The 71,894-nt window shown below is 39.6% G+C and overlaps 3 protein-coding genes across 7 annotated transcripts in view; 2 read left to right on the forward strand and 1 right to left on the reverse strand.

Annotated features, from left to right (window-relative positions):
• Positions 1 to 21,079: 21,079 nt before the first annotated feature.
• Positions 21,080 to 33,897, reverse strand: CZH9orf85 (chromosome Z C9orf85 homolog). Its single transcript, XM_055698855.1, has 4 exons — positions 33,715 to 33,897; positions 25,251 to 25,357; positions 22,207 to 22,320; positions 21,080 to 21,508 (listed from the first exon to the last, which is right to left on the reverse strand). The coding sequence occupies exons 1-4, from the start codon at positions 33,814 to 33,816 to the stop codon at positions 21,331 to 21,333; spliced, it is 501 nt and encodes a 166-aa protein (XP_055554830.1). The 5' UTR covers positions 33,817 to 33,897; the 3' UTR covers positions 21,080 to 21,330.
• ABHD17B (abhydrolase domain containing 17B, depalmitoylase) lies at positions 32,710 to 52,642 on the forward strand. 5 transcript variants are annotated; one of them, XM_055698853.1, is made up of 5 exons: positions 34,110 to 34,344; positions 40,613 to 40,846; positions 40,934 to 41,087; positions 50,046 to 50,225; positions 51,118 to 52,642. In XM_055698853.1, the coding sequence occupies exons 2-5, from the start codon at positions 40,621 to 40,623 to the stop codon at positions 51,335 to 51,337; spliced, it is 780 nt and encodes a 259-aa protein (XP_055554828.1). In that variant the 5' UTR covers positions 34,110 to 34,344; positions 40,613 to 40,620; the 3' UTR covers positions 51,338 to 52,642. The 5 variants fall into 5 exon arrangements, with proteins under 5 accessions (XP_005435774.1, XP_055554827.1, XP_055554828.1 ...); XM_005435717.3 differs by lacking the exon at positions 34,110 to 34,344 and adding an exon at positions 32,710 to 33,462 and having other exon boundaries at positions 40,613 to 41,087; XM_055698852.1 differs by lacking the exon at positions 34,110 to 34,344 and adding an exon at positions 33,981 to 34,103 and having other exon boundaries at positions 40,613 to 41,087.
• An 18,172-nt stretch (positions 52,643 to 70,814) lies between these two features.
• CEMIP2 (cell migration inducing hyaluronidase 2) overlaps positions 70,815 to 71,894 on the forward strand; it is a 57,443-nt gene continuing 56,363 nt past the window's right edge. The window contains exon 1 of the mRNA XM_005435715.4: positions 70,815 to 70,949. The gene's annotated coding sequence lies outside the window, so the exon portion shown is untranslated. The remainder of the gene's footprint in view (positions 70,950 to 71,894) is intronic.

A 71,894-nucleotide genomic window follows, 5' to 3' on the forward strand; every position in this document is an offset into this window, starting at 1 on the left:
AGGCAGAAGATCTCCAGGACCCTTGCTGCAAATAAGGCACAAAATAGGGGTGAACATTGGTATTTCACCAAATGAAGGGCTTCCCTTCTTGCATCAGAGCCCATATAAGCCAATCTATCCTACACCAGAGTTTTTGAGCTATTCTCCTACTGAATTACTTTGAAAAGCTGAGCTGACTCTGCTGTGTTTGCAGGGCTGGCTTAGGCTTGTGTTGGTAACTGTTTAAGTCAGTAGGACTTGAAATGTGAAAGTTATGACCTGTTTAATCACTGCTGTCGCTAAGGCAATTTTAAATAACTGCATTGTGTTTGAAGTAACAAAGTTCATGTCATCATTAAAGAACAGATGGAGGGATTAACTCATAAATTTAGTAGCCTTGTCATACTGCTAAGTCAATTGAAAAATCTCATTTAAGTGCTTAAAGACAGATACTCCCCATTGTCTATTATGTCCCAGGGTAGATTTATACTTATTTTAAACTGGAAACAGTAAGTTTCTTCCTAATATATCTACAACCAATGTTATCCCACAATGAATTCTATAATAATTTCAAGATTTTTTATATTTATGCTGATATAGCAGCAGAAAGGACCTCCTCAGTCACTGAGATCAGCAACCTGATACTATCTCATGAAGTCCAGTAACTCCATGCACTACCAATTTCCATCTTAAAGCTAACTAAGATTCCTGTCCTGACTTGTGAGGTGGCAGCCATTCCAAATCCTCATTTCTCTAATGGAAAGGGGTTTTCTTCTGATTTCTAGCCTAAATTGGATGGCCATCTCATAGATCAGAAGAGCAAGGTCTCTTACTTTACAGATGAAGTAAAATAGAGATATATTGTTTCCATGCACCAGCAGGTTTGAAATCAGTCTGATTCCTGTTAACTATCAACTACAAATTATTTCTTTTTTTCTGTCTATTCATGCAACACTAAAACTGTAGTTACATGTTCCTGGTTTCTACAGTTTCTAAATTTAAACATTTCTATAAAAACTCACACATTTTTATATTTGCTTTAATTTCTACAAAGGGAACAGTAACAGAGATCTGAATGCTTCCAAAACATGGTGTCAGGTTACAGATCCTCTGCAATTCTGAGCTTTTAATAGCATGTATTAATCCCTGAAGAAAACACAGCGTAGGTTAGGAAGGAGATTTTTGACCTGGGCCTCCATAGTTATGGATGCCATATATTGTCAGCACTTGAGAGGCTACAGTAAAGGGCAGAGTAGGGTAGCTTTCATTGCTATTGGTCCTGTGGTCAAGGAGCAGACTTGTGAATTGTAAAATAAGGGTGGCAGCTCAGCACTGCCTATGTGCATCGCATATTTATTCATCTTAACTTTTGTTCATAGGCAATACATATTTTCTTAAAACTTTATTAAGTAAATGTCTTCTATGTGCTGGAAGAAAAAATGTTTCACTTTTTTTCTCTGTTTGTCATTTACTAAAGCATTAAGAGGCTAGATGAAAGCAGATAAGGCTTGTAAGCATGAAAAGGGTATAATTCCAGATCGTGCATTCAGAGACTGCACTGAGTCTGTTACACGCTGCTGTCCTCAGAGGCACAGCACTGTGGCTGCAGATGTGTAATGGGCTTTCCATCTGTTTTATCCTTCTGGTTTGTTCAGGGGCTGAAGGCACATAACCAGATCTGCCTTTTATTTGTTTAGCAGCCAGAAGAACAGATAGTTATAACTGCTAATTTAATAAACAAACATAGAAGCAGAGTGGTCATAAAGTCATTATTTTTTGACCAGCAGTGTATGTCTCCATGACAATGACAACCAAATGAAAGCTGAGATTAACTAGTCAAATTTAAATAAATACTTCTCAGAAGATTGTATCTAAATAATCCCCTAAGGAAAAGTTACCAATGCTCCCAAAAGGTTTCCATTTTCTGTATATGCAGAAATCCACTGTTTTGGATTCAGGCAGTTCAAACACAGGTTGTAGCCTTAAGAACTGTTCAGGGCTCTGGCTTTGCAGTTGATAACTTTCAGGTTCAAGGCAAAAATGCCCTTCTGTGGATAGGTAGCAATGGTTATCAGTCCATAACAAATGCTTTCACCGGTTATTCTTCTTGGACGTGCATCGTATTGACTGCATGCTTGAGCAAGAAGGGGTGAAGGGGCTGAGAAAGGAGATAATAGACAGAATGGAGTTGAAATCCCCTTTATAAATGTCATGGCTGTGCCCATGTTAATTAGCAGAGACAGTTTCCTCCTATGGTGCTTCTGCTGAGTAGACTTCCATCATGGTCCAACTACCAGGATCTCCAGAGCAGTCGTGAGGCTCATACCTCCTGAGGAACAGTTGTGCCCAGCACATCTGCAGTGTAAGCCCAATGTCAAAATCTGCTCCGGATGCAGTTGCAGTGATAGCCCAGTTTTGTAAATACTCAGCATGCAGTCTAGCTTTTCCAGAAATAAGCAGTTCAGTCTGCTGCACCAACCTTGAAATTATTATACCTGCCCCACTCAGATGTAGGGTGATACTTTCAGCATTGCTATTTGCTTTGACTGACCTGTGCCTGGGCTCATTTTGATTCAAGTGTCGCCCAGGTCTTTTGCCAGTTCCAAGCTGAACATGGACACGTGAGTTTCTTCCTAGTTGATTTTAACTGCTCTATTGGTCATTTGAAAGTGAAGACGATAATAGGGGCATATGGAAGAATGTTGAAAAAGTAGGCAACTCTTACTTGCGGGACTGGGTACTTCTGCTTCTGTGGAAAAGCCTACAGTCTCATGACTGGGGCTTTTACACTAACATGGTAGTTAAAGTACTAACCGTGGGAAGCTGCAGACGACCTGTTGAGATGATGAGATTTTAGGAAATTTAGGTTGGGAGGGGCCTCAGTAGTGTCCAGCTGCCTGCTCAAAGCAGAGGCAGCAGTGAGATCAGGTTATATAAGGGCTTCACCCAGTCAGGGCATGAACCAAAGCATGTTAGCAAATATATGCAAGTGGCCTCAAGAGAATCCTGGGGAGAGAAAGAAGAAACCAGTAACATCAATAAGCTTTTCCTCCCAAAGGACCCAGGGGGCTGACAGCTTCTAGTTTTGTCCTCTGGGAGACCAAAGTTATTGACCTTAACATGCAAGGGAGCTGTGGAAAGGTGAGCATAACACCAGGGGAAAGGAACTACAGAATGTATGTTTTTCAATTTTACTTTTATTATTATTGAGACTTTTCCATACAGAAATAATTCAACTGTAATATAATTATTTCATTTTCTGTAATAGTTATATCTACATGAGTAAAGATTCCTGAATAAGACTTTTAAGATTTCCATCATCATAACAGGAAATTTCTGGCTTTACTTATATATAAGGTACAACTCCTCTTTCCCATAAACAAGATTCTAAGCATAAAGCTGTACCAGCTCCCAGGGCACAGAGAACAGAGACATCTCAGAGGGAGGGTGCTGGCTGCAGCAGGGATGCAGCAGGGCCTGGGCTCTTTGCTGAAGGCTTTGGGGTGACAGTGGTGATGGGGTACATGGTGAGGTTTCTAACAGGGGCCAGAGTGATGGGCCACCACACATCATCAGCCTCCAGCCAGCGATAAGATAACTTTTGACCTTTTTTAGTTTTTGGAAGCACAGTCAGAAAAAGTTAGTCCTAACAAATCAGGTTTGTTCTGTAAGTCTAGGGTATAGGTCAGTCTTATTATTCAGAAAAAGCTGCAGATAGACCAACAGGACTGATTTCCAACACTTTTGATATAATCATTTTTGAAAGCCACCTGCAAGGTTAAATTATAATAACAACGTAACCATGGTAATCATGGTAGTGTTTATATTGTTAGTTTAGTGACTGATTTGAATATTAGCATGCATAACACTGAAAAATAAGCATGTAAGGGCAGCTAAAACAAGCTGTAAAAGACATTATTTGTGGGAGGAAGGTTTTTCCTCAATATTCTCTGCGGTAATCTTTATCTTGAGTCCCTGGTGTATTAAAGCATAAAGACCATTGTGAGGACATAAAGCATGAGCTGATATAGTGGTTAACCACCTGTTGTGTAATTTGTGTTTTGGTGGTGGAAAAGGCAAACCTCAAAACTTCCAGAGTGCTTTTATTTATGCTAAACAACTATGCAATCTGTTAGCAGCTAAAAATCACTCATTAATCAAATGTATTAGTCAGACCTTATGTATACCTACCACATGTCTGATGATCCTTTTCTGGCTCTGATGTTCACAGTCTTGGATGGCTTTAGGTCTCTGAGGCCAGGATGGCCAGGCTCAAGCCCTCTTTGATGAGAGAAAAGTGAAACGAAGTTGACTGGTTTGGCCCAAAGAATGGTTTCCTTTTTTTTTTTTTCTTTTTTTTTTTTTTTTTGTAGCTTAAAGCCATTCCTTTGCAGCTCTTCCAGACACCTGTTATTGATTTGCCAGAAGGGTACTACCTGTTAGGTGGCTGTCATCTTATTCCTTCTAATAGCTGCACACTGGATGTCATTGCCTTAGTTCTACTGGTTTTATGCAACTATACCAACAAACAAACCTTACAAAATAGGTAACTTCTTGTCCTGCAGTAGTCAGTCTTTTGACATGTGCGGCTGCAAGGCAAACAGAACAAAGTCACTGATGGGTCTTGATACTATAAGGGAGGGTAGCATTTTCATTTCATTAATAAAGCAGATTAAGCCATGCATAGGTTTTGGCTGCAATAAGACTGTGACTTCAAGGAGTGTCAAATAAGCCCAGATCCAACCTCAGAAAAAATATGGCTCTGTCTAACTCAAAGCTTATTTGATGGTCAAGAGATTCCAAGAAAGGGAAAGAATGAAAACCCTCTCTCTCACCAAACACCTCCCCCTGAAATCTCCCACACCCTAAATTCAGAAGGGTTTGCTGAAACACTGGGTAGAAAGAAACATAAAGAGTATGCCTAGAATCTAGTACACATTTTCTGTGTTCACAGCTTTTTTCTCTGACTCATCCCTTGAAGTCTTCTTTCATTAACCAGCCATGCATCTTTAGTAGAGGAAAAAAATACCCTAATTAATGCAAAGAGCAGTGTAATTTTTAAGTTTGGTTGTTTTTTTTTTTTTAATATCAATTTTCTCCTTTGTAGCTCAGGGAGTGTGGTAAAAAAATAAAAGTTTCCACTTCTTAGAAAAAGGTATTATTATGCTTGCCAAAAATTACTTCAGCTTTGTTCAAATGGAACAGGAAGACTTCAGTCAAACACATATTTAGTTTCCACACAAAAGGACTGGCGCACCTACAGGCTAGAGGATTTGAAACGTTAAGTACTCTAACACTTTTTTAAAGTGCAGCAATTACTTCAGATGTCCAGGTAGCATACAACAAAAATACTAAATGGCATGTATGCCACTTATTAAATGGCATTTGTGAATTTCAGGAAATAGAAGAACAACACTATCATCTCTAAAGCAGTTTGCATTATAATTCAAAACAAGCAACTGGTTTTTCAAACAGATGGCCTCACTCACCTAGTAACTTAAATTCTGCTAAAGCTCAGTGACCAGTGCTTCAGGGGAAGGCTTAGCTGAAGTCAAAAAGTGAACCATCAGGCAGCAGCGAGTATTTGGAGAGACTATTGTCAGCTTGGAGCTCATAAGACCTGGCATACTCCCAAAAGAATGAGAGCTTTGTTTATATCCCTTATTTTTCTCCCAGCTCATGCATCTGCAGTTTTACTTCACACCAGTTTTGGGCATAGGCAAGGGGAGGTGGTCACCTAGCTTGCCCACTTCTACTGCCTGCCCACCAGCCTGCCCCACCAGCCCAAACCAGCACTGTGTTCACAACACACATGGAGAACCAAGAAGAAGTATTCTTATTTATCCTGACTGGACCCCAAAAGTCTCCTTGGATCCCCAAAACCACACTGACTTCCCTACCATCCTTTCTTCCACTGCTATAAAATTCAATTTACATTGGCCAGCAATTAAGGAAGGGTAATTTATTGTGTTCCTCTTACTTAGAACAACAAAATACAGTTTTTGTCAACAGTCTAGATATTCCCTGTAATTCTTCAAGCATTATGTGGAGTTTACTGCTCCTTCATGAAAGATCTTGTAGCTAGCAGCACCCTTCCTCTGTTTCTCATCCTCCACCAAAATGTAGTAACATGGCACTTCGACCACCTCTGGTGTTAATCAAGCCACAGCCCTATGGAGACAAGCTCTTTCAGTTTCAAAATAAAAACAGATTACAGCAACAGGCAACCTCAATTTCAATTTTTCAGTCACAGTCCAGCAAATGCAAACTCTCTCCTTGCCTGAGACTTTGTTCAATGAAGTATAGTTGAGTGAATTTTTTCCACTTTAAAAAAGGCTGTATTGAAACTACTTGAAGATATGTGTTGTATAGATACAGAACAAAATCACTATGGGACTTCTGTTCTGATCTTGTTCTCAAGGAGTTTTTCCTTCAGAATATTTTCTTCAGAACAATTGTATAACAAAGGTTGTTAAAGACCTGGAGGCTTCTTTGCAAAATCATTTTGGAAAATTGTGTCACAGCTATCTTGATAATTCAGTTACTTTTTTCTGACAAGGCTTTTTTAAGATAAGAGAGATTTTTGGATTAGCCACTTGGAACGGAAAAAATAAGAGCATGTTCGGTGTTGAGTATAAAAGCAATTTTATGCAAAAGTCCTTCTTTACACTTCCAAGAGGTATGCAATTCATAGAAACAAAGAAAAAGAAAGGAGATGCTTTCCCATCAGTTGACGTCAGTGATCACAATGATCCTAGACCAGCTAACCAGGCGGAACAGCTGCTGCTCCGATTGCATCAGGCAGAGCCACATGAAGTGGTGTATCTGAGTGTACTTCCTGTAAACAGAGTATTCCATTAGCAGAGTCCCCTTATTGTAAGGACCATTTATGGACATACATATTAAAGGTCATAAAAATCAGCTATAGGTGAGATATACCACTCTTTGTACTTTTATAATGGGGCAAAAGGTGTGGAGATCAGTTCATGATCTTTCTTGGAGTGAACATGCACAGTTCACACTATTGTAGATACTGTAAACAGCAGAAGTACAGACAGCTTTTTGGGGATTAATTGTCAGTGTTATGCACGATTCCTCAATAGACAAGAAACCCCAGTATGCATCTCCAAATGAAACGAGACGGTGCCGCTCGCTGGGGAGAGGCTGCTGCGGAGAGGCTGCTGCGGGTGGTTAGTGGTGGTGGCAGCAGTATGGCTTGACCAGGCTGGGGGGCAAGGAGCTCCTGCTGCTGCTGACTGACGCTGTCCTGCCTCACTCCGTACATCATCTCTCCTTGCCTTCCAAGCTGGAACTCCCAGCACACTGGTGATCCTGGAGACCCTTCTCAGGTGGGGTACATATCTGCTGAGCACCAGCCAACTTCATGCTTCAAAAATGAGCTGGACAGCTTGAACAGGCACGCCAGTGAGGTTTGTATGTCAGGAAGCCAGCACACCCCAGGCCTCCCAGTGATATGGGTGCTTTTGAAAGTCTTATCTTTCATGTGGAGAATGTCCTTTGGACTTGTTTGGTCAGCTTTTTTCCAGTTTGCCATCAGAATTGCCAAGTAGATATGAGATTAGAGATAATCTGCTCTATGATACGATGACTGCAGTTTGAACTGAGGATGAATTATAAACTTTGCTTTATATAAACTATGGAACAGTGAAGTTATTTTGGTAAGGTAATTTTGGGGAGTTAGAGGGAGCAAAGTTGTGAAAGATGACAATCTCAGGGTCTGTGCAGAAGTAGTTAAGCTTTTGCAGTCACCATAGTTACTTCTAAGCCAGAAACAGGGAGAGAACATAACACTGATTTCTTGAAACTGGCCTGCCCCATTGAAACTATATTGTGTTCCAGGTTGGCCCCAGTTTGGTAAAACTGTTCCAAGGAATGGGCTTACTTTAGAAGAGAAACACCACAGGCATTAATCAGTGTTCCTGCACTCTGCAAACAGCAATCACAAAAAAAGAGAAGTTGGTAGCAGAAGCAAAAGAAAATGAACCAACCAATTCAAGGTGGTTTTTTTTTTAGGGCACAAAATAGATCTGATTTTTTTCAGAAGATGAAATTAGATTCCAGTTGATGATCTGCCAAAGGACAAAAGGACTTTTTAGGCTTTTAAATCAAGTTGTTTGTGGTTCATGGAACATTTTCTAGGCCTTCCACCTTGATGTGTTTGTTCTTGTAGCTGTTTTCCGTATCAGGAAAAAAATGGCTTATGTTTCAGTACTTGAAAATTGTGATTAAAAGAATATTAGTGAAAACAGTATTTCTGTGTATTGATTTCTATCTACCAGCCAAAGGAAGGATTTTATTTCTCTCTTCTTGTGTACTTGCTCAAATTCTTATCACTCCTAATTAGGAAGGAAAAGAGCTGGTAGTTCTGGGAGAGGATTTTTCTTCCACCTTTATTCTGCCTGAACTTGGAAATTCTTCGACTCCAATTCTTCAATAGCTGCTTGATTAACTGGGAAATACTTGTCTAAAAATTAAATCTTCACTGGAAGTTTCAACCAACCAGCACTAACTCCGTATCATAGTTGCATCACCTACCTATTTGCACACCATCTGGGTACCTTGCCATTATAAATGTGGTGCTTATTACTAAACAATGTTGTCACCTTGCTGTGTATTTTCTTACTTAGAAACAATCTAGAGAGGAACACAGTTTTCTTTTACTATTTCCTATCTGATCAGCTGTGCTAGACAAGTGATTTAATATTAGACCACATTGGCAATAGGCAGGGTCTGGCTGCACAAAATGGTGCACAGCTAAAAATGTAAATCCAGATCTGTAAAGAGATACATTATCTTTTATTAGCTAAATGACCAGTACAAATGTTTGCCATTGAATAAGCAGATATCCTACTGTCACATGTTTTTTTATGTAAACCAGCAAGACTTTGCAGAGAGAAACCATTTGCTTATGTTACATCCACTTCCTAAAAAGTTGTATTACATCTCTTTACAAAACACAACTTGCTCCATCTTCATGCACTTGAGGTAATAATATGTTGTTCCATATGCAGCTTATTTATGTGGTGGTCTGTGCCCTTAACTGCAGTGCCATTTGCAACAAAGAAGTACTGTGGATCAAACTCAAATATTCCTTGAAAAAAATATGCTTTCAAAATTTAACAGAGACCTAGTTACTGCCTTATCCATTTTAAAAAGCACTAGGAATATGGCTACTTAGAATATCTGATAAGACACCAGTAGATTTATTCTATGATAACAAATACTAATATTGCATCATTTTAATATTATTTTTTTTTGTACATTTAATATTAATACTAGCACTAAATCAGAACTTTCATGTGCATTTTCATTTCATGCTTTTGATTTTGTCTTTAATTATAAATGCTTACATCATAATTGATGGTACAAACATGGTGACATCAGTTATGACTGTGACCAGACATTTGATTTTGACACCTTTATGATTTCCATTATTTAAAGGAGGAGTTCTTGACACCCGGACGTTGCTGGTGTAGCTAATTCAGTCACCACATTCACTACAGTCAAGGCAAGTGATTGATGAGCTAAATTGTGAACAGAAATTAACTTTTGCCTGCTCCACCTCCCCTACAAAGTCAAACAATAACAGATATATAATTTGTTTTAAGCAAGTCTTAGACTTTGCCTGTAATAGTTCAGTTGCAAATATATTCCAACAGAGAAGCTCACTGATGCCACCCCCAGCGTGATATAAATATAGAAATACTGTTCTGTTGCTACCATAGAAATCTTTTCACAATGAAAAATTACTGGGAAATTTAGGGAAGATTTAACTGATGTTGCTAAATTTCATCTGTTTTGCTTTCAGTGCACAAAATACCCTCAGAAGCAAAAAACAGTCAATCCTCTGTTCACTGAGAGTGTCCTAGCAAGGGACCTAGGGACTCTTGTGACAATATAAAGTTGTACAGATTGTGCTATAGGTAGCACACAAGGGTCTGGTCAGCAAAGGGAGGGATGCTCCCCATGTTGGAAATATTTGGTGCTGCCGCTCCCCAAGAAAGGGCTAGCAAAACAGAAGCATGGCTGGTAACCATCTCATCCAACTCCTCTCTGCCCGTATGTCTTAAACTGTTGGAATACTGGATCCTTCAGCTCAGCTCTCCTGAGATTTGGGTCAGAGAATCCGCTTCAGGGATGAACAGGAGTTACACCAATTTGTTGAGTGGAAATGGTTTTACCCCAAAACCTACCTCATTTGAGAGTTGAGAGGTCACCTGGGACAACAGCCTTTCTGCTAAGAGAACTTCACATCAGAAACATATGCTGATAAAACAACTGTTCAGAGTAGTTTCTGTGTGACCAGCCTAGTTAACCAGGGTTGTTACCATTTGTGAGCAAATACCCTTGTGAATCATCCTATTACAGAGACAGTCCACAGGCCCAGGAGGTCTTCTCAGCAGAAGCATAAGGCTTCATAGTCAAAATCACCATTAGCACTGCACAATTTCAAAAATGCCAGCTTCAGAGACCATTAGTTTTTCGTATCAAAACTCCCATTGATCTTTATGCAGTCTGGATTTGACCAAAGATAAATGGATAATTCCATAATTCTCAGAAAACCCTCCAGTACTTCCAGAACAAAAATATTATGCAGTGCTGCTCTGTGAATTAATGTGCAGACCTTAACACTAACTAAAACTACATGCTGGTATGGATCTGAATGCTCTCATGCACATGGCTAACTGCCAGAGATCACCAATCAGAGTATGACATGAATTCTGAAAGGAATAGAAAAGGACCTATGTTTTTAGGAGTGGCCAATAAGTAGTTCCCAGATTTCTGTTCTGAAGCACTTGTGATTTAACTTGTCCTGCTCATGACCACCCTCATATTTTATCTTCTCCAGAACACACATATCCACAAACTGAAGTGACCCAGGAATGTCCAAAAGAGGAAAAGGCAAACCATCCACCCTCCACAAAATCAAATGTCACCCTTTGATTCCAAGTATCCAGATCCTAAACACCTTGTACCTTATAAGTACTTCATCCAGAGTCTTCAAACACCTAACTAATGAAGACATTGGTTTTTGTTTTTTTAAATACAGGTTCAGATCTTTCTTTCAAGGAAAGAGTCGCTTATGCATTTTACCCCTTAGTGAATACAGTGACTAAATTTTAGTGAGGAGCAAACATTTCATCAGATGGATCCATATGGATCCCCATGTTCATGCTCATGAATTTTCTTACAAATTTGTTCAGTCTGAGCCTAGAAAGCTCTGTACAGACAATTTTACAATAATTTATATTTTTGGCATTCAGACCTGAGAATGCTGTAACACTGAGGCAATTCAGAAAGCAAATGTAGGATGTAAATATACGGGATCTGGCTGGGGTGGGGTTAACTTCCTCCACAGCAGCCTGTTTGGTGTGATTTGTGACTAAAACAATGTTGACAGCACAGCCCTGTTTTGGCAGTTGCTGGACAGTGCCGAAGAGAGTCAAGGCTCTCTCTTTCACACTTTGCCCCCTACCAAGAAGCTGGCCAGGGCTGGGCAGGAGGGTGGGAGGGGATGCAGGTGGGACAGCGAAACCAAATTGGCCAAAGGGATATGCCCATACCCTATGGCATGACGCTCAGCAATAAAAACTGAGGGAAAGGGGAAGAAAGAGAGGACGTCTCATGGTGTTTGTCTTCTCAAGCAACTGTTGTGCATGATGAAGCCCCGCTCTCTGGGGAGTGGCTGAACACCTGCCTGCCCACACAAAGTGCTGAGTGAATTCCTCTTTTTGCTTTGCTTGCATGCGCAGCTTTTGCTGCCTCTGTTAAGCTATCATTACCTTGATCCACAAGTCTCCTCACCTTCTTTCTACTTTCTCCCTTGCCGCAGGAGAGAGGAGTGAGCAAGCAGCTCTGTGGGTGTTTGGCTTAGTCAAGGCTGGCCCACCATGGTAAACGAGCAGGTGCTTACTGAGGTGGAATTCAACACAGGAAGCCGAACTAACTCGTTTTTATCTGTCCTTGCTCTTGATTAACTGAAGAGTAAAACTTTTGTTGGCCCTGACACACACCTGCTTTGGGGGGTCCATCAACTAGCATCTCAAAGGAGCTCCTGAGAAGCTGCTGCTGGAAAAAAGTGTTCTGGGTGAAGATGTCACTTGGTGGCAACATTTTTTCATTTTCAGGCTTTTTTCTCTCACCCACTTTACACCAGTTTTCCAAGATTTCTGAGGAAATTAATGAGCTGAGCTCAATATATTGATGTGTAAACCTTTCTTTGGTGTGATTGATATGTGGCTTGTGCAGTGTTGGGATTTTTTGTATTTTGCATAACAGGGGGGCAGAGTACTGAATGAGCATGTTAGCACTGACTTTTGAAAATTCAATATTTGCCCACTTGTACTACTGCAGCTGCAGGTGTGGAGGCCAGGCTGGGAAGCATGGCCAGGCTGGGAAGCATGGCCTTTTGAGCTTTCTCTTAAAGCAGACTCCAAATTAAAAGCAGAATTCCCAGCTCAGGTGTTCACCCTTGATCTCTCCTGAGCAGCTTTGCTGGAAGCATAGATGATCTGGGTACCAGCTTGCTGCACAGATCAGCGAGAGTTGCATCCCTGTGAGATAAAAGCTGGCCAGCCAGCTTCGGGCTATGAAAGCAAAGCACTTTCGAGATACCCAGGCTGGAGACTGACATCGGTGCTGGTTTTTAAAGCCATTACCACCATGCAGTGTGAAGCCAACTTTTTCACTTTGTCACAGTGACACCTGGTGTTTTATGGGAGCTTTTCCCAGAAAGAAACGTGAGGATATCAGTAGGACCACCAGAAAGGCTTGAACCATTGCTCAGCCATTTGCCATACATCACTGGCAAGCAAATGTGCCGGTTTTGCACACAAGCTCTTTTACAACAATGTTTTCTTTGTCCTACATTTATTAAGTGAAAAAGTGCTAACTTCCTTTGGGTGTGTTTTGTTTGTTGTTTGTTTTGGGGTTTTTTTTGTTTGTTGTTTTTGGTTTTTTTAAGATTCCAAGTCTATACAAGGTCATTCCCTCATTTGTACATTGTGTATAGAAATCACAGGGTGGGCAGCAAAACCAAATGGGTAAGGCATCAGAGTAGGATGTTAAGTGTTTTGGGTTCCGTTGCTTGTCTCGTGCTGACCTGGTAGCTCCTGTGAGCTCATGCATCTACCCTAACTGATTTACGCAGTATACTCCGGAACAGCAAATGTCACATAGACTTGGGATCCTTCTCTAATGGAGTAGCAAAGTACTCCTGTAAATAAAAACCCACAAAAAACCACAACCCCCAATCAAAATAAGCTGAACATGAAGTCCAGTGGACTATCTTGATGTTAAATCAGTTAGGGGAGATATATTTAACCACCAATAGTTTACTCAAAATCAGTAAATCAAGTTTGCTTGTAACACTGTTTAGTTTTAGGATGAAGTACAGCATTCCCAGAAGGAGCACACATCCCACAGTGTGTAGAATATCACAACTCATTGGTCTTGTTGTTAAAGCAGTAGCTTTAAAAAGCTTGTTGTTAAAGCAGTGCAGAACAGAGCTACACTCAATAGTGTAACTAATGGTAAACACAGCTTTAACATGGGAAAAACCCAAACCACCTCATTAAAAAGCCCACACACAAAAAAAAAAAAAAAAAAAAAAAAAAAAAGAGAGAGATTAAGTGGTTTTGTCACTGTGATGGGCTACCTTCAGTTCCAGGAATGGGGTTTTTAATCTGAATTATTCTTTTCAGGTAATTTCCATTTAGGCCCTAGCAGAATAAGTACATTACAGAATAGTTACTTTCCATTACAGTTTCATTAAGTTGCCTTCATTTTCACCTAAAATAAAAGAGAACTCAAACAGCAACAAGGTATTTCATTCCCTGGAGCCTGCTTGCAAATCTCATTTGATATGCTAGGGGGCAATAAACACTAACTTGTCATGCTAATTACGTAAAGTTTTAGATTTATTATTTGATTTCCATGCACATTACAGTGATGGCTGGAGACTGTGAAGATTAAGAAAAGCACTTGCGAGCTGTGTGAACCTCTGTATTTCTATACTTGCAAGCTTGGCGTTGTGTTTATTTCATAGTTAGAAGCTGTGTCCTTTCTTTCTTTTTCTTTCCCCCTTCCCTTCCCTTCCCTTCCCTTCCCTTCCCTTCCCTTCCCTTCCCTTCCCTCTTCCTCCCCTCGATCAAAGTGGAATTTTGGACAGGCTTGGCTTGGGCTCCCTGCCTGACATCCTCAGATACTTGGCAGAGACCCCTCTCTCTTTTGAAGACTAGAAGCATATATATTAGCCTTCCTTTTGAGCCACACACTGTGTTCTCATTAACTGCAAGGGAAATGTCTCTGCTCAGTGGGGGGAACAATGCACACTTTTAATTCCAGCCTTTGTAGTAGAGAGAGGTCGGGACTGCCACATGCTTGGAATGGCAGGGGACAAGAAAGCCGCATGGGGTGCGGTATGCTGGGTGACTGCTACAGTCTTTTTTTTTTTGTCACAGCCAGTCAGCTGCTGATGTGATTTTTTTGAAGTAACATAGACAGCCATCTTTTTGGTATCCACAGACCTTAGAGAGAAGTTCAGTCAGGAGGATGTGAAAGTAGCCACTAGCTGAATGTGGTGATCCAAAACGTAGTTCTTTCTTGATGTGGCAAGATCACAGCGTCAGTACTACTTATATCCAAATACAACCCAAGCTAATAGAAAAACTGAAAGAGTAGAAAACTTTCTGCTGAAACACAGTGAATACAATAGCTCTGAAGTTCCAGTCACTGCATAGTTTTGAGATGGCTTAATCCTTCATGTAATACTATCCTAAGATAGGAAGATTTTGGAGTAACAGCATCAGTCTTTCTAAATGTTTATGCCAAATTCCTAACAGTCTTTTCAGAGCATAGAATTACAGTTTTAGAACATAAAGACAATAAAATATATATATTATGTCTTTTCTCCAAATAACACAGTACAAGCTTGTTCTGTTCTGGGAGGTTCCATCACTAACTTATTGTAAGAAAGACTAAGCCACTACCAAAGGGTTATTATCCTTTGAGCATGAGATACTAGTCATTCCCAGAGAAAGACTTTAAACCTCTGTCATGTGAGCAACAGTAAATCTGCTGTTGCTAAAAAAATAGATGTAGTCTGATTTTATGTGGGGTTTTTTTCCTTGGAAGTGGAAGTTTTGTGGTTATTTTGCATTTCCCTACTATAATAAAAATAGTGTAGGGCCCTTTTATCCTTTTCCCTGAGACCTGCAGCTTCACTTCTCATACATCTCACAAACATCACCACAAGCTTCGAAGCAGTTTGTTTTATGGTTCTGGCATCAACTCTGTTGCTGCTACTGGGAATAACCCAGAGTAATCTGTTGTTGCTGTCAGTCAGAGGCTGCATCAGCTCTCATTCAAGCTAGCAACTCCTGAAAGCTGCAACTTCTCAGGCTAGCAGAACCACACTGCAAGAACAAAGACAGAAAATAACCCTAAAAGGAACAGTATAGTCAGGAGACAGAGTAAGGTCTATGAGGAAAAAACCAAAAGCAAGCTGTTGTACACTTGGCTTGCAAGTACTGATTTAATAAATGCTATGAGTTTCACTGCTGCTACATATACTAACGCGGACACTCTTTACAGGTTCTTTTTACAAATTATGTCACACTTGCTCGCACAGGATTTAGGTAACAGCAAGCCAAGAGGAAGGAGCGTACCTGCAACAAACTTTAGACTCAGAAATGCAAGCTGTCCTAAAAAGAGAGCTTTCAAGTGAGTGCTGCCATTCAAAAATATGCATAATCCATACATTTTTTATAGAAAACCATGGTCATCTTTGTTGCAGTTTTAAGAAAAATATTAAAATATCTGGTACTGCTTTCAAAGCAGTTTTACTTACGAGACTACACCAGTTCCTTTTAACTGCGGTTTCTAAAGCTATATCAAAGGCAAATGCAAGTACAGATGCTGCACAAATCTGAAATTCCGGTCAAACCTTAATGTATTGGATGTGGTCTCCAGCCATTGTTTTCAGATCCTCAAATTCAAGCTTCCTATTGATGACTGAATTATGAGTCCTATCATTATTATTACAAACAGTTTTCTCACTGACTTCAGTAGGAAAAAAGATCACTCCTGTGTGATTTCTTCTTAACTATTTTAGAGGCTCCAACAGGAAAATCTGCTCCCTGAAATACGCCAATTATTTCTAGTTTTTTACAGGTGATTTGTCTGAGGACATGTTATCAATCCCTAGACAGATCTACCTCACTTTTAATATTAGGGTATTTTCAATTGTTTTAAGGTTTAGGAAGCCTACTTTACATGCTTACTCTATGTGATGACAGCACGCATGCAGAGCACATACCATCTTTTTCACATACTGTTTTGTCTTTTTAATAGCTTTCAGATAAAAGGTAGTCAGAAGAACGAAACAGGTGCTGACAGTGTGCATGACCAGCTCCCTGAACACCTGATAATTAAGAATGTCTCTCCATGCCACTTACAAACCTTTCCTCAGTAACTCTGTAAGTTAGCCTGATGCTTCCAATAAGCAGAGGTAGTTTTGTGCTTTCTACCAGCATCTGTTTACTTGTGAGAACTCCCAAACAAAGAAAACACATATAACCGTAGGGCCATGGTTTACAAGGTGGCTCACATTTGATTACCTACTATATATTCGGCTATTTTCCTTGCTAATGCTATGATTTGCATCTCAGTATCCAAGTACATGCCCATTACAGGGAGAAAACATGTCATCCTTTCCCTAATTAACCAGTAGACCTATAAACCTTCACAGGCTGATACTGTTCTTATTACTTTAGGGGGATACAGATTAATCAGTAGCCAAGAGAAGAATAGAAGAGCCCAGCCCATGCAAAACTAGGAGTAAATCACTGGGCAATGTTTTTTGTATTGCCTGATACTTCAAAACATTCAATGACAGGATGTCTCACAGATGCTTGCAAACTTTGACAGAGAAGATTGTTAAGCAATTATGCCAGGATGCAGCGCTGTGTCTATACTGGACTCTCCTCACACTGCAATGAATCCAGATTGTCCTAAGAAATACTTATATATGGGACTTTGGTTTTCCAGAAACCTGTACAAGTCAACAATGACAAGTTCTGACAGCTCAAGCCTATGATAAGCATTTCCCCTTGTGAAGTAAGAATCATTTTGCATGCTTGCCTTACACATGCCGACGGTCCATTATCTACTTAATTACTGTCAGTGTTGAATCACACTAAATCAGAATTGGTAACACTCCTAAGGACAATCAGTTAACAGGAATTCAACCATGTCAGCAGCATCACTGCATCACCTTTATTCTTCAGATGACTAATTATCAACATCTATCACTCTCTTCTTCATAACGTATTCAGGAATAACCTGGAAGTTTCAGTTAAATTCCTGAAACCCAAACCTAGGTAGATTGTTTAAACTGCATCTCAATACCCGTAGGCACAGTGGTATTATTATTTCCCCTCTTCCAAAGTTTACAAATGCAAATTCATTATTCTTTGTAAAAGAAGAGGCAGAAACCTTTCAAAATGGCCATTAAAAACTCTAAAGATTGTTCCTATTATGCAACTACCCTAAAGATTTTCTTAGAAATCCCTTTGATGACTTTTGATCTCTTTTTTTTTTTTTTAATCTATGTATGATCTTACTGAAAATCGGGGTTTAAAGGGGTCCTGCCCCTGCAAAATCCTCTGTTCAACAAGTTCTTCACACACACACCCCCTTGAAATTCAGAACTATTATTTGAAAGTCTTAGAAAAATAAAATCTAACTGTAATTACACATAGGTTCTAACTTTAATCAAAATTAAACAAGAAAACTAAAATTGTTCCTTTTATTCCTGTCAGAGGCGTCTTCAGTAGAATAGAAACTCCTTTTCCTATAATAGCAAAAGTGCCCCAACTCCAAGTTAGCAACTTTGCAAGTGACTCACAATCAACATCATACATGGTTTTAGTTGCAGCAACCATTTCCAGCAATGCATCTTTTAACCACAGTAACAACCAAAGGCAGAATCAGAAACTGTCTTCACAGAGGTTGGACTAACACCAGCCAGCCACTACTGCAGCTGTGCTCGCTCACAGTGAAGTTTTCATCAACTGTAGTATCAAATGCCCACCTAAACTCCAAACAGAGCATTAGTTGTGTGTGATATGAAGATGCTAACTTCAGAGGACTTATCCCCAACATTTGTTTTGTTGCTACATGCTGCTTGTCTGTATGGCACTGCTCTTCCCCAGTAGTGACAGGTTGTATCACTGGCTTGAGAAGAGAGCCCTTCCCTTTATTTTCTCATTATAGAGCTCCTACCAGTTCCATGACACCTTTTCCTATCACTTCAGGATTCCCTCTCACCTTTGGGCAAAGGGCTAGGCCATTACCTAATTTTTCCAAGTGGAAGAACATTTCTCATATGTATGACACTTTAAAAAACAAGTTCACTTTTGATGACACTCACATTTTCCCCTTCAGAGAGACTCTTTCTGAAGCTAACTCCAGATGACTTATTAACTCCCCTCTAGCACCTTGCCCAGTCACCTGCAACATGTGTGTGTGGGATACTCCTTGTTTACTCTGTCTTTAATGATGTCAACTGGCAAGATAACAGATGATGTCACACTAAGACATTACTGCTGTCCTGTTGGGAGGACTTAGCTGTCAATGCAACATGAACTTCAGACCAATTTCCATTGACTTCTAAACACACCAGACTAACTCCTTTCCTGCCACTAAGCACTTCTTGGTGCTTTGCAGCTTCACTGACTCTTCCAAGACAAACCATTGTTTTTCTACAAATTTTGAACTTCCAAATTTCATTTTGTTTTGTTAGTTGCAGTTAAGAAAGAACCAGTATGTTTAATCACAAAACTAGTGGTTTAGCTTATACAAAACATGTTTATAGAGTGGGTGGAGAAAGGAAATGGGTTGTTTGGGTCATCAGTCCTAGTCCTTTACGGTTGCAAACAACTATGTAATAAGCAACTCCAGAAAGAAACAGAATACCACCCAAACACTTTGTAAACTTTAGACTTCGTCTCAATGAAAAGCCACAAAAGTCACGATGCATCATGGGAACAAAGATGACCAGTAAAATGTTTTTCAATAGTTTCCTGCTAGTGTTCATTGCAAAACACTTAGCAAAAATCTACCTATGCAAAAGATCTACATGGGACAGAAAAATTAAAATAATCTTAGGGAATCTAATTCTTCAACAGCAGAAGGACAGCATGAAAAAGGAACAATAAGAAGAGAAAAAAAAAGGAAAAAAAAAAGAAAAAAGATAAAGAAACAAACCAAGCAGATTACTAGTCCTTACATATCATTTACAAAAGCATGTTTTAGATATTAAGATACAAACTTACAAATAGTTTAGAAAAGGTAATAGGGTGTTTTGATGTACAATACAAAAGACAAATCTAAATAAATAAAAGGTAATAAAATAAAAGCTTATTCTTAAGGCCTTATGTGTAGTGACAAGCACCTACACAGTTAAAAGAAAACAGTAAGAGCTCACCGCTCACCGTTCCATGACTGATTACAAGAATTCTACTGTTGCCTGTTATTGTCAATACTGAAGTTGTCCTTTAAATCAGAACTTTCTAGGCTATTGACTGCAAAATGTCTTAATATCTGTAACTAGATCCTTATTACAGTCAAGGTCAACTACAGTAGCCATCAGGTGGCTATCTCTCTCAAAGGATAAAGTTGCAGTATTTCCCTTACTGGGTGGCAGGGGCTGGGGTGTGTGTGTGGTATAATTCCAGAGCTGGAGTCCCCCAGAATTCATTTGAATAAGGTAGTTTGGGAATCACATTTTTCCAAGCCCACTACTGCAAATCAGGCAGAACACCAAAGTGTATGTGTAGCTGTGACACAGTTAGTACAGCATAGTATTTTGTCCTAGGTTAAACCATTTAATTCTAGGAAGTTGTGGTGGGTTGACCTTGGTTGGATGTCAGGTATCCACCAGGCCACTCTACCACTCACCTCCTCAGCAGAACAGGGCAGGAGAAAATAAGATGGAAGAAAACCTTGTGAGTCAAGATAAAGACAGTCTAATGAAGCAACAGCAAAACGTGCACGCACACAAGTGAAGGGAAACAAAAGATGTTATTCCCTGCTTCCCAGCAACAGCTGATGTGAGCAACTCCCTGGGAAGCAGGGCTTCAGTAGCATATAGCGGTTGCTCCAGAAGACAAAAGTCGTAAATAACTAATGTCCTCCCTTCCTCCTTGCTTTTATATCTGAGTAGATGTCATATGGTATGGAATATCCCTTTGGTCACTTTGGGTCGGCTCTCCTGGCCATGTCCCTTCCTATGATCTTGCCCACCCCCAGCCGACTGACGAAGGGGGGACACAACATTGGAGAGACAGCCCTGATGCAGTGCAAGCACTGGACAGCTGTAGCCACAACACTGGTGTGCTAAAACACCTTTCCAGATACCGATACAAAGCACAGCACTACGAGGGCTGCTACGGGCTCAGCCAGACCCAATACAGAAGTACTTTTTCTTTAGTTATAGAGGTAGCAGACAATACAGAAGAAATAAAACCATCCTGAATCCCATAAAAGATGGTTAGTGCAAATTCAGTTAAGTTCTTCCTAGAGCTTAAGCTACATTGAAATAACCCCTGGAAAGAACTGAAAATCAGTAAGAGTAACTACATAAGCATTACTTCACTACACAAGTGTTCTCATACCAGAGCAAAACTACATTAGATCTGCAATCAAACAAAAAGAAAGTGTGAGACTTGTTATGAGAAATCCTAAAGAGTCTTCTGTTTTTTTCTTTTCAAAACGCTGGTAGTAACAAAGTCACAAATTTGTAATGCATACTTACATATGTTAAATACGCATTAACTGTTCCTGGTGATGGCATTTAGACCCTTTTTTTTTGCACAAAAAGGAAACAACAGGCATAAGGGTAATAACTGCTGGGTACTTTGACCCCATGTGGAAACTCACTGACAGAAGTCACAAGTTCTTGTTTCAGCAAACTACTACAGCTGGTTTACCTCTTCCCTTTTATGACAAGACTGTATTTATTCTAGACTTTCATGTAGGTTTCCAAGTGGCAATACAACAGTCACATAATATTGAATTTAGACCAATTACGCAAAGAGGCTTTATTCTAGAGAAACAGGAAGTTGTTATATGTATGCAAGAAATAACTATGCTCAAAGATTCAATTTCTGTATCTTTTCACAAGTAAATCTGCTCAATTAAAAAAAATATTTATTTGTACAATCTATACGCAACATCTATACGCAAGGACCTTAGATGTCAAATCAGGTCTTCTGAACAGTTGTTTACCACTTCTGACTGCGTAGTTTCTCATATAAACTCAACCTTTTAGATCTCTGTCCTTTCAAAATTCATACTTTTAAGTTGTTCTTCAAGCACATCAGAATCCTCATCACTGTCTGTACTACTGAAGTTTGTATCAAAATCCAGCTCATTGTCCAATCCACTGCTCTCCTGGCCACTTTTCATAGTCACACTCTCAGTTCTGTCTTTTCCTTTATCGATCCTGCAGAAAGCAAGAGGATGTTATCATCAACTGCTTCTAGAATTTCTTTTTCTTTTAAACAAGAATGAGATTGAGGGTAGAATATTCTATTAAGGATAGATAAGAAAGATATAAAAGACAGTAAAGGAAAGAGTCTGTGAAGAAAAAGAAACATATATGACAGTTTGACCAATGACACAACTGCTGGCCAGTTGTCATGAACTAGTAAATTAATATAGAATACCCAATAAAGAGAGAACTTTATTAAAATAATTAAAAAACCAAAAGCCTGCTAAATAGACAATGGCAACTGTGCTCAGTGTATCAGCCCTTTTTTTAGTTTTTCTGTTCATTAGTAACTGAATCATCAAATGACAGGCAAAATGCAAACAGTAACTTGGCTTATGCATATTTTATGGTGTTCTATGCTGAAAACTATTTTGAAGTGCTTTGTTCCTAAGGAAAATAGGCAATTTACCATTTAGTATTAAAGTGTCTTACACAAGTAAGACTTATTTTGGCCCAGCCCCACTAACATCAATAGGTATTTCACTCCCAGTTTTCAGCAGAAGAAAGTGAGGGTAATGACTCCAGCTGATTTCTATCAGGATTATTCAGAATATGGCATGAAGTATCACAGCCTCTTGGCAGTTTCCAAACAAGCTTTAATAAAGGGGAAGTGCAGTACTTGTAACCTATGTAACCTATGAGTTACTTACGGAATTACTATTTCTTCTTCTTTTCCACATTTAGCACAAATTTCTAGTTTACCCGCGCATGGTCGACAAATCATATGGTAAGGATCTTTTACAGTCTTCTGGAGGCACTTCACACTGTGAACAAAAAGAAAACATGATTAAAAAAGTATTTGTGGAAACTTACTAAACATTCCGTGTTCAAAGACAACAGACATATTCTTCAAAAGAGGAACAACATGTTATTGGCCAGTCTCACATGAAACAATCTGTGTTTTAACAAGCAGCACTATCAAAATCATTGCCTGCCTTCCCTCCCCTTTAACTTTTGAAGAATTATTAAAACAAGAACTTAAGAAGAAACATAAAATCAAGAATTTTTCTATTCACAGTGACAAAAGAAACCCTTCCACCCATTTCAGTAGGTAGTTTTAGTTTAAAAGCTACATAACTTCTTCTGGTTTAAGAATAAAAGAAAATAAGAATATAGTATAAAAAGGCATATGCATTTTACAAATTAAAAGCTTTCAATTCAAACACTATGATGTCTTCCTCTAGAACTTCTCATGACTACAAACAGAGCCTTTGCTTTCTATGAACATAAGCCTGCACAGAAATGTATTCTGAACAAACCCAAGCTAATTACATAGAGGTTTTTGCCTGTTCTTTTTCAAAATATGACAAAACTCTGTAGATTAAGTCATTTCTAAAATGCTATGGCTTAACATTCAGCTGACATTCTAAAGCCCTGTATTTTTGGAGAACAGAACCGGGAACTATATATCCCATGTAATGCAGCTGCCCTAAAAGTCACTCGTTCTCGGTTCCTCAGGCACTAGAAGTCCTTGTCAGGAAAGATTTAGCATACAGTTCTGAGCGGTGGATTTGCAGACATGGCTAAAACAGGCTGAAGAAAATTATCCAGGTGATTATGCATGCCTTATAAGGACAGATGCACTAACTAGCATCTAGTGAAACAGAATTTTTACTTGCTTTCTCAAATCCCGTTCCTAAGCACTAATGCCTTCTCCTTATTATCTTCATCTAGACTCTGCTGAGCTTTCATTAAGATGTGATTTTACAGCCCCTTAAGGAATCGGATAGGTACAAAAACTGCTGTAGGACACATTTGACAAAAGCAAAGTCTGAACTGCCTAGTGTTTCTGGTCTTCTCCCTCCCCCAGGAAAACCTACAGGTATATGTCAATGGAAATAGTTTGGGGTTTTGATTTTCTTTTTTCTTTCTTCTATGCTCAGTCGAATTAATATAAAAAAACCCATCTACAGCTCTTCCCACCAAATAGGGGCACTATCAAGGCAAGGTGGATAGACTTTTTTTAAAATAGTTTAATTTTTAATAATTAAATGCTTGAAATAAAAGCAAAGTAGGGATAACTCGTGGTGGTACTTACAATCCTAGTTTTGAAGATGTTAAAAACCTAAAAATAAGCTGAGGTACAGAAAAGTTCTCCATTCTCACTGTCTGAAGAATTAATTTTTTTCCATGGAGTCACATTTTTAATGTCTATAATGTGTTTACTTTACCTAGAAGCTTCACCCACTGAAAATCTTTATAGTCCTGTCCTTTTAGAACAGCAGCCCACTCGGCCATTGTACTTCTGTAGGCTGAACTAGAAACCACCACTTGTAGAGCTACAAGGGTCTGCAGCCCAATTTACTTGTTCAAAAATATGACAGAAAACATCACCTATTCTGTCATAAGCAGCTGCCCCACAATGCCACTTTCCCTATTTCCAATGCTCCTCCGATTTACATGCTTTTTTCCTTTCAGATTAAGCAGAGAAGAGGCAAAAGAACCAGATCCACTACCACACGATTTGTTACAGATCATTACTTTTAAACAGGATGCTCACAGTCATTTGAGAAGAAGTTAAAAAAGACAAATCCCAACTTTATCTGTGGTGAACAGAACCGAGAATGTTTATGCGCAGAACCAGTAAGACTTATATGTAATCCAAAAAAAATTTTTTACATGAAAGGGTCAAGTTGTTTACTGAAACCAAAATACTTGTTGCATATCATTTTACCTATGAAAAAGTAAAACTTCTCACAAGTAGGGGATAATATCAAGAAATATTCCTTCCCTTTTAACCTACTGAAAATCAAAATATAATACACTATCATTCGGGGAACTGCACACATACAACCTCTTCAAGCAGTTTGTAGAGTATTTCAGAAGTATCTAAGTGAGAAGACAAACACAGAGCAAACTACGCAAACTACTCTGACAAAGCTGGCTGAATTATACACCACAGCCCAGTTACAGTTTCAAAGTTTCACTGTTGAAACACTGGCTGCCTCTGCTGCCACAGAGGTAAGGAACTCCGCAGCTGAGCAAGTAAGGAGGAAGTAAGACAGTATCCACTTCAAAACATTAACCGATCACAAACCTATATATTATTTTAAGATATTTATCACCTTTGTTATGTACTTATCCAAAAATACCTAATACAGAACTGTATGCAAATAATGCTAAACATTTAATATTCAGGATTACAGTTTAATACACAAAATGAGAGAACATGCCAAGACGTAATGAAATGCATGTACTGTAAACTTTTTTTATTAATTGAAGCCTCAGTAATGCTGAGAACAGCGTTGCTGATGAATTTTGATATGACACAAAACTAAAGCCTTCCTCTCCTCATTTCTCTACTAGATAGCCTTTGTGAACTACAAAAGTTAAGAAATGTGCACATTCCTCTAATATTGACTTGCAACAAGGCCTTAGAAAATAGTGTTACAACTGGTTTGGGTTTGGCTTTTTGTTCAGGAGAACACACTGCTGGGTTTGGAAACAGATGTCCACAGTTCAAGCATTTTAACAGCAAAGAGGGAAGCAGTTGCTTTTCCATTGTATTTTTTTTTTCAAGTTTAAAAGACTAATGAATTAGAAAAATAACACTACAAATATATTGTCATTGCTGTCTCCAAATTTTAAAATGTCATATACTAGCAGCTACCGCTCATGAATTTCCAAAACTAAAATATTTTCCAAAGTTCACAAATGACACTATCAGTGATTAAGACAAAATACCTTGACTCACCATTTTTTAGGCTGTGACAGTAGTTTGTACTTGCTGAATTTTACTCGCCACTCCAAGACACCTTTGCAATGCTGGCACACTCCATCATGAAGCTTAGCATTTATTTTCTGAACAAATAAATAAAAAAATAAAATAAGAATACTTTAATGATTTCCTACTTTTATGAGTATTACCTTGGTAGAAAGCATTTCCACCCATCATGTGATTAATACAGTATTTAGAACGATGTTTGTTTGATAGAACATTAGCATTTCATATACATTTACTAACAATTTTCTTCAGTGGAAATAGTGCTGAGGTAGTCTTCTGCCTCAAGGTGGTCTTCATGATTATTATTATTATCATAATCATCATAATTTAACATTGTTATAAGTACTACTTATTTATGTTATTATATTGTTGATAATAGATTACTATAGACATTTCATTATTATTTTTTCATCTCTAGAGATTTTACAAAACAGATTTAAGTAGAAATAAGCCCTGAAATAAGCAGTTTTCATCGAAAGAAGACAACTTGCAAAACAACATTTAACTCATTATTGCTCAAGCTACTATTACACTACATACTTTAAGTAGTCTCAGGATTTTTTCTCAGGTCACAAAGAAGTAGAATCCACACATTATTTGCAGTCAAATCATTCAATGTCTCTTTTATCATAAACTTCCTTTATGAAAAAGTAACACACTTCTGCTCTCAATTACTTAAGATAAAATCCTTAAAATAGTCTTTGAAACTATAGTATATTTTCAAGAAATGCAAAGTTTCCCTTACGATCTTCTACAACATTTTGTGTTTAGTTTGCTTAGAAATACAAAATCTCAACAGGCCAGTACTATCTGCACAAGAGAAGTTATTCTGAGATGGGAAGTAGTAACAAACCACACTGTTGCCTTAAATAATCAACAACATATACTTGTACATTCAGCTTACTTTTTATTTCTTCTCCATATAAAAACGCCAGCAGTAACTTTATCAATCACACAATTGTGCATATTCATCCGGAACCTCAAAAACGGAAATTTCATTATTAAAGAAAATACATACAGCCAAAAAAATTCTATTGTGCCTTTTTTTAAAGACAGCTTAAAAATGGCTCCTGTACCAAAAGACACATGTATTTCCTAGAATACCTACAAGTTCATTGGAATAGGTTCTGCATTAATTGGAATTAGAGTTTATGTTGTTTTTTTACAAATAAACTGAAAAGTTATTCTATGCATGAAGGAGCTTCTGAGACAATTTCCTGTTTGTATAACCCAGAAGAGCTTCTTACTACTCCACAAAGTTTTACTTCAATACATTAGACAAAAGAACAAGCCTAGCTTTAAAAATGCATTATCTTACTCTGTTTATTTATTCTGAAAAATGTATGCGGCACAGCAAATGCTGCTTATAAGTTACACTATATTATAGGACTTGGTTTCCATTGTTTTCATTTTTACTGAACTTCAACCATTCAGTATTTTTCCCATGATGAGGTTAACTGAAGGTGTGGTGCAATAAGACAGTAAACTTCTTCCCAAACGAAACAAGGTTTTGCAGAATGCTTGAATACTGAAAGCTGTGGTTCTGATGTCAGCTATGCATTATGAATTAAATTTTCCAGGAAACACAGACATTTGGCTAATGTGGAAACTTTCTGAGAGAAGAAAACAATTGGTAAGTTCTCAGCAGGTATCTGTTAAAGGGCTGGTAATTCAAACTACTGGCAGCACTGACTGTTCATTCTTTCAAAATTCATGCTATTTGAAGATAAGCCTGCTTTTCAGTGCTTGACTAGCACAAAGTAAGGCTCCAAGCATATAGTCTGAATAAGCTTCTAATCACCAGCAGATTAGCCTAAACTTCCCAGTTCTTCCTCTCACTCTCCTGATTTACATTAATTAGTAATGCAGGAGGGGAGAAAGACACAAACACTGTAAATTGTATTCCCGGGTATTCTTTCCTGTTATCAACCATTTCTAGTACCGCTAAGGTAGAACCTAATAAATGTCAAAAGACTGCAACAATTCAAGCTGAAAACAGCTTGTTTTCTCTCAAAGGGAGTTAGCTTGCTTGCTGAAAACTACCTTGTTCCCCATAATATGTCCTGACATGATAGCTGGGGACAGGCTCAGCAATGCGTAATGCACTTGGAATGCAAGAGGCCACATTCAGGGCTGCATGTGGCATAAACAGTGCAGAAGAACAAAATAGGAACTACATTCACCCCTCACCTGAGGGAAATCCAGAGTTTGTCAAACAGGCAGCCTATTACAAATTCTGCTAAATATTTGCCATGGAACAAGGAAATATGCATAATCATTATTAATGGAGCTTCTTCCCCATCCCAATATGCTTATCACCTGGCTCCAGAATAGACAACAATCATATGGTGATGAATTTCTTTTTTTATTTATTTCTGCCAGACAAACTAAAATGAAGGCCATTCCAAATGCCAAAGATGCCTTTTCATGTTACTCATAGTATAGGTCTTTGCATGAAAACATAATCTCACAGCAAGGCCAAGGGACTAGTCATGTGGCATAAATTACTGGGACTTCCTTCACCTCTGCTTCAAATAACAAAGCCCTGCCATCTTATCTGATGCCCTCAACCTAAAGATTAGTCCTCCTCGATACTAAAACATTGTTTCACCACTGAACAAGGTCTTTAGAAGACAAGTAACACCCAAGAATCTCTAAAGTAAGGGAAAAGAAAGTTACTGTAATTCAGTTGTGTAGCAACAATCACATTATCCACATAAAGGTAACAAATCTCTATTAGAGCTCGTCTTTGTATTTGATTACTTCTTGAACTGTTCTGTTTTCTTGGTATGATCAGCAACACTTCAAATATCCAGTGCAAAGATAGAGAACATCAACCAAAATGCCGCCTAAGAGTCTTTTCACACCAAATTACATTGTAGCTATTAACATCACATTTACACCTAACTGAAGTTACTGATCCAGGCATAAAGAAGCCTGGACTTTTCAACTTAGTCACCTGCAGGACAACAAATCTTACCCAGCAACTCAAAGAAACCTCATGGTATCTGCTCAGAAGGTAACAACTGGAAGAGGACAGCTTTTAAGATCTAATTTTCTCCTTCTAACAGGCACACATACAGCACAGTCTCTTCCTCCCCTTCAGCAATTTCCTGTATTTTTCACTTGATGTTGGCACTTCAGGTATGGGGTGGTGTAGTTAATCATTGGCTCAGCACACTGAATATGAGACAGACTATGACTCTACAATCCATTTACCAGGCTGTTGATTTAGAACATCAATAGAGAATGATGGATTGATGTAAAGCAGGCAAGCAGGGAGATTCACAAGTTTAACCTTGCCTTGTGTTCGCCTTCTAAGTTTATCCTGCTCAAAAAAAGAAATGCCTGCTATTTAAATGTTTCTATTACTAAACCAAGTTGATAATTTACTGTGGTTTTCTACACTGATTTCAACATTTCCTCTGTCAAAAAAAAGTTTCATATCATTCTCAAAAGCAGCGCACACTTGAAGAAGCAAAGAAAGCTGTCCCTAATTAAAGATCTGGATAAGCTTTTTTTTTATTATTATTATTATTTTTGAAATCACCAAAGAACACAAGAGAGTAAGTTGTCCTAACAGACTGGAAGAGAAACTTTCCCAGTGTTCCAATTCCCAGTCAGAATGGGGAAGTTACTAGTTAAATCAAAGAAATCACTCTGTTGCTTACTTTTCCAATTAATATTCACTTCTTCGTAAGTTTTGTGTATTGTTTAAACTCTCATATATTTCTGTTTTCTTCATTTTGTCCATTTAATAGCTTGCTTTCCTTTAAGGGTACAAAAAACCCCCAACAACCCCCACAAAGACATGAACAAAGCTTGTCAACTTCATTATTCCTTTCCAACTTTTCTACCCAGTTTTTACGCAGTTAGTTAGCTCTCATATGCAAAGAGGTAACAGTGCTTGCGGTTTGCAATGGATTTCTTCGTGCAAGAAGTACTACAGCCTGTTCCTGTCACAGCAGTTTTCTCTGTGGTTTGTTTTTTTTTTTTAAGCATATTTCCCTGTTTCAGTCAATAGCTCTTTCCTCTTTTCTTTTGCCATACTTCCCTCTAAGAATAAGTGCAACTCATTCTTACAGTATGCCTATATATTCTCCAGAGAAATTGCAGTTATGCAATACAGACATACACAAACAGTCTTAAAGTATATAGTCAGGAAATATTCCATGTGCATATTATATACACACTGTCAGGTCAACTGCATTAATGAAACAGCATTTGCTGTATGCTCACATAACCCAGTATTTAATCATTTAACAACCCGCCAAAAACAGTTCAGAACGTATTAAAGTAAACAAATGCACCTACACCTACTAGCTTGGCACACAGAATAATCCTTGGCTTAAGTTAGTATTAAAGCACTCACAAGCAAGATGTAATGATGGGGTTTCAAAGAAGCTTCACTGTTTGGAAGTTTCTAATTATGTGTGAACCTATGGGCATTTTGATTTACTCTATTGAAATCAGACTCCTACTACTGAGCACACATCAGCAGTCTGTTCTGCTGTAAATGAATGCAATGTCAATGCCATCCATGAACTTCCTTGTCAGAAGCACAGGTGGTACTGCTTCAGTCAACAAGGCTGAATGCAGCATTTCTGAGTAACTACATTTCATAGCCTTAAATCAAAGAGCTAAACTTGCTCACATATTATTAGCAGTATCACTTTAAGTTCCATTTCCTACACAGATATTTTCTCATCTCTTTTTAGAAACAAGTACATTTAACATTTTAACCAAAGCCTTGAAGTCATCCTTTCATCCATACCAGTCACTTAAGGCCCTTTCATGTTTTATTGCTGTGGACTTTAAAACACATGAAATCTAAAGTTTTGTCTAAGCCAAATTCCAAATGGCCATCTTGGAGATTAAGATGTTTGGCCTTTTTCAGATCAGTCACATGGATCTGAAAACATGCAAGTAACCAGCAAGAGAATGTACACACTTGGAAGAACCAACAGCCAACTCCCATCTGCTTCCCCACAAAGAACTGAAAACACACATACACCCTCTGTCTCCCTCCCCACCACCCTGTCCCCGCCAAGCTAGGTTAGAGTCCAGAACGTGGACTTATGCCTGCTCTTCTCCGTACATGAAGGGCTACAGCCCAGACCTGAACGCACATCTGAACCCAGAGTAAGAAGTGTGGCTGGAGAATGGAGTTAAGCCTACCAAGGTACTCTCAGCAAGGACAGAAACTAACCAAACTCCACTACTGTTATCTGTTTTATTCCCCTCTGAGCTTCAAGTCATTATCACAGACTCTTAAACTCTGTATTCACCTGTTCTGTTCCTACTGCCTTCCCATAGTCTTGACCAGCATCTCCACCAAAACAAGTTCTTTATCCATACAGCCAGCTGAATAAGTAGCTGACATCAACACTATGGTAAAGCTGAGGTTCAGAGTTAATAACCTCTGAAATTTATGGAAATGTGGATTATCATCTGGGGTGTACTTAATGAGAGGAAAGAAATGGAGAAACAGATCAGTCATTTGGGTGCAAATATGAATCACTCTGTGGTTTACCATCTTATTACAATGAAGTTCTAAATGTTCTCACTGAATAGTATTTGCTTTCATCTCTAGAAATACTCCAGCTTCCATGCTGACTTACGTAATGTACTTTACATAAAATGCATATTCATATAACATAATGTATATTCCTCAGTTCAGTGCTGCAAACAGCTGTTCTGGAATATGCTATGTAAAGCAAGCACTCATAAACAAATTCTAAGATTCAGTAACTAACAACACACTGTGTCTTGCCCTGTCCTGGCTCTTCCTTCTTCCATTCATTCTAGGATGCAAGCTCTTCCAGCACTGTTGTAGGCAGTTACCCAAATACAGAACAGAGGCAGTGTACTCTGCTGAAAGGGTGTTTCACTTCAACTAGCTTAACCCAGAAAATGTTGTAGTAAAGACCAATCATCAGAGGAAAGACAGATGGATCTTTCAGCATGTTCTGTAAGTAATCAGCTCCATGGTCTTTAAGATTAGAAAATGGATACCAAGGTCACTGTCAGACAGAGAGTTTTAAAAAAACGCAAAAACAACTGGATAATGACTGCCGGCAGAGAAAAGTCAAAACACTATTAGATCAATTTCCTCTGCAGATACTGTTTCACTGAGACAAGCAGAAATAACACTGAAAATAACTACCTCAATGCCAGCCACAGTACAACAGGAAGCAACTGTAGTTAATATTCAGCATTGTTAATTCAGCACACAAATGCAGCAGGATACCAAGTTTAAGCTGAAAGGCATTCTGCAGCCTTTCAAGATAGTATTGCATCGGACAGTGTATAACAGTAGTCAAAGATAGGCCAAATACCTCACAAAAAAAAAATTTAGCAGTGATTTAGAGGACATCAACCCCCTTTCAGCAGCTCTGAGCATTCTTCTGGTCTAATGAGCTAGTGAAAAGTGGAAAGGAAGAATGCCCTACTCCCTGTGATCAAATTGCTACTATTTCTTCTTTCCCTCAACACACCTCAAACGTGGTGCGTCTGATCACAAGACAGAGATGCAAAACTGTCAGCATTCAGCATAGTCTGTATCTAAACTATGACATTAATCACCACTTAATCTTTGTTAGTTTAACTTTTCTAAATTTCCCAAATAGCAAAATTAGGCCTAGTCATCATTATAAAGACCCCTGTGTATCCCTTAGCACTTGAATTCATACATGATGGCACACCAAAATAAAAATGCATCCTTTCCCTTTACCATACACTGTCTAACCCCGTAATAAGAAGCACCTTCTTCAAGAACCTTTTAACCTGTGTTCAGCCATCTCCATGAACTGGCAGGCACAGAGAGAAGAGGAATCATTGACTTGAAACAGAAAGAAAAATGACACAGTCCCATATCACAGCTAATACCCACAGTGAATCCTGGCAACATTCAAAAGCTTTAAAAAAAATATTTGAGTGTATCATACTGTTTAGCCAGTTCTATATGATATAAAATATTAAAAAGGGAAGAAAAACAGACACGTGGGTATTAAAGTGATTACTTCAGTTACAAAACTGATGTCAGAATTCAGTTTCTCTTTGAAGACTTTTCGGATAGATCGACTCTCTAGGATATTTTTGTGTATATATGTGTGTAGAAGTCAGACAGGAAAATACTCTCCTATCAGGGATCATGCAGTGACTCACACAATAACAGTGGCACGGCTTAGAGCCCTGGGAAAGCAGCCTATTCAACTTGCAGAACCAGTCCTACATCATCTTAAAAAAAAAGGACACAAGCAAACAAACAAAAACACACAACCCCCCCAAGTTCTCCCCCTCCTCTCAGTTCCTTCTGACAACACAGTTCAGGTTCAATTAAAGGGAAACTGACACAACAGCAATAGCACCAGACAAGCCTCTTCTGGAACGCCTACCTTGTGTTTTGTTTTATTCACCTCTTTCAGTTTAGCTTGTAAGAGAAAACATCCCACTTCCGTGTTGTTACTGCTGAGGCACACTGCTTGGTCTTCATCCTCTTCTGCACTGCTATTATGTTACCACAGCTACAAGCATAGAGCATCTTCCAAGAATATGTTGTAAACCATTTCCTTCTTGCTTAGAAACAAAAGAACCCCACCCCAAAAATGGTCTTTTGTAACAATACTGCAAAAATATGATAATGTGTGTAGCAAAAGCACTGATAAAATGGGTGAGGACACTGTTCTGTGCAACTACTCAGAAATGCCTGTATGATCTCTTCAAAGCCTTAAAGCAAACATCTCTTTTTAAAGTTGTCTCAAAAGCTGCAAAGTGAAATTTGCTATTTCCATAGATGATGGGGGGAGTTGTTCAAATTAAATTCTGAGAACGTTAAGGTGCCTGAAGCAAGGCCACGCAGTCACCAACTTTGAGAAGACCCAATGCCTCCCAGCAAGTCGCATGGGCAACACGTTTATTTATTGCACTAACTCCACAAAAGTGAATGCTTTGTTTCAGTCTTCCTCTTAATAATTCTCTGGCTTAACAAGGGCCTTTCACACCATAGATGATTCAAGTATCACACAACATATTTCCTCACACAACAGCCTCGGACGCGGGGCCAGGTGACTACTGCCTGAAACGGCGAATCGCGCCCTTAATACCCCAGTGCACCCTTTGGACAGAGCTGGGCCAAAGGCTTCTCCGCCGCCACAATGAAGTTCTCCCGGCTTCCACTGCGGTATGACTCCGTTCGCGGTCCCCAAGCTCTTCCAGACCTTCTAGCTGAAGGCTGCGCAGGGACAGCCCATGGCTACAGCAGCACCCGCGCAGCCAGCAGAGGCACCTGTCTACACGCTCGGCACCCATGGGCGCCAAAGGCCTTCGGCCGCCTCACGGGGGCTCGCCCCTGCCGCCGCCACTCGCCAGGCGGGCCAGGCCCGGCGCTCTGCCGGCGGCGGGGGGGAGGGGGCGGGGCCGCCCCACCGCCTACCTTGAGTCGCGCGCTCTTGTCGTACTTGTCGTTCCTGAAGGCGCGCGCGTTCTGGTAGCGCTGGGGCCGCGTGCGCGACACGTTCCCCCTCTCCGAGCTCATCCCGCGGGAGGCCGCCGCCGCCGGCGACACCTGCCCCGGAACCGCTCCGCGCCCTTCCGCGGCCCCGCCGCCGGCCCCGGGCCAATGACGAGCGGCGGGGTAACGTCCCCGCCCGTGGCGGTTCGCTGCCTCCCGCCCACCCGCCTCCAGGCGGAGCCTCAGTGGTCGGAGCCGCGCCGCGGGGTGCGCCCCCATTGGCGCTCTGCAGCCGGCGGCCGGTCCCGCCCCGCCCGCCGCCCCCTCGGCCGCCGAGGCAGCCGCTGGCTCCGATGCAGTCGCTCAGCGAGGTGAGGCTGGCGCCGCGCCCCTAGGCCGCGCGGGGAGCCGCTCTGCGGGGGCCGTGCGTTCTCCGCCGCGGAGCGCGGCTGCGGACCTGCGGCCGCCGGCCGGGGCCGGGGCGCTGACGGCCTCCCGCCGCCGCGCCGTTACTCAGCACAACCGGCACCCCTCCCCCCCGCCGGCCCGGCGTCCGGGCGGCGGCGGTCAGGAGAGCGGGGCCCGCTGCCGCTAGCGGAGTGCCGGGTGCAGGTATGGGCGCTTCTTGCCCTGGCAGCGGGGGGGCCGGGCCGGACGGGTCGCGACGAGGGGGCGGGGTGCAGCCGGCGCGGCACCGGCTCGGCGCTGGCGGCGGGGCTGCGGCTCGAGGATCCGCTTCCGAGGTGTGGCGGCGCGCTGGCCCCTGCGCAGGTCCGGCCGCCCCGCTACGCCCCTCACCTGCCCGCGGTCCTGCTCCTCCGGCCGGGGCGCGGGTGTGGCGGCCCCTCTGCCGCGGCTGTGGCGCGGGGCAGGAGGAAGGGCCGCGGCGGGCACCGGCTTTTTCTCGGTGAGGGAGGCGGCGGTTCGGCTCTTCGACCCGAGCCGGGCAGGTGGATGTCGGCCTCGGCGACCCCACTCTCCGCCCGCGTCCCGGCCGTGGGCTTGGGGCCTCTGCCCTGCCGCCCCCGGCGCCCCTGGGTGCCCGCCTGCCTGACAGGCGCGGGGTGCTGGCGGCGGTCTGTCCCGGGGCTCCATCTCCGTGGCCTCGCCGCGGACGGCTTTGTTCGGGGAACGGGCACGCTGGCTGTTTAAACGCCTGTGGAGTTCAGGGTTTTCGCGGCTCCGAGTAGCGCCGCCGTGTCAGCGGTGCTGGCTTCTGCGAGGTCCTTTTCAGATACAGACACCTGAAGAGTTCCTGTAGTTGTCCCGAGCCTGGTTTAACGTATTCCTTCAGCTTCTGCTGTTGATGGTGGGACGACGCTGCCCTCGGTTATTATTGATTTGTAAGTTTAAAATATTTGACCAGAAGGTAGCTAGAAAATACATGACTGCAAGAACACAAAACAGTACCATCTTAAAAAAAAGCATAGCTGTTTGTTAGCGATTGACCGGCTGGTGCAGTGAAGCACTAGACGGGTGTGGCAGGAGTGCGATGGGGGCTTCGGCACCTGTCGGCTTGCGGGTGATTTTAGCAGAGCAGTTCCCGGGCGCAGTCTTCCTTGGAGTACGCAAAACATTATGTAACCCGACTTAATCCCACAGCTGTCAGGTATACCTGAGATCTGTGGAGGGTTGGTTTGTGCTTTAGGGCAGGAGGAATGGCTAGATTTTTCACCTGGTGTTTCTTGCATTCCCTTTCTTTTTTCAACTGTGTCATTAGGTTTTGAAGTATACGAAGTAACCAGAAGTATGTCTCCATATACCAGTTAAGCTTTACAGTATTGCTAGGATTTGTGGGAATAGTAAGGTGTTTGTTTAAAATCAAACCAACCAAATGAAGTTTTGGCCCTGTCCAGCTTTTCTGTTTTTACGTAGGTTGCTTTGCTCTTTGGAAGCTACCTTAGAGTTACTTAACAGTATTTCTTGGTTTGGCTTTTTCATTACAGAACAGACTTCCTTTGGTTTTCTTTCTGGACCTACTGTGTATTCTTCTCTAATAATTCTATTAGTTTAATCCTTTTAGATAATACTTAATTGGACACTGAGTATTTTTTTTTTTTTAAATATTTTGCTGCTCTAGTTGTTGAAGTACTGGGAGGGTGTCCATACCCTTCTGTTTCATTTTTAATGTAATGCAAATGCTGAAATAAATATGGGTGCTTCAGCAGAGGCTTGAATTCAAGTTTTCATTGCATTGCATTCAATGAAAGGGTGAGGGAAACTACTTCAGTTTCTTATTTCAGCAGTGTGTAAAGAAAAATGATGAGTTAAAACAAACAAAACCACACCTGAACAAACAAAAAACCCAATAATTTTAATACCTTGCCTGTTACAGTTAGAACAGCACTAAAATTTACAAACCAGCAGCTATATTTAAGTTTGACTTTGTTCTTGTGAATAGCTGCTATGAAATGGGTAATTTAACTTAAATATACAATTAGAATAATTTAGTGTAAATAAAAGCTTTCTAGATAAGTGTTTGCAAGGGTTGGGCTTTTGAGGCTAAAATGTAGTGAAGTAATCAAAGATGTGAATAAAGGAGCCACTTTCTTGTTAAGATTTGCAGAGAGAGGAGGACAGGAATAATTGCTTATATGAAAGCACTACTTTTGTGTTATCATAGGAATCACAAGAGAAATAGTTGAGGTGTGCTTTAAGTTTAGATAGACTTCCCCCCCTCCCTTTATGTCAGCCTTAAGGAAAATGTTAATTGCCAAATAATGGATTGAAATTACAACCTGTGGACAGTTTTACATCTGTCATTTTCTGTCACTTTTTTATTCACCAGAAAGTTAGAGATAGATTTGATAAAATGATCTGGCTTTTCTTTTAAAAGCTATCCCAAAAGCGGTAGGTGACACCACTTGGGTCTGTTTTTATTTCTTATTCTTTCTTGGTGCAGTAGTAGAAGTTAATCAGTTTTACTGAGGTTTTTTTCCACAGATTTTTCCTACTTAATTTGTATGAAAAATGCAGTATAATTTTAAAGGATATATATATTTCTCTTCCTATATTCTTTTTGTTGTTAGTAATTTTACCAGCATTAGGAACTGTGTTTGCAGAACAGCACTGGCTTCTTTATTAATACTGAAATGACAAATAGGTGACATAGTTATGTTATTGGGTTGTGTTGATCTCTGCATCTGATGCTACTGTAATGAGCACAGAGATTTACATCATACATGCTCAGAAGGTGTTAGACTATAGCTTTGGTATTCACAACATATTTTAGGCAAATGAGTCCTGTTGAAGTTATTAATCTGTACTTGTGGTACTGTATGCTTAAGGTAATTTGTGTTGGTTTTGTTCAGGTTTCAGTAAGACTCCAGATAAGGCATACATCAAGCCCATTTGTTACTAGAGTGATAATGCAACTATCACTTGTGATACCATGGTTACTTTCTGTAAATTGTATTTTAGACTTAACACTGTTAAGAGACCAGTTATTGATCTCCAAAGCTTTTACCAAGTCTGAGTGATGCTAAATGAAGGAGATTTTGTAACTTTTCTTGTAATTTTTACTGTAATAATTTCTGGCTGAAACCATTAGGAAACCAGATTACATGTTTTTGAACGTTAAAAAAACCACTAGTGTAGGGGGTAACGTTAAGTTTTTCATCATTGAAGTATCTGAGCAGTATACCTTTTGAGGAAAGATAATGCCTGTTTAGTTGAAGTTAAGTTATGACATCTGGTGGGTAACTACTAAGCTGAAATGCTGATTCAGTTGAACTTATAAACAGTGATATGAGAATTACTCTGTACACCCTGGGGACTCTCTTACATCCTGGTTCCATTCCAGATCCGGAGGTTAAGAACATACTCATGAATACAATGAATGACAAACCGGTTTCAGTATAATGGAAACATTGTTTGCATTTAGTTGAAGGTATCCTCCTGAGGAAGTTCAGTAGGTGTTTTGTGTCAGATTTGTTCAGTTAGTGGTGCTGGCGATCTGCTGCCTTTCTTGGGTCTTCTGAGTGAAGAAAGTAGCAATTACTTATTTTAAAGAAAACAGTTGTTGCTACCAATGATTTAGATGGAGAACAGCCCTGGAATCAGAATCTTTAGTTTCGGTAGGCAGTTTCCATTGGATTAAATGCACATTATATAAAGTCAACATTACAGTGTGGTATAGGGCAGAAATAATACTTTAGCCATGGTCTTAAGCATAATTTGACATATGTGGCAACAGCCCATTTTTAGCACGTTTAAGCTGTCTTGGGGCACAGTACCACCTCAGCTGATTAACTGTGGTTGCTGCAGTACTACCCTGTGTGTGGTTTCTACAGGCCAGCTTCCAGTCTTCTGAAATAACTTTGAAAAATAGCAAATATCTTCTGAGTGAGATCATATTATAGTGTTGCTGTGCTGTTTATAGTTATAAATAATGTAAAATCCGGTTTTAATTTTTTCTGACAAGTTGATTGGGAAGCAAGTAAGAAATTCTATAGCTATCATATGCTGGAATAGAGTGCAGTCTGCTGTTCCTGGGCGGAACAGGCTATTTATACCTTGATCTTGGAGGTGTGTATTCTTCTAAATTTTACACATAAAATAGTATTATTTCCACCCCCACCCCTAGAATAAGTTGTAGTATCTAGCTTTGGCTTTCAGCTTCTCTGAAAAGGTGAGAAAACTTACTCAGAACAGATCAGTTTAATAGTTTCTGCTATAAATAGAAGTGCAGTTGAATACTGGGTCATAAGCACTTTTTGCAAAAAAAGGACTATTAAGGCATCACAACAGTTTCTCTGGGCTGTGAACATGAATTTTCTAAGTAGAGGTGAAAGAGGTGGCTCCTTTGACACTCACAGCTATAACAGAAGTAAAGAAGAAAAAAAAAAGTTTTGAGTCTTTTCTGTGCCTAAGAGATCCCAAGCCTTTATCCAATCCCTAGAGCTCTTCCACAGAGCTCTTCTACTTCTTCTGGCATGCAGATTAAAATTAAATTTAATGTCCAGATAATCTCGCCTGACAGGGAATGGATGAGCTATTCCAAATTTGAGTGACTACTTGTGCTGATTACATAAAACATGTCATTGTTGTTTCTTTAGCTGGCAGACATACTGTTTATTCAGGACCTTCATTTAAGAGACACCCTGCCTTTTTGTGGGAGGTGATCAGTACACCCTTCCTGCCATCTCTTCTAAATTGGTAGTGTTGGTCACCCATATCTAAGACTTACTTCCCTCTGTTTTGAAGAAAACATTGGGCTGTAGCAGCCTTGGCAAAAAATTTTTTGCAGGGCACAAAACCCCTGGAGTAGTATTCTAAGAATGCTCATGCTGTTACCAGACTGTCTTGCTTATGCCTGTGTTTACTAGTGTACAGGTACACTATGTAACATTGTATGCAGTGTGCGTTCAGACTCTACAGGGAAGAGACCATTCACATGTCCGAAATACGGATAGCTGTTCTGTGATCTATATTCAGCAGTTCTTACAGCAATGTCCTTGAAGCTTTTCTAGGGAGAAATTTATACAGGCATGAAAACTATACAAGTTAGAGGACACACGTTGAAATATGATCTAAATATTGCCAAGTATTGCAGTTAGCAGTAAGATTTTATTGTTGGATTACCCAAGTATTTCTGAAATGACATGGGACTGTGGTCATCAGAAATCAACTTGTTTTCTTCCCATTTGTAAACTTGGATCTAGCAGTCAAAGCTGGTACATGAAACTGTATTTCTGTTTGCAGTGACTTGGTAGGAACTGTGCTTGAGACCTGTAGATAGATTTGGGATGGAAAAGTTGTTTAAGTTGACATGAAACATCAGATGCCTTAACACAAGTAAAGTAGTGTAAATGCTTATCTTAGCTATGCTGGTTTTCAGCATGGCTCTTGGCAGATTTCATCGCTTTTTCTACCTCTGAGAAAAAGTATTGTCACAACAAAGGAATTTCCCGCCCTCCCCCCCCCCCCCCCCCCCCTCACTTCTCCCAGCTGTAAATTGAGGACACAATGCCTGCTTTTCAGGGCATCTATGTCTTTGCCTAGCTTACTTTGGGTGTATGTGCATTTACTTTTTTCCTGCCCCCATTCTATTAAACAATGCTTTGAATTGGTGGTTTTGATTATTGATTTGCCAAATACTTGTGATAAAGCATATGGTGTGAGATGGTTTTGTTAAAGCATGGAGTAGAAATAGTCATATCATTAATACAAACCCAACTCCTATGTGCAGTGCAGGAAACCTTAGGTAATAATTTCTTTGAAGGGTTTGGAAACATTTGTCAGCCAGTATGTGGAGCAAGAAAGCATTTATGGATGGATTTTAGTGTGCTGAAGGACTATAGTGTTTGCTAAGCTAGCAGAAACATCTTGTTCTGCCTTCTAAGTTTTGTCCTTCAGGAACCTTTCATACTGCTGATACTGCTTGCAGGAACCCATAATTCATGATTGTAATACATATTCTCTGTATTTAGGAAAAATTGTAGTGATTTTTGACTGCAAAGATTTGCATAGCCTTAGTTTACTGCAAACACTGCAATATATTTTAATTTTTCTTTATAACATGTGTTTGTCAACAGGTGAACACTTCTCATAATTGCTTAAGATAAGAAACTTCATTTCCTCCAAAGAAACTCCAGAACTCATGCTTGTTCTTTCCCTGCGTAATCATATGTTAGTTTTAATATCTGGCAGGACTATAGAGTTACCACTCATCCTGAATGTGCTTATTATAAAGTAGCTAATAATATAAAGTAAGCTATTATATGGAAATTTACATACATATTTACAACTGTTTTGTTCAATATTTCCACTAACATTATGTATTATTTTCTGGAGAGGATACATTTACATTTTCCAGGAGTTGTATTTTTGATATAGGATTGTAACTAGAAACTGATACCATTTTCTCTTTCTGTTTCAGACTAGAAGATGAATAATCTTTCCTTTAGTGAACTGTGTTGCCTGTTCTGTTGTCCACCATGCCCAGGGAAAATTGCCTCCAAATTGGCATTCTTACCTCCTGATCCCACATATACGCTGATGTGTGATGAGAGTGGTAGTCGCTGGACTTTACATCTCTCAGAGCGAGCAGACTGGCAGTATTCTTCTAGAGAAAAAGATGCCATTGAATGCTTCATGACTAGAACAAGTAAAGGTAACAGGATTGCCTGTATGTTTGTGCGTTGCTCACCTAACGCCAAGTATACTTTGCTCTTCTCACATGGAAATGCCGTTGACCTAGGTCAGATGAGCAGCTTTTACATAGGGCTGGGTTCACGGATTAATTGCAACATATTCTCATATGATTATTCTGGATATGGTGCAAGTTCTGGGAAGCCAACAGAGAAGAATTTGTATGCTGACATTGATGCTGCTTGGGTGGCTCTTAGGACAAGGTAAGACATTAGCTGCCATTTTTCTTTTACAGTGTGCTTTTCAAATGGTTATAGTTAATTTGTAAACAGAAATGCTGTATTTTAGGATTAATGGATTCATATCCAAGGTGATTGATTGTGCCTTATGCTGAAGGCGTTGTCAGTATTGAGCAGAATCGGTATATAGTACTGATATACTAGAGAAATTGAAATGGGACGAAATATAAGGTATGATTCAGTCATGAATGATTAGAACATAATCCTTATTGTCACAGTTTGGGATCTCAGTTGGAAATCTCAGAAGGTAGGAAAAGCCTATAATAATTGATTGTCCAGTAACAGAGTGACTGGTGTGATGTGGGTGAGAGAAAATGTGGGTTGTTTTTTCAGGTAATTCCATCACCTGCTTTTTTAGTAGGGAGGGGCAGTGGAAAAGCTGTTATAAGAGAACCTGGTGAGACTGTTTGGATTTCTGTATGGTGTTCAGACCACCTTTGTTTCGGAGTTCAGACTAGCAGCTACAGCATTTCCAAAGATAGCTTTCTGTATAAAGAAAAAAAGATGATTTTATATCTTGGGAAAATAATATGTGTCAGAGAGGTTATAATTGATCTGTGTAAATGTATCATGGTGGGAATAAAAAACAGGAATTTGAGTCAGTGGTGTTAGCTCAAGTAGATTAAAACTGGACAAGGAAAAATGCAAATTGGAAAGATGTTTCAGTAGTTTCTGTGTTCTAAACCTCTGCTTTTAGGAAAGTAAAATAGTGAAATGAAAGACTTTGCAAGCATTTTATGATACATGCAAGAATCCTAGGCACCACATAAATGCAGCATTGAATACCCACTTCTTAAGTCTGAGAGCATTTTTCACCATGGTTTCTTCCATTTAAAGCAATATTCTTTTTGTGTTGCAAGTATTCAAACTACAAAAAGATTATGTTTTAAAATATTATGTGATCATAAGAATAGACGTTCACCAAAAAAACTCCCATCATATTATGTATTTAGCACCAAAAACTGTGAAAAACTGAATTTAATCTACAGCAGCATGTTACAATTTGATCATTGCAATTTGGGCATCCTGTTTAATAATATATCAGGGATGTGACTTAGTGTAAGGGATGTGTAAAGACTTTTAAAATCCTGGAGCCTTGTAGTAGTGACAGTAAATTTAGAACTTGATCAATGTAATATTAATTATCTTCCTGTTACTTTGGAGTAGATTATCCCTTTTCAGTTTTGTAAGTACAAATATTGTCTTGCATTTCTTTTACCTTATAACAGAGGTGTGATACTTCTTTTGAAAAGAAGCCTATTTTATTTGTATATTGAAGTGGGGGGAACACTTATTATCATAAACCTCTTACAACCACAGGGGACAGGTATTCAGCTTCATATATTTAACAACAGTCACACTGTGTTGTTAGATTAGGTTTTGTCATTTCTTTTGATTACAGTGGAAAGTTGAGATATAACCAGATCTGTTCTGTAAAGCCAAGAGCTGCAACAGGTACACTGGTGACCACGGTTTGTAATGAAATGCTCTGGAATATAGCCGCTTGGTAAAATACCCAGTAACATTGATAAAAAACATAATATGGTTTGTGAACTATGTGGAAAACAGTCTGAATTGTTTCAGTGCACCAGAAAATGGAAGAGAACTAGATGGTGAAACCTTAAATTGTTTGTTTGTGTCAGTTTACAGGCTCTGGTTTATGAACTAATTTGTAATTACTATCTATTCCTCCTCTTGACGAATTTCTGATTGAAAACCTAAAAGAAAATGTAATTGCAACTTGAATTCTCACCTCCATTCTTGGATGTCACATAGCATACCTTTCCTAATCAAATAAGAATGTTCATTATACTATCCCATCTGAACATGCCGTTCGTTGAACAGACATTCTCAGGGGGAACTCTGAATACATACTACATCAGTCTGTTTTTCCCTCTTCAATTCAGGAATGACCTGCCTCAATCCTTTTTGCTGTCTGTGTTTATTTTTTGCGTCAAAACCTCCTTTAGAAATACGTAATTCTGTAGAGTGTATAAAGCTTGAATTGGTCTGCCTTTCTTGTGAATTTCACAAATGTGAACTGAATTTTTTCTGTTGCTTAAAGAATTACTAGTGGTGTAGTAACACTGTGGTACTTGCAACAACTTTCTGGTTGGCGGACCTGTCTTGCCCTTGTATCTGAATGCTGAATGTAGCAGGGAGAAGTTCAGCAAATTACTCTGGACACACTGGCTCATGCAGTTTGGTTACCAGTCCACGGTGTTCTTTGAGCCCTAAAACAGTGCTCAGCTGTGTTTAAATACTTCATGAATATCTGGACCAGAATGGATGGAGCCTTTGAGCATTTGCTGCAGCATTGATTCACTTTTCTAGTATAGCCTGTTCTGTCAGTGCTACACTAGCACCATCTTTAACGTTTTATAATGTAAGTATTCTGCAAAACAAAACAAATTTAGCGGACTGTTTGCAGGATAGATGTACGTATAGGTGTTACTCCTTTGAAATTCTTGTTGACGGGATGAGAGAAGAAAGGCATCATAGACTTTTAAACTATGCCTCATATCTTGATCCCACTGTAATGGGATCAAGAATTGAGAAATTGTCTTTGTTGGAGATTGATCACAATCACCCACAGCTTCCTGCATTCCCTGTTCTGAGAAATGGGATCATAGAACACAGCGTTAAAAGGTGTTTCTAGGGTAATTGAAATGCTGATGTGGACTTCATTCTAGTCAACACAGATGCTTGTGGTGGAGCCATGTTAGTGTGTTAAGTTTTGTGTCTTGGAAGGGCAATCCAGGTGGCCATCTGTAAACAGACACAACTGCCCAGTGGGGACTGGACACCTAGGGTGAGGTAGTCTGGAACTAGTATTGAGAGTGATGGTGAGGTTGGTCCAACACGACTTTCTTAAAAGTGGTTGCTGTAAGGGTATGTGAATATTATTATTCATGTAAATGAATACAGAAGGCTAATTTGGCAGCAGGTTAGAAGAGATAAACAGCAGATGCAGATTCTGAATTGTGTCCCTATTGTCTACCTGCTTTGAATATTTTAATAGGAAGCCATAGCTATCCATGAGGATGCTGACTGTAGAAGAAGGCAAGGTGATTCACTGCCATCAGGTTTGGGAAGGTTGCACATTATTGTATATTCATGTGCATCATATACATGGGACTACATAAAAGCAAGTGAGGACATTCTTTTTCTGACTGTCATAGCTACAAAGTGTTGAAATGCCAGGAGTCATTTTGGGATACGCCTATTTTCCACTCTCCTTGTCTCTGAAGGCCTTTGATGACACACTAGAAAGGGTGGAAAGGTTTAACCAGTCCCAGGCAAAAGCAGGGCAAATGGTGCTCATTCAGAACCCAGAAGACATGCTGGAGTTGCCTTATGACCAGATTTACCTTTAGAGAAGCCGGACAGCCTTTTCATAGGAGAAGCCAAATATAGGAATAATATAAAATCTATTTGGTTGTGGACTGAAAGTGTTCTTTTGAGAATTCACAAATTACGGTGGTGTGTTTTGTTTTGTTTTTTTTTTTTAATCAAAAGTAGAGGATGTTTTGCTGGAAGAGGAGGTGCCTTGACTTTGAATATTTGGAGAGAAATTGAGCTTTCACTTAAATTGATAGGGAAAAATAGCTCAATTTATCATAGAGAGAAATCTTGCAAATAAAACAAATGGGTCAGTAGGATTGTGAGATTTATAAAAGCCAAACCATGATGAGTGAGGCAGAGGAGATGTTTGATTACTACATGCATGGTCAGTGGGCTTGCCTCTCATAAAACACGGTTCCCTTCTTCTTCTAGCAATGTTACATGTTGTATACAAAAGAAAGGCAACGTGCATCTGAGTTAAGGAAGAGCTGTATGTTCATGGATTTTATTTGTGGCATGGAATTGTTTATTCATGGCATAGAATGTTGATAGTTAAAGGTGTGAAGGATGTTCATGCCCTACACGTTCTGCAATTTGCAGCTGTAATTTCATGTGTTAAGTGCATGATGACAAAAGGTTCTGAAAAGTGCATTGAAAATTACCTCGGGATGTTCCCCTTTCTTCCGTGTGCCCCAAGCACTGCTGTCAGCTGGTTAAATGCATGTGTTGCAATAGATTCACAAACAGTAGCCTCTCTAGAGCATCTGTTGCACCTCGTCATTAGTGTGAGCCTGCGAGGTACTGTCAAAAGTGTACGCTTCTGAGTTTGATTTTACTAATACTTTATTTTATTGTTGTAAAGTGAGCATGTCTTCTAGATTAACACCAATAGTTTAGAAGTAAAAAAATAAATTGCTTTTTGTCTCCCTTATGTATATCAAGGGCAAAATGGTGTGTACTCCAAAGAGCCTGGAAGTATAATATTGTAATTTCAGCTGGTATTTGGTTGATAAAGATAACTGAAGTTTAAAACAACAAAAATGGCCCAACCCAAAAATGACTCATTGCAGCCAGACATGCATTTTGTAGTTTACATATTGCATATCATGGCGATGTGATGTATATCCAATGAAAGTATGTAATACAATGAATATCCAATGTAAGTGATGTATGATGTATAATCCAATGAAAGCTTTCAAGGTAAGGTTGGATGGGGCTTTCGGCAACCTGTGAAAGTTGAAGCTGCCTGTGACAAGGAGGCTGGACTAGATCATCCTCGAACCCAAACTGTTCTATGAAAAGGAGGAGGGAGGGGCAGAAGAGGGGTGCACTGCCACTAAGGTGGGTGTTCAGTGAAGTGCAGAAAAGGTCTTCTTAGAAAGATAGGAATATAAAGGAAATGGTGAAAGAGTTTCTTCTACAGCATGTTGTGAAGTTTGCACAAAGGGAGGAAAAAAGAATATTTCATTGCTGTTTAGCAGTTCTTCTTTCCCTCCCAGAAGCTGAGAAGATCAGACAGGCGTGTTCATGTTGCCTCTTTTACAAGAGACCATCTATATCTGATCAGCATATGTAGTCTTGCAGAAGACTATACTGGCGTCATTAGTCGCCCTGTGTTAGCTTGGGCCCTGATTCTAGGCAGTGGTCTGATGGCCTACATCGTTACAACGATGTATTAGTTCGCTCCTTCCTTTAACCCACCAGTAGCATGTCATTTCTTGCCTTGCCCTGAAGACAACCAGCACAAAGGAGCAGAAAAGTAGTTGCTCCACTATTCCCAGACGAGGTTAATTTACTTTCCTACACTAGCTGGTGAAGCTGGATGAGGTGCAACATGTGGCTGAAGATGCAAAGGAAAGTGGTTCTCTTCAGTTTTGTGAGAGCTTAGTTTCGTAGTGACATTAACGTGTACTTTTAGGGTGATGATAAGGCAGAAATTTGTGAGTGCTCAGACACCGTATGGGTGCTAGCAAGTTTATGGCACAGAAGTACATTTATTCTATGTTAAAACTCCTCCTCAAGTTCCATGTGCTTTCCAGACAGGTAACCCTTAGGTGCGTGAACATAAAGGATGAGTACGTTGTTGAAAGGAATTGGAATGTCAGTTGCTGTGGGAAAAAGAAAAGTGTTGGTGGCAGCCTTTAAACTGCAGAAAGTATCTGTCGAAATTTTATGCCAGGTTCAGTCCAGAGGAAGACTGCTTTCTCTGAGAAGGTACATCTGTGCACAGCTATTTTAAAGATTTTGTTGCGAATTCCTTTCTGGTGGTTATGGCTTTAAAAAGCCCCAAATATAACAACCTGCACCACTGCCATCAAGCTGAAAGCCCGTCTATTCTGACACAAGTTATCTAAGATTACTTGAGCAGGCAGTAGTGTTTACATTACTCCTATGATCAGTATAATGAGCTTGCAAAGATATTAATAGTTTTTACAGCATGTCTTTGAGCTCTTCTCACAAGATCACTACTTAGAGCATATGGCTCTGTAACTGTCACATTCCCCTTCCTCAGGATGGCCTGTAACTCTAAAACACTGATTAAAAGGAGAATATTACTGCCATTTTTCTCTTGATCTCGCACTTCCTCATTTGGGCAACCAGGTGTGTAGTCAACTAGTAATTTTCTAACAAACTTCTTGAAGTTTACAGGACTGTCAAAAGAATAAGTAGATGAACTTTCTTACTAGGGAACATACCAACAGTTATCTTTTCAAGAATTACTACATTTTAGATTGTAAAGTGGTATTTTTGGGAAAAAGGAACTGAGGGACAGTTGGGCTCTTCTTTTCCCTGAACTTTGCAGAAGCCTGTTCAAGAGAAGAGGAAAGACTGGCAACAGACACAGCCGATGTTCTCTGTTTCAAATATTTGTCTTTTGTTGAGTTTTGTTTTGTTGTTTGCTGTTTTTTTTCCCCCAAGCCAGAATATTAAAGAGTCTGCTTTGAACCACCACTTGTGGTGATTGGCCTCACTATTTTAGTTTCCAGACTAATAGGTTCTGGTGGATGTTGTGAAGGCAATCTGCCTGGCTGTGATGGAGAAAGGATTACTTTAATCCAAATATAGTAAATGCTTTTCTTGGATTATTTTTTGTAGCTAATATTTGTCTATCTGTAGGCTGAAGAATATGGATCCAAAAATAAGGGGAAGAATAATGAAAAAGAGGAGAACATATACTCCAAAATATACTTTTAAATTTTGATTTAAACTTCTGTGCAGTGGCCTGCATCTTGTAAAACTCAATACTTCAGTTTTGATTTTGAGGAAATCAAAGTGTTATAATTTGCAAGGTTTTTTATTTGAGAACTATTTTATGTCAGAATGTGCTGGGCAGACTCCATGCCGTACTAATGATGCAAAGCGTCAGGTATTAATGTGAGTTTTGTTCAGATAATATGAAAGAAATAGAAGGCGATACGGCACTTACAGAATGGACAAATGTGATTAGAAATATTTTGAACTGGGAGATTAATTGTAAAAGGATGGCTGCTAGGCTGTTCTCAGGTGTTTCAGAAAACAGACAGAAGTAGTGAAGACTTTATGTTTGTTTCAGTTTTGGAGCTTTAATTTTTTTGTATTTTTGTGTATTGGAATTTTGAGAAAATTTTTGTTAATCAGAATGTTTTAATTTTTTTATTGCCTGAGGACTATTTTGAGGTGGGGGGCTTGCCTGTTGTTCCAGGCTGAGGGATGAGTCTTGGTATGTTAGAACTCTTAATTTGATTATGATTCTAGAAACACTTTCTAGGAAATTCTGATAGTAATTAAGTAGTCATGATAGATTCTATGAATGTATCTGTGCTAATACTTGTACAGCTTTTGTGTTTCAATCTAGCAGAATACAATCTAAATAAATAGATGAACAGTTAAATAGACAAAGTTAGCGATGAACTAGTGAATTTTAGCCTCAATTTAAAAAGCTTATTGGGATGCCTAATGAGTTCTGCTAGTGATAATTACATTTGGGTAATACTGAAATGTGCTTGTGTTTTTTCCTGAAGTCGTCCTAGTTGTTGGGTTTTGGTGGTTTTTTGGGTTTTTTTGGTTCTTTAATTGTTTATTATATACTGATGTAACACACAGATGTTTTCTGGGTTATTGAAAAGTACTTGCGGATTCTGGGGTTTTATCAGTTGGTAATTTGAATGTTTTGGTACATGTGAAACATCTTTTTTCCTAAAGTTTCTGATTTTGAGGCTTTTAGACTGTACTGATTAGTGTTTGGTGACTTAAACAGGTATATAGCCATACTTATAAGATACTGTACAATACTTCATTACCTCTGTTTCCCTGGCTTTGCTGAAGGTATGCAAAATGCACTAATTTGATAACTCCTCTGTGGGTATGGGTGTTGTTATCTGGCTTTGACAGAAAAGATGCATGCATTTATTGTAGAAGAGGTAATGATGGTTGTACTTTCCTTCACTTCAGCTGAACACAGTTGATTGTTAGTCCTTTTAAGATTGTAGTCAGTTGGCAAACATTAAAGTCACCTCATGTTGTTCCACAGTGGTGTTAGGTTAGTCTCCTTTAACTCAAAAAGGCAAACAAAATTCTGGTAATATGCGAGGACAATGTTTGATTTATTTTTTGTTTTATTTTTTATTTGGTAATGCAGTGCAGTTCCTGTTTAAGGTGCTTCCTTTCCCAAGTAAGTTTAGCAAAGGTACCTGGATAGATACACTTCTGCATTCTGAACCTGTACTGAGTACTTTGTTAGTACAGATCATCCTTCTCCTGTGGGCACTGTTCTTGCCAGCATAATATTCTGCTTGGAGCCTTTCCTGGTGTTACTTGGGAACCAGCTGCTCTTTGTAGCCACGCTAATGCAGAAAAATGTTACATCTGACTGTTAAGTGTTACTCCGTGTTCAATAATTCTTTTGTTTACCTCAGGTAATTGCAGAAAAAAATGAGCGTGTTCATCTTATTCAGAGGGAGGCTTAGACTTTAATTTTGTACTGCTCATTGGGCTGTCTGAATTGTGGGTTAGGTTGAGTATTCCTCTTGCTAGCTTGCGTGTTGAATCAGCTGGGATAAGAAAGAAACATCTCAGTTCTTACACAGGATTCATAATATTCTAATCATTGTCTGTACAAGCATGCTTTAGATTCCACTAAATTGCTGAGCAATGTAACTGGCTTGCAGTTTTAGTCAGATATTAGAAAAGTAAACCCAACCAAACTTTTGCAGATTTGACTATGCTCCACTTAATGATAACCATAGAGCTAGTAAGGCTTTAATCAGTTTGCTGCTGTAGATTCACCAGAGTTACCAGTAAAGGCTTTCAACTAGTATACAAGTCACAACTGCATTCACAAGTTCACATTAAAAAAATAAAACCATATTTCAGTATCATTCAGGCATAAGGTAAAAATAACTTACTGGAAATAGAGAGTAAATAATTGTCCCGTTAAGTCAGGAATATTACAGAATATATTTGCTTATTCTACCAGCTGCTGTTTCATAGTTTAACGTCTTCAGGGAATTTTGGTTTTCAGAAATGCTTTTTTTGCCTTGCTGCAGTTTTGTCTGTTTCAGTTTATATGCCACTTTTTTAACATTTTGGATTTTCTAGGTACGGAATCCGCCCTGAAAATGTGATTATATATGGCCAGAGTATAGGAACAGTACCATCTGTGGATCTTGCTGCTAGGTATGAAAGTGCTGCTGTAATTCTTCATTCTCCCCTGACCTCAGGAATGCGAGTAGCTTTTCCTGATACGAAGAAGACGTATTGCTTTGATGCATTCCCAAAGTAAGTTGCAGGATTTTTTATTCTGCATGTATTTTTCTCTGTTACAGAAATTTTAGGCTAGGGAAACAAGTAATATGGCAAATTCTCTGAAATTTCTTTCGAAGGTTTAACAAAAAGTTGGAGAAAAATCAGAGTGAATAACAACAATGGGAAAACATTTGTTTTGAAGGAGTTTACAGAACTCTATACATCTAGGGTTTTCAAATCTCTAATCATGTTTTTGGGTATCTGTTAAAGTAGTGATTAGTTTTCCTATATGTAACCCCTAAAATCACCAATTCTAACAAGCAGTTCCAGTCCAGTGAGTTGTTAACCTGCGTAACTGTGAACAGTCTTTTGCACATGTTTCTCTAAGGAGCAAAGACTGGAAAACTCTGTGGACCTTAGCCAAAGCAAATTCCTGTCATGTATTTCAGCTCTGTGCCACTAGTTGGCCATTACAAACGGTACACCTGTCTCAAGGAATTATTTGTATTTTGAGCATCTAACTTCAAAGACTTTCTTCCCCCAAGATGGTCAAACTCTTAAGTGCTAAAATTCTTTCACTTCTGACAAGCACTTTTTTACTGCAAAACTCTGAAGTAATGTTTTCATCAGTCCAATGTGGTTTTTTTGAAGTGAACATAATGATATACCAGTTTTTAGATGGATTGCTCTGTTGTTCAATCCTAATAGTTTCCAGTACCGTTTTTTCCCTTCTGTGTGGCTTTACATGTGCTACTGTAAGGACATCCAGAGTGTTGATAAGATATAATTTTCTAATGTTTTAAACAACTTCAGAATTAAATTGTCAAAACTAAATGTGTAATTAAAACCTGAAATTAACAGTCCGGTCCTTCAAAAAGATACAATAAAGCTTATTGTTTTCATACATATAATCTTTTTCTTACAGCATTGACAAAATTTCTAAAATAACATCTCCTGTGTTAATAATCCATGGGACTGAAGATGAAGTAATTGACTTTTCACATGGCCTAGCATTATTCGAGCGTTGCCAGAGACCTGTAGAACCACTGTGGGTAGAAGGAGCAGGCCATAATGATGTGGAACTCTATGGACAGTACCTTGAAAGATTAAAACAGTTTGTGTCACAGGAACTGGTGAACTTGTAATTTTCTTTGTATATTTACATGCTTTTTCATTTCACTGCAGAACTGCACACCTTGATAAACACATAACATGAAACCTGAAGGTTGTGTTTTCAAATCATCTTGGTTGCCTTCATTAAATGTACAGGTAATGATTTGTCAACATAATTAATGAAGGTTTTAATGCCAGTATTATAAACTGGAATTACATGATCATGCAGTCAAGCTTGGCAGTTCATATTACTTTGTGTGAAGTTTTTTCCTTCTTAGATGTAAAAAAGAAAATCACAAGGAGTACTGTACAAAATTTCAATTATGTAAAATCAAATGCTGTAAGAGTGTGGCCAAATGCTTTAGCATATCAAAAACAAGTTTATAAATATTTTTTAAACATCTCAAAATGTACTGTGAGTTACTGTGTTGCACAGATGTAAATTAAAAACCAGACTTCTAAGCAGTTGTTCTGTAAAATGTAATAGCCATGAAATTTGATCAAATACTAATGTATGTAATAAGAATAGGCAGTCACTGGAAATGGCCCATGCCCTGTTATAGGGGGAGAGGGTCAAAATAGATCTCTTTTTTTTCCATATTTTTCTATCTTTTGTGCTTAGTTTCACTTTTGGTGTTCTGTTCTTGTGTTAACCCTTACCTCTCAGGTTAAACAAATTTACCCACTCATCAGCAGTCCTAATCTTGCCAAAGTAATGCTGCAAGTTATCATTGTTGTAATGCAGATACTCACTTGATTGCTACTGAGGCCACCAAATACTACTTTGAAACCAGTAAGACTTTTAGAACCTAGAAGGCTTTGTGGACAATGTAGTTTTAAACATTGATTGCATAGAGATGCAATATTCATTAGAAAAAACCCTGGAAGTTTATCCAATTTTGTAATAAACAATTTGCAAGTTTGCAGTTGTCTGATGAGGCTGGCTTTTGGATGTTTCGTGTAAATGATTATTGTTTTTTGAGTATTGTATGGAAATTTTACTAATCACACCTGGATGGGGTGGGGGGAGGGGCAAGAAGAGAATGTTGACATTTTTCTATTAACTCATGGTAAAATAAACTTTGTAAGTTGCCTTTCCCTTGAATGCATTTTACATGAATAAAAATATGAAAAGTAAACTTAATTATATGTAGCCTATTTGTAAACAAAGTAATATTCCAACAATACACACTGTGCTTCTGATTTAAGGCCTTATGTAGTTTAATTGTTCTGCCTGTTTTTTGTGATTGAGACTATTGTATACTTAAATGTAGCTTCAACTATTGTGAAAATTTCAGTTAAGATGTGTTGATTAACAGTAAACAATATTCCACATACTTGCTGTTCTTCTTTTCTTTTTTTCAAAAGAAGTAGCAACAGTTGCTTGCAATACCAAAACAATAAGCAGCTCCTCATTTACTCTAGGAAATCTGGGAACTAAAGCAGTAAACCATCGTTACGTTTCTCTATCAGCAGCTACTGTTCTGATCACCCTCCCACCCTCATGCCTCATTTTACTTCTTTCCGCAATTCAGCATACGGGTTTGCTGCTGCAGAGCTACTTACAAACATTCTTCCATAATTAATTCAAATCTAGCTTTCTTTGAAATCATCAGTGACTTCTTGTATTGTGCTCTTTGGTTTGTTAATTGAATAGGAAGAAAATTGTATTTCCTCTCAGGCAACTGGGTTCCTGTTTGTATTTTTGACCCAAGTGTGCTTCAGTATGTTCTAAACTTCAGAGTAGTATTCAGGCATGACAATATTAAATTTGAAGATTTTCATCCTAATCCAAGAATTTGCAATTGCAAGTGTGTTTAAATAGATATGTAACTCACTTTGTTGCATCAGACTGTATACACTGTTGGATTACATTTTCTTACTACCTTCTAGCCACTATCTCTGATTTAGGTGGAAATCGTTACCATTAAGTATTTAAGTACTTTTTGTGGTGAAGTCCATTTTGAGAGTCCTCTTCAGAAATTCACAATTAAAGAATGTGGAACTGCAATGATAAGTGATGCAGTTTAGCTGATAGTGCTGCAAATTACAGGCAAATCATCAAGTGTCATCACAAGAGCTATGTGATTGTGCTAGGGAATATTATGGCACCCTGTAATTAAAAAGGTGGCATAGCACTTACTCTGCTTTTGTGTCTGTTTTGTTGAAGCAGAACAAGTAGCTAACAGTGTTCTGTCTTCAGTAGATTCAGCAGTGCTGGATTACACTGCTGAGTAAATGTTCTGGTCTCTTTGAGACCACTTGTGCATGATTAATTATTGCCAGTTTGTTCTGATTTGTATTTTGTACCTAGAAATTTTAGCCAAGTTGTTTACTGAAGGAATTAAAATTGGTTTCAGGCACTGCCTAGCTTGTATTGAGAATTGTATTATGGCAACAAACTTGTTAACAATATAAAGCAACTCTGAGCTATTACAGCTAGAAGGAAAACATTTGACACGGTGGTTGTCTTGTCCTCAAACCATCATTTTGGTGAAATTGACAATTGGCTGTTGTTTTATCTTATAAATGCAATTGTCTCGTGATAAATGAGAGTTGATTCAGCATTCATTAACAAAACAATGTCTGTATTTCAGGGGAAAACAAAGGAGCATTTTGTGAACCAGGTGGTATCATTCCTTTTTTATTTTTTCTTTGAGACAAATATTAGATAGTAAACTGGGTTTCAGTTCTGGAAACCTTGGTAAATCAACTTTAAAAACAATTTTATCTATGTAAAATATGAGATTGCCTTCTAAAGGTGAGGTCTTGTATTCCCAGCTACACATTTAAAAAACATTTAAAAATGCTCCCTTCTCTTTACTGTCTGCTTGTGGCAGCAAAGAATTCTAGTGTATGTTCAGTTAGCTACTCATCTTGGCTGATTTCAAACTTACTTTCCTTTTCAAGCTCTTTTTTTAGTGGTGAAAAAAAATTGAATGTTTACTTCTGAGCTTTTTTAATTGGAAGACATTGTGCAGCAGGGCGGGCTACATGGTACTTCTCACTGTGGAATATTCCAGGTCCCACGCATACAAATTTTTCTTATTAGAATAGGCATTGTTAATATCTTAAAGACAAAAATAAGGAAAATAGTGTTTGAGAAGCACAACATGCTTTTTCCTTGAAGTGGAGGGCTGATGGCTTGAAAGCAGCTTTTCAGAGAAGGAGTTGGGGACCCTGGCTGACAAGCTGTCCATGGCCAGCAATGCACCCTTACAGCAAAGAACACCAACAGCATCCTGGGCTGCATTAGGCAGAGACTTGCCAGCAGGTTGAGGGAGGTGGTCTTTCCTCTCCATACTGGAGTGGAGAGACATCTGGAGGGCGGGGTCCGGTTCTGGGTACCAGTGTAAGGAAGATAATGGACGTGCTGGAGCAACTCAAGTGCAGGACCACAGCTATGATTGAAGGACTAGAGCATATGTCATAGGAAGAGAGGCTGAAAGAGCTGGGGGCTCTTCAGCTAGAGAAGAAAAGGTCTGGGAGGATCTTGTGGAGCGAAGGAATGAGGAGAACTGGACTTTTCCCTGGACTGCCCACTGAGAGGACAAGAGGTAATGAGCGTATACTGAAAAACAGGAAATCCAATCTGAATCCAGAAAACTTTTTTTTTTTTTTTTTTTTTCTGTGAGTGTTGTCAAACACTGGAACTAACTGTGGAGGTCCCATCTTTATAGATAGTTGGAACACAGCTGAGCACATCCCTGGGGAACCTGCTGTAGTTGGCCCTGCCCTGGCACAAGAGTTGGCCTAGACCAGGGGTCCTCAAACTTTTTAACTGGGGGGCGGATGCAGCGGCAGGCAGCCATCTGCGGCTGCTTGGTTTCCCCCCCAATGCCCAGCCGTGGGGGGGGGCGGGGGGGTCTGTAAATACCAGGGGCCAGATTGAGGACCCTGGGGAGCCGTATCCAGCCCGTGGGCCGTAGTTTGAGGACCCCTGGCCTAGATGATCTCAAGGGCCCGGTTTCAACCTCAGCCATTGTTTGGTTTTGTGAAGTATGGCATGCAAATGTTTTAGAGGCTTGGCACTGCACATATTTGTGTGCCATCACTGTCCACCAGCTCAGGAGTAGAGACTGTTGAGTTACAAGAATTGTCTTCATTTAGTGCTCCCTACTTTTGATGGTTTATTTCTCAGCAGCAGAAAGCCACAAAAAGACTGCTGCAGAAAAAACTATCTCTTAATCCTGAGACCACAATTTGATGTGCTGTTGCTGAGACTGACTAGTACCAAAACTTGTACCACAGGCAGTGTCATCAGAGATCATGTTGCAGGAAAACTGAAAAGCTAGATGTGAAGTATAGGCATGCTATCTTGGAAGGAGAAAAAGTGCTTGAGAGATGTCTTATACATTCTCAAAGGTGGGAGTGCTGCATTCACAACTACTATTACCCTATGTGCTTGGCAAGCAGCAGAGGAGACTGAATGGATATAGGGTTGCTGTAATAAAATTACTTAATAAAGCTTGTTCTAATTCCCTTGAATAGTGTTTTCAAACAATAATGAAAACTTGTTTATATTCTTATTGGGGGGAAAAAAAGGTTTTCCATGAGCTTCTAACTGTGCATCAGGCTTGCTCCCCTTCCCTTAAACAGTTCAGATAACATTTGACTCTTTCTGATCTTTAAAAGTTACAGAGAAAACCCAGTGAGCATTAAGTAGCACCAGACTGAAATTTCTGCATGAAATAGCTTTAGAACTCTTAATATATGGAACTTCTTAACCAATTTGCACTGAGAGAATATTAATTGTAAGACAGCCATAGAAAGAAGCAAAGTTTCCCTGTGAAGAAATTCCATTGTATGATGACAAAAATAATTTATACTTTTTTATTATTATCATTATTTCTCAGGTAGGACCTCTTGCACCTTCTTTTTAGGAAAGCAAGTAAAATTCTCACGTATTTCTGGTAAAATGGCAAGGAAAATGTTTTGAAAAAGAGGATATTGTAAAAGAAATATTCTTAAAAACTGATTAATTTACCAATGAGAAGGGGCTGACCTTAAAAAAAATCTCAGCATCAACTTTTCCCTAGAGTTATTAGTCAGGTATCTTGGTCTAATAATATATTTCAAAATAATTGGAAAACCTCAAAAGCATTTTGTTGCCTAGAAGAGTTTTTGTGGTTGGTAAATGAGGCATCATACAAATGGTTGTAATTTTAATGTTTTGTTTTCAGGGTTTTTTTTGCTTACAGAGGGCAAGTAGTTTTATAACCTTCAGCACTGAAGAGAAGGCATGGAAGAGAGATTTTTGAAGATGAGATTGTTGATTTACTTTCTTCTTGTGCTAGAAGCTGTGCACATCTCAAGTAGATTGCTGTGCCCTGCCTCCTCCTAGAGCCTGGGGTATATCCGTATGAATGGAATCAGACTTTCATATTGGGACATTTTTTTCTTCCAAAACCACAAAGCCACAGATGATTTGGCCTGAAGTTTTCTTCTGGAGTTAGGTAAATAGTGGATTTACTATATTGTTCTAAAACAGAGTTATAACCAAAGATCCACAGAAGGCTTAAGCTAGAATAGCGTTTTCAGTCATTTGATCAGTAACTGATCTAGTACCTGGAAGATATATAACAGCAGCGCACATCTTTCGCAAGCATCTTAAGCATTGCAAAGGTCCTTGGTTGGGCAAATCATCTGCTTTTAAAGATCATACAGTCTAAGTACATTTTAAATGTAAAAGGATTGCAAGCCATGCTAATGAGAGCAAGGAGAGCGTGGACTCAAAATACCAGCAGCTTTGTCAGAGCATTACTGATTTGGAGGCACATATGATGCATTGTGATTTTGCCCCAAATCTTCATTAAAATAAGTTTGCTAGGTACAGTTGGTAAATGCTGCGCACTATTCAGAACAAGAGCAGGACTCTGCTGGTCACTGGTTTGAAATGTCCTCCCAGGATGTTCTGTTTTGTTGTGTTAACGGTGCTGGCGAGAGGCATTATGGTCTTCAGACCTTTCTGCTACCCAAGACAGCATGTGATGGTACTGGGTATATAGTTTACTTCTTTATTTAGTATTTGGCCAACTCTTTTGTAACCTGCTGTACACAGAAGGACAAAGTATTCATGATTTACTTACCAGAATTTGGTTTGTGTTGTAGTATCACTTGTAGTTGGCAACAAGCTTGAATAAAAGCCGTTACCTGTCAGAGGTTTTGTGACCACTCAAGTAGTGTAACACAGACCATATGCTTGGAGCCAGAACAGGAGGATAGAGGAGGAATACATTCTTGGAAAAGTGTATGAGTTCCTGTTCTTCTATAGTTGTTGAACCCGTCACTCTCTCAGTTTGCCCATCATAGCAGGTGTGTAATAGATAACCTGTCATTCTGTCATTTATGATTCCTAAACAAAGAGAATTGGAGCATTCTAAAAGTATAGCATGATTCATAGGCTGTATTTTATGTGTTTCTCTGTAGTTACAAAGGGTAGAAGGTTCTGTTTTAAGGAAAAGTTGAGATTCACTTGCCAGTAGCTAGAGCTCTTCAGAGACAAAAAGGTATCATAAGGCATGGTAAACCCATGAGGACTGACAAATCTGAATGTGCAGTCCTGGAGGCACTTCCAGAATAATGCAGATATGGTAAATGTTAAATCTATTTATAGATTTATTTATGGATCATTTCCAACTGTGCTCTTTACAATGTGTTATTGTCATGCTAGATTTTTCACTTACTAACAGTAAGGAGATGATGCATTTTATGTAAGGCATTGTTCATGAATAACAACATCGCATTGTGTTTGCCCATGACTCTCTCAGCTCTGACATTTATGCTTCCTTTCTACAGAAATTTGCCTAAACAAGTTTGTTTACAGGGATGTTTGGGGAATAGTTACTCTAAAAAACAATCATACATGAACAAGAGTGTTGACATGTGAACCAAGTATCATGACTCATTTCTGTTTATTGCTTCATCAGTGTTCAGCAGCTCTTCTGGGCCAAGTTGTCTCTTTTTCTGTGTGTGGCATGTGAGGACTTGGCCTCCCGGAGGAACGTGTGTTTTTAATAGTAGTTGAGTTGTTTCTTTATTTAAATTTGAATTGTAATTAGTACTGTATGACTTTGGTGAAAATTGGATTTTACAAGTGACTAGGAATCCCTAAGGTGTATGTGTGTGTTTAAGTATTTGGCTATTTTTAAAGACACAATTCCATACATCACTGTACAAAAGACTGTTAAATACATAGCTGTTGTATAATTGTACAGTTTCATCAGAGTCAATCATGATCATTTATGATAGCCAAGGATTTGATTCTTATTCATAGTGAATGATTTAACTGGCTGCAGTGCTTTTCTGTGCTTCCCTTTCATGGTTGATAGGGGTTTTTTTTCCTGTTACATAGGCCTAATTAAAAAGGCAATTTGATTATGATGATGGAAGCTGATCCACTCCATTAGGCTTCCATGAAACATACAGGAAACTGTTCCCACATCTCAGTTTTGTATTATTGGAGCTTTCTGCACTATGTAGACTGCATGTAGAGCAACAGGATATGCGTACACAATAATATTTTACTTAAGCAAATGTATTAATGTATTATATATCAGATTTTCTGCAATAACCCTGTGACCGTACCCACAATAAGTGCAGGATTACATATGCTTCTTAAATTGTATCACATTTACACATTGGTCAGAACATGCAAACAGATTAGCAACTAATGCACAGTAAATGCTTCTCTTGCCATAGATTTTCTTTAAAAGTGCCTTAGTGTGTCAAGTTGCCCATCTGTCCCAGTATCCTGCAAGAGTGATAGCTGGAGATGCTATTTAGGAGGAGCTTGCAGACCTGTGTACTCTCTGTTGTCAGATCTTCTCATAGTCCACTGGCATACAGAATTACAGAACTAGAAATGTCAAAGCGTACATCCAGAACTATGCCCTTTAATATCTTTTTTAATGTTGTTTATCCCCTTTTTGAACTTCTTGATACTGTTGTTCTATGTCTACAAATCCAAGAACTCATTACTCACTCTAAAAGAAGTACTTTCTTTTCTTTATTTTAAATCAATCTAAAAATTTCGTTCCTAATGCTGAACAGTTCTGCACAGTTCTGCCATCGTCTTACCCCTAGCAGGTTTCACTGCATTTTCTTTTTAAAGGGAGTGCTCCTTCTCCTTAATCACTTTAGTTGTCCTCTGATATATCCTGTTTGAGAAGCAGTAATTAGAGTGCACAAAGAAACTGAAAACAGGTGCACATGCTTTCAAGTAATCTGATAAAGAGAGAAGACCCAAAGTGTACAAATACAGAATTTAGCATTTGTTATATGTTATGGATCAATACTTGTACAGACATATTTTTATTGATTTATGAGACTGTTAGCGTAGAAAATAAGAATACCTTCATGGCATATAGGTGCTGATATTGTTTGTGCAATAGAATAATTCAGAAAAAACATTGTTAGAAGGAAGTATGTCAAAAAAGGAAAAGATTCTGTTCAAAGCACTGAAGATATTTTTTAACACCGTTAAAGCAGTAAAACCATGCATCAGCATATATTTTGAGGACCAATTTAAATACCAATCTTTAACTTGTTGATAAAGTTATCTGATATATACTATAATACTTTGACATGATATTTTTGACCAAAGGTGTGCATATACATTGATAATTCCTGTAGTGACCCTTTCTTCGAACTCTAGGAATTTTTCTAAGGAAAAAATATCATCATTAATATATTTTGGTTTACATTTCACTGTAACTGATAATTTCTTATGCCATTGTGTATGTTGAAACACCTAGGGTAATGACATTTTGACAATTACAGCAGCAGGAAAACAACAAATAATCTCAGACTTCAAAGGCTTTTCACCCTTAAGTCACATGTTGTCACACTGCTTATTGTAATGATTGCTGCTGTAACAATAGTCAAATTAATGTGCAAAATAGGAAGCCTTTCCTTGAATTTAGATTGTCTTGTTCTTTAGCTACAGCTCTCAGATGTGCATATGCCCATTTCTTACTGAAGATTCTTACGGGCTCCCTTTTTTAACCCTTGCACTCTATCTAGCTGTCACTATCCTAGTCTTGGTGCTTCACAAGCCTGTGCATCCTCCCAGAAATCTTCCAACCTGCTGCCAAAAATTGATGAGGTTCCATTGGCTGCATGCCGTGTTCTCCATTTCAGTGGCGTAGAGGACCTCAGACAGGAAGGGACTTGTTGCAGCAAATGGTCAGCTATTCCTGCTTTCATAAGGGGAGAGTTGTTGCCAAGGGAAAGGGTAGCCGGAAGGCTAGAGGAAACAGAACACTACAATGGCATGTCTCTACTCCCAAGTATGTCTCTTCTATCTTGTTATGGGAAAAGAAAATAACAGGAAAGAGGATGTGGAAAATAAAAAGTCCCACTGGGGAAAAAGAAAAAAGGTTAAGGTTGAGGGGAGCAGGAGGAAGTAGGTGATGGAAGGCCCAAAGATGGGTCTGCAAATCAGGTACAAAGGGCTTGTGGTTATGTAGAGGAGGGCAAAAAAAATAATAGGATGAGAACGAGAAAGGGAGGATGGTGGGAGTATGGAAAAATTATGACAGAACTAGGCAAAATCAGATAAAGAAAAATAAGAAGAAAAAGACAACAGGAGCTAAGAGCTTTTGGCTTTATAAAATAAAACATTTTTGAAAGAAAAATGTAACTAATCCAAATGGGAGTGGACAAAATAATAGATGGAGAAGTGCCAAATCTAATGAAAAACAGAGGGGAAGAAGGAAAATGGAAAAATGGAGTGAAAAGGAGAGGAGGAGGGGAAAACACCCTACAAATGTACTTCTTTTTTCCAGTTCCTGTGTTTTGTGATATGTCTTTGGGAAAACAGTTTATTTTGATAAAAGAATTTAAGTGTAATGATGGCACATCCTCTGCTTTTCTTCATTGATCCTGTTACTGTGCTAGGGCTACACCAGTGGTCTTTAAAAATGGTCTTTGATCATGCACTTCTATCAGTAGAACATTTTTGAGCATACACTCCTAATAAATGTATATTTATTTATTTATAAATTGTGTACATGTACTATTGCACAAATATATAATATACATTATAAAACATACACAAAAATAGAAATTTAAAAAATGAGATAAAGATGAAACAAGCACTGTTTTATTTTATTTTACTTTATTTTATTTATTAATGGTAAAATACATATATACATGCATCCCAGTGGATTTCTTGCATATACCCTAGGGTGTACTCCATTCCCTGCCACACACACACACTTTGCAGACCATGGGCTAAACTCTAACGCAATCTCTAAAGCTTTGTGATGAGCTCTGTCCAAAGTTATTGCTAACATTTCGGATGGCCTTGGTGGTATCACAGGGTGCAGAGCTGTCTCAGCACTTTGTGGCAGTGGAATCTGAGTGTTTCCAGTACTGCACAGGAACAGATCCTGATATACCTAGTTAGGACAGTCAAAATCAAAAATATGATCATTTAGTCTGACTACAGTTGAATTTACTAGGTCCTGGTCATCTTATTTTTACCAGCTACAGGGATTAAAATCACAGTTTTCAAAAAATATGCATGTTACTGAAGGCAGTGGCCATGACTTTAGAAGTTTCTGGTCCTGGTACAACAAATTAGACCTGAAACTGGTTGCTAAAGATATTGAAAATTTTATTCTATTTAAAGTCTATTATATTTTTCTAAGATTCTTCTCGAAGTAGGATCAGTAAAGTGAATTGTGTAAGTCCTTTGAATTAGACCTGCAATCATGCTTTTAGTTGCACAGATAAGATTAATTAACTGCTTTAGGAATAACTTTATGTATATGTGTTGACTCTAAATTTTTGAATGTATTTAATGTAACACATTAACGTGACATTCAAAACATCAGTAATGAATCATACTGGGCTTTCTTGAGAAGGGTAAGATCTCCAAACACCTCCTTTCATTTTGTCATCTTCCCACGTGCTTTCTTGTGGAAATTCATATAACAAAGGTTATTGGAAAGTAACAGCTGGAAGAAGATAAGCATAGACTTATATTTGAAAGAATATTTCTTTATTTCTGTTCAACAACAGCTACATTTAATGTTTATAAAATTCATTTTCTTATGCCTAGAAGAAGCAATTTCAAGGAGTAACAAAAGGCAAATGTTGATAGTGAAACAAAAGCATGCTAAACCAGTTGTTATTTAAAGGTATTTTTAGATTAGATTACAACTGAACGGTTTCTAACTTTATGCCATCTGCTGACATATGCCTAAATTACCAAACATTAATATACATTTCACATGTTAGTCTGAAGAATCTTTTTTACAGGCAGATTAGCTGATAAAGTCTTCACTTCAGTGGAAAGGTTTGAGTGCTGTAGGAACGTAGGAATTTAGGCTAGCACAAAACCTGGCATGTGGTATTAGCCTCTTTAGATGAAATTATACTTGTATTTCAAACAGGTGCTTGCAGTTTAGTGGGGTTTTTTTCTGATTTCCTTGTCATTTTACATACTTTTTTGAAAGAGTCTATCAATGTTATTGACTGTCCTTGTTAATGACTTAAGGACTAGAATGGGTAGATCCCAAAAAGATGTGTTTAATCTTCCTGGGCTTGATCCTTTCTGCTGAGAATATCAAGTAAGACAACAATTGTTACAAAACAGACACTGAGTTGCGTAGAATTGGACTGAGAAGATTGCTTGTCTTCAGTGTGCTTCCCCATAGTGGCATTAGGCAATTCCTCTACACTTTGTTTTAAACTCACTTTATAAATTCAAATCCATCATTCTTTTCATCTGCTGGAGTACTGGCTGAAGCTGACTCAAAGATAAAAGAGTCTGTATCCTGTTAGCTGTCTGCTACCCTTCAAGTAGTATTTAATGACTGTACTGTTTGTGAGACAATACTGGCGGAATGATAGGTAGACAATACTGCATTGTGAAATAAAAATGATATTATCAATGAGATAATTAAAAAAAATAATCCTATAGAACTGTGTGTAGATAGTGTGCCTGGAATTTAGTTCCAAATAGAATGCATTCTGTAAAGTTTTATAAGAGTTCTGTCTCCCTGAGGATGTTTATGAGTCTTTTCAACAAGGAAGAACTAGTGAACTCAAGCCCATCCCAATCCGGTATATTAAAAGCATATGTTGGGCCACAAAAAGTCCTGAGTTTATCCTTCTCCCTCAAGACAAACTAACTCAGGCCTGGTACTTTCGATTTAGTTCCTGTGTTTTGAACCTGCAAAGGACACACAAGTTATATTACCAAGCTCCAGCTTCAAAACAGAGGCTAAAAGTTCTTCATTTTTAAAAGATAGCTTAGATTCTGAAGTAAACATAGCATTCTAGAGATAATAGAGTCTAAAGACTGTAAGACACACATTTAATTAAACTTCAAGCTAATGAAAGAGGTATGGTAGCTGACACACCACACGTGCTTGAGTTTGCCCTTTTCCTTATCTGTTGCTACCTGCAGGACCTATTCTGAGATTCTGCATGCTGAGGCTTGAAGGGTCAAACACAGGTGCCTGAGGTCGTAACTGTTCCATGCTTTGGAGTGTGTGACAGGGGAGATCACAGCTTTGGCTTCTGTAATTCCATAACTTCTCTGAGTTTAGGCCATTTGTAATCCATAAGAGATCTCAGTGTTGCCACTGGAAGATTAAGTATGTTGCTAAGTGCAAGCCAGAAATCAAATGTACTGGTCTCATGCTCTATTTTTGCCTGGTCCATAGTAAGGCACAGCTTTTCCATTGCTAGTATTATCTAAGTCACAGAGTGGTTGGGGTTGGAGGGGACCTCTGGAGATCATCTAGGCCAACCCCCTGCTAAAGCAGCTTCACCCAGAGCAGGTTGCACAGAGTTGCCTGCAGGTGGGTTTTGAATGTCTCCAGAGAAGGAGGCTGCCCAGCCTCTCTGGGCAGCCTGTCCCAGGGCTCTGTCACCCTCGAGGTAAACAAGTTCTTCCTCACGTTCACATGGAAATTCCTGTGTTGCAGTTTGTGCCCGCTGCCCCTTGTCCTGTCACTGGGCACCAGGAAAAGAGCCTGGCCCCGTCCCCCTGACACTCGGCCTGAAGATACCTGTATGCACGATGAGATCCCCTCTCAGCCTTCTCCAGGCTGCACCGGCCCATCTCTCTCGGCCTTCCCTCATGAGGGAGATGCTCCAGCCCCCTCACCCCCTTGGCAGCCCCCCGCCGGCCCCTCTCCAGTCGCTCCCTGTCTCTCCTGAACTGGGGAGCCCAGCGCTGGGCACAGCACTCCAGGTGCGGCCTCACCAGGGCAGAGCAGAGGGGCAGGACACCCCCCGCACCCGCTGGCCACGCTCCTCCTGATGCAGCCCGCGCTGGCAGCGGCCTTCTTGCCCACCAGGGCACACTGCTGGCCCACGGGCCACTCGGTGTCCTCCAGGCCTCCCAGGCCCTTCCCCGCAGAGCTGCCTGCCAGCAGGTCAGCCCCAGCCCGTGCTGGTGCGTGGGGTCGCTCCCCCCCGGCGCAGGACCCTACCCCTGCCTTTGCTGAGCTTCATGACGCCCCCCCCTGCCCCACTGCCCAGCCTGCCCGGGCCCCGCCGAACGGCAGCGCAGCCCCCGGGGTATCAGCCGCCCTCCCAGCGCTGTACCACCAGCAAACTCGCTGCGGGCACGCTCTGCCCCTTCACCCAGGGCGCTGGGGGGTGGGCTGAGCAGGACGGGACCCGGTGCTGAGCCCCGGGGCACAGCGCTGGCTGCGGGCCCCCAGCTGGGCTGCGCCGCTGGTCACAGCCCTCTGGGCTCTGCCATCAGCCAGGTCTCAGCCCACCTCCCTGCCCACGCGCCCAGCCCACCCGGCCTGCGCTCACCTGGGGCGGCTGTGGGAGACAACAGTCCCTGTCACTAGCCAAATTTTCAAATGTTTCCTCAATGACAAAGGCAGACAGCTAAAAGCTTTCTCTTTCTTACTTTGTCAATAAAGTGCCAACCTTTTCATATGTATTTGACAACACCAGAAATTTCACAGGAGGCCTGTTCCTTTCTTTGAACTACTATTGAGCTAGATCTTAAGTTAGAGAATTATTTAAGATCTAAACAGACTCGTCAGGTGAATGCCATTTTTGTTTCACTTGGACTTCAACATGGTCAAGGAGTAAGAATGCATTGGAGAAGATGACAATTCCTAGACTTTGCTCAGGAACTGGAACAAACGGAAACTTAGGCTGAAGGCCTAAGGCTCCTGTAAACATTCATTTACTGTGCCCAGCGCTGGGCTCCCCAGATCAGGAGAGACAGGGAGCGACTGGAGAGGGGCCAGCGGGGGGCTGCCAAGGGGGTGAGGGGGCTGGAGCATCTCCCTCATGAGGGAAGGCCGAGAGAGATGGGCCGGTGCAGCCTGGAGAAGGCTGAGAGGGGATCTCATCGTGCATACAGGTATCTTCAGGCCGAGTGTCAGGGGGACGGGGCCAGGCTCTTTTCCTGGTGCCCAGTGACAGGACAAGGGGCAGCGGGCACAAACTGCAACACAGGAATTTCCATGTGAACGTGAGGAAGAACTTGTTTACCTCGAGGGTGACAGAGCCCTGGGACAGGCTGCCCAGAGAGGCTGTGCAGTCTCCTTCTCTGGAGACATTCAAAACCCACCTGCAGGCAACTCTGTGCAACCTGCTCTGGGTGAAGCTGCTTTAGCAGGGGGTTGGCCTAGATGACCTCCAGAGGTTCCTTCCAGCCCTGACCATTCTGTGATTCTGTAACATTGGGTATACCAGGATGGAAATTAAATTCTTTTAAAGGGAGGAAGAAACCACATTCTCCAGGCAAGCAATTCCAAATAAGCAAGTACCTCTTCCATTCCAGGTTTGGATTGGAATATGGCAGTAACCAACAGTAATGGGGAGTTATTAGCCATACTAACTTTTTTTTTTTTCAGTCAGGACTATAGTAATTACTAATATTTAGTTTACAATGTGATTACTAAGCTTCAGGATTAGCATCCATGAGACATATGGACCATTCACTTCTCAGGTCTTTTGTTGTGCAGCGACCTCTGTCATTAAGAAGTTGATATACAATGCCTATTTTGAAAGCTAATTCTATAGCTGCAGGCTTACCAAGGCAGATAACTAAGATTGCTTGAATATATTTGTATAGTATCTCACAAGAAACTTAAGGACACTGAATTTCAAATAATCAAATAAAACAGAATCCCTTTTTGGGGGGATGAGAGAGGAGTGATAAACTGAAGCTTAAACTTTGGAGACCAAGGGAACCCATAAATTTCAAAAAAAGAGGTCACTACTAGCAAATAATCCTTTAGACTTATATCTAGCAACGTCACTGAGTATTTGCTATACAGGATACATAGATAGATCAGGTAGTACTGCTTTAAATTTAATGATTAAGAGGTCTGAAATAACAGTATGCAAAGACATTTGTCTCTATTACTTCATTTGAATTAATTATCTCTACATCAAGTAAATGTTTTGCATTGAGGAAGATGTTTTAGAAGTGAAAGTTGTTTGTGTACTGACTGGCTTTCAGACAAAAAAAGTGTTTTCTTTCCCTGATTACCTGTGACACACAATACAATTTGTGAAGCTGACTAGAAGTAAGCTGTTTTCAAAAGTGCAAAATAAACAGGGAAAAACCTTTTAAAAATTCTTTCAATTAAAATGACGCACCACAAAGATGAAACTACTATATAATTGTGGGGGTTGACCTTGGCTGGCAACCAGATGCCTACCCAGCCACTCTCACTCCCCCTACTTAACAGGACAGGGGGAGAAAATACAGCAAAATGCTTGTTCATCAAGATAAGGACAAGGAGAGCACTTAGCAGTTACCATCATGGGCAAAACTCAGCTTGGGGAAATTTATTGCCAATCAAAGTAGTGTAATGAGAAATAAAACCAAATCTTAAACAACCTTCCCCCCACTCCTCCCTTCTTCCTTCCTGGGTTCAACTTCACTCCAAAATTCTCCACCTCCTCCCCCCAAGCAGCACAGGGGGACAGGGAACGGGGGTTGTGGTCAGTTCATTGTATGACTCTGCTACTCCTTCCTCTTCATACTGTTCCCCTGCCCCAGCGTGGGGTTCCTCCCATGGGAGACAACCCTCCATGAACTTCTAAAGTGTGGGTTCTTCCCACAGGCTGCAGTTCTTCATGAACTGCTTCAGTGTGGATCTTTTCCACAGGGTGCAGTCCTTCAGGAACAGACTGCTCCAGTGTGGGTCCACCACAGGCTGATGGGTCCTGCCAGAAAACCTGCTCCAGTGCAGGCTTCTCTCCATAAGGCCACAGGCCCTGCCAGGAGCCTGCTCCAGCACAGGCTTCCCACTGGGTCACAGCTTCCTTTGGGCATCCACCTGCTCCAGCTTGGGGTCCTCCATGGGCTGCAGGTGGGGATCTGCTCCACTGTAGACCTCCATGGGTTGCAGGGGCACAGCCTGCCTCACCGTGGGCTTCACCACGGGCTACAGGGGGATCTGCTCTGGCACCTGGAGCCCCTCCTGCCCCTCCGTCTGCACTGACCTCGGTGTCTGCACAGTTGCCTCTCTCACATGGTCTCACTCCTCTTGTCCAGCTGCTGTTGTACAGCAGTTTTTTCCTCTTCTTAAGCACTTAATCACAGAGGCAGTACCACTTGCCAATGGGCTCAGCCTTGGCCAGTGGCTGATCTGTCTTGGAGCTGGCTGGCACTGGCTGTGTCAGATATGGGGGAAGTTTCTGGCATCTTCACACAGAAGCCACTCCTGTAGCCCCCCTGCTACCAAAACCTCACTACACAAACTCAATACAATAGTAGACATGTAGAATTTGGTTTTCATCTCCTGAAAGGTGTATGCATTGAAACAGTCATGTCAAAAGTGTTAGACATTAGATAATTGAAATGAAGTAAAATAACAAACGTCCTGATAATCTCTAATAAATGATCCTTCATGCATAGCAAGAGATTTGACCTAAAATCATGCATAGCTGTGGGAAACAACAGTATCCCACTTCTTTGCCTTTTTGGTTAGCAGGACTGTGAACATCTAAGGTTTCACATTCCAATTGCTGAGTGTTTCAAGGGAAGGACACAAATTTTCCCAGTCTCAGACAGGTTCTTGTTCTGATCAGTCCTGCTCATGAGCACCTCCTTTTCTGAAAGTATAAGTAGCTCACATCATACACAGTTAATATATATTTACTCAACTCAACTCCTTTGTTCTTAATTCCCCGGGATTAGAGTGTGAATCTGGTTCATGTACAGGTGGAGATTTAGTCCAAAGCCTGCATGAAGCTCATCCCAGCAGCAGAGGCCAATAAGAAACTGCTTTATTACTTAGGCCTCGCCTGAATTTTAGTCTGAACCCATGGAAAGTTCTAATTATTGTAGCAGCTCTGCACCATTGGTGATTCCTTATGCCTGTAAACAATGTCATGTATGGAAGGAAACACCATGCTTAGTGGAAAAAGTTGGCCAAACGAGCCTTGTAGACAGGCTGTAAATGTAAATGTAAATGTAAATGTAAATGTAAACATAAAGCCAGCAGGACCTTTTTCTGTTCAATGTTAGTTCCTGCGCAGTCATTACCTCTGATTTTCTAAAGGTTTGGTTGTGTGGGTTTTTTTTGTAGAACCCCAATTGTAGCATCATTCTTCCCAGGGCTTGACTTCAGTTACAGCTGTTTTCCATCTCCATGAAGTCTGTGCTCTGCCTAATTCAGACATGGAGAAAATTACTTTGACAGACATTATGCTATCTGTATGCTCAGCTTGAAGTTTCAGTTGAGCAATCATTGTCTAAGAAATCCTTTCTGACTGAATTTTGGACGCATTATGTACAAAAATGAAGTATGTTCCCAGCTGTAGTCTTTTGTGTTTTGTGTTTGGGTTTTTTTTTTTTTTTCTCTTGCTCCATGGAATTTTGTGGAGGTAAGACTTGACTATCAAATGTTGGTGTCCGTCCAACTTGTACATCTGGCTTGCTTTGTAAATGTGTTTCTACTGCAGTAAAATAGGCAATAGGGGAAGGGAGTGAAACTAAAAAGCAAGAGAGAAACAATAGGTTGGTAGCAAGAGGACTTGAAGGAAAACTAAGGGGTCAGCAGAGAAGAACTTTCCTGATCTAGTGGTATCTAACCTTAAGTGTATGAAGAATGGCAAACTTGCACTGAGAACACTGTCTTGCCAAGCATGTTATATGCTTTATTAGGTATTTTCTCCCTCAGTAGTTATCTAAAATCAAATAACAATGTTTGAGGAGACAACAGGGAAATGGTGTTCTATTTTCTTAAAAGAGATGGTGTGTTGCAAAGTTTCATCATTTTTGCATTGTTCCTATTTTGTAACTGACAAAGAATAGGAACATGGAATTAATCTGAAGGCAGTTCCTTCTTAACGTACCAATCTGACTGTAGTACCATATGGTACTTAGAAGCTGTTAGGAAATCTTAAATAAAGTTTATGCACACAATTACAGGGTCTAAACAGTTACTGTTCAGAAATAAGGTCTTGGCATTACAACAAATACTATTAAGCAAACCAGCTCAATATTCAGTGGTAACCAACAAAGCGAGAAGACTTTAGAGATGATTTGGAGAAAGAAGAGAATGAAAAGAAAGCAGTTTTTTTAACCCAAGTTGCTCATATTCTGGAGCCTGCTGCAATTCTGGTTCTGTAACCTTTAAAAAAAAAGTGCAGCAAAATTGGCAAAAGAGCAATAAGGATGGTGAGATATGAAACAGCTTCCTTGTAAGGGACAAATAAATATATTATGTTAATATGTTTAGGTTGGAAAAGAGATGAGTATGGGAGAATGTGATGGAGTGGCATGGAGAAGGTGAATAAGGAATGACTGTTTCTCTCAACAGAAGAACAATGGAGTATCATATGAAATGAGTAAGTGGAAGCTCCAAACCCAACAGAAAGAGGTATTTCTTCTTAAAAGAAGCAGTTTTGCTGCAGAACTCCTTGTCACAGAATATCATGCATGCTAGGAATTTAGGTGAGTTCAGAATGCAAGAGATTATTTCAACAGAAGCTGGTGAAAATAAGTATATCAACAGTGACACAGAGCTTGCAAATCATTGGATGACAGGGAAATAGTCCACCAAGTGTTAATGTATGTTTACTTAACATTTCTTTTTATGCTTTTGTAATCTCTTGCCATCAGCTACCGTTGGAAACAGGCTAATTTGCTATATGAACCTCTGCTCTGGTAGGGAGTTCTATTTTAAGATCACTTTACATTTTTTTAAAGAAATGGATCTGCAAAGCCAGTAATGGTCATTGTGCTTTTACCTCAAGCTCCTGTTTTAGGACCTGACTTTAAAAAAGTGGTGTTTTAGGATTATTGAATATCTCAACCTGAACTTCCAGTTGTTTAAGGTGATACATGTTCTGCAGCACTGCAAATGTACTCTGAGAATCAAAGGATTAATTTCTGATAGGCAAACAAAGACTTCTTTTCACATTTGGCTGTCACTCATATGAGACACTTCAATTCCTGTTTTTTCTTTTTTGTGAAAAACGAAAGGTCAGGATGATATCCTATGCAGGGAACCCAACAGATAACTTTTCCTGTAACAGTGATTAGCCTTTGTATTTGTTCTTCCCCAAAAGGAAAAAGGTTCAGTCAGCCATTTGGTGACACACTGTGCTGACAGAAAACTGAAAATTTACTGGAAACAACCCCCTTCAGTTTAACATATGCATATGACTGCTTTGGTACAAAAAAAGGTGAGCAAAATTACTACCTTATTCTACAATATTATTTAAAATTGTGTCAAATGTATTTTCACTGAATTTTAGAGAAGTTTTTATAAGAGCATAATTTTAGAGGCTTTGGTCTGACTGTATGTCAGAGTTGAGAGCCCAAAGCTTTATACAGAGATTTGCATTAGCAAATCATCTTGTGCAAGAAATGTGTGTTGCAGTGCTTGATGGAAAGTTCTTTTTCAAACTTGGATGTAATGCCACAGAAATGAACCTTACCTTAGAGTTCTAAGGTTGCAACTTATCTCTTACCTTCTCAAGGACACAAAATTTATTCCTACCTGTGTGTTTCTTCTCAGAGGTTAGTGAGTTACCAGCAAATACAGGCTTTCAGCACGTTCCCCATCTGCTTTTGGCAACAATTTAGAAGCATTATAGCTTTGTTCTTTTTCCAGATGTATTTATTGATGCTTTTTCATTATGTAATATTCCTCAGCATTTCTACTCGTGGAAATATTTATATTGTCTCTTTAATCATTATGTAATAAACAACCAAAAAAGAGCACTTTAAAATGCATTTCTCTACAGTGGAAGTAAGACTCTCTATCTTTCTGCAAGATTAAAATGACACAATTTTGTCATGTATCTGGTTTACTTGTATAGATCTTCTAATATGAATGCAGATCAGAAATCTGTGGGTTTATCTCTGCTTTTCTTGTACATTTCAGAGTCTTAACCAGAGCCATTCTCTGTTAAGATAAAAGTAAAGAGCAAAAGCTTCAGGACATAAATTTATTGCATAGAAATATTATGTGCATAATTTAAAAGTGATTACACCAAGCACATGAGATGAAGGACAAATGGTCATAGTATTCCAAATAGTCTCAACTAAAGACTGGCAAGCAATTTGTAGGAAATGATATATTTAACAATTTTCAGTCTGCTTTATGGATTGTGGAATGTCTCATA

This window comes from Falco cherrug, chromosome Z (assembly GCF_023634085.1).
Source record: "Falco cherrug isolate bFalChe1 chromosome Z, bFalChe1.pri, whole genome shotgun sequence".
Taxonomy (NCBI): domain Eukaryota; kingdom Metazoa; phylum Chordata; class Aves; order Falconiformes; family Falconidae; genus Falco; species Falco cherrug.

Excerpts from the sequence above, each read along its gene's own strand:
- CZH9orf85 (XM_055698855.1), bottom strand. The coding sequence starts at position 33,816 with ATGAGCTCGGAGAGGGGGAACGTGTCGCGCACGCGGCCCCAGCGCTAC. Across the intron at positions 25,358-33,714 it reads ACAAGAGCGCGCGACTCAAG|AAAATAAATGCTAAGCTTCA; the intron begins GTAGGCGGTGGG and ends TTATTTGTTCAG. Across the intron at positions 21,509-22,206 it reads GAAGAAGAAATAGTAATTCC|GATCGATAAAGGAAAAGACA; the intron begins GTAAGTAACTCA and ends TGCTTTCTGCAG.
- ABHD17B (XM_005435717.3), top strand. The coding sequence starts at position 40,621 with ATGAATAATCTTTCCTTTAGTGAACTGTGTTGCCTGTTCTGTTGTCCA. Across the intron at positions 41,088-50,045 it reads TGGGTGGCTCTTAGGACAAG|GTACGGAATCCGCCCTGAAA; the intron begins GTAAGACATTAG and ends TGGATTTTCTAG. Across the intron at positions 50,226-51,117 it reads TGCTTTGATGCATTCCCAAA|CATTGACAAAATTTCTAAAA; the intron begins GTAAGTTGCAGG and ends TTTTTCTTACAG.